The sequence below is a fragment of the Magnolia sinica genome, chromosome 11 (assembly GCF_029962835.1).
Source record: "Magnolia sinica isolate HGM2019 chromosome 11, MsV1, whole genome shotgun sequence".
Lineage (NCBI taxonomy): Eukaryota > Viridiplantae > Streptophyta > Magnoliopsida > Magnoliales > Magnoliaceae > Magnolia > Magnolia sinica.
The window spans coordinates 7,381,149-7,453,237 of NC_080583.1; the positions used below are offsets into that span (position 1 = coordinate 7,381,149).

Below are 72,089 nucleotides of genomic sequence, written 5' to 3' on the forward strand. Positions count from 1 at the left end.
GGCCCACCTGTCTAGTGGATGAAACTGATTCTTGCAATAAGAAATCAATTTAGTGTTACTGTTTTGATGGATGGATTGGATCTCATACCCATGGTGCCTTTCTGACACACATGTGCGTGCACATGAGCTTGTTTCACACGCCTGTGGGCTTAACGAAGCTCATGAAGTAGTCCTTGTTTGACGAAAAGAGACTAGAGACTAGAATTTTTATGAAGGAAAAACGTGAATGTTCCACATTTCTATGCTTTCTTTCAAGGCAAATTGTCACACGTGTAGAATATCTGAGCCGTTCAAAAGGTTGGCAGCATCACAAAGACCCCGGTCAAAAAGTAGGATGTTCAATTCCTCTGCCGGTCAGCCGTCACTGAAATAATTGGACAGCCGATTATCTAATTCAACATGCAGATATGGCCCACCCAGTAAGTGGATTAGTCAAATCATCGCCCCAGTTGTCCTTTATATGCGTTCCACCTTTTGAACGGATCGGATGATCTGCCCATGTGTCATGTTGGCAGGAAAGAAAGGATTTATGGGTCGCGGATTGGATACTGACAAGGTCAGTAGCCAAATTGCTACTGAAGTGACGTCACCAAGCTCTGTAGACCCAACCGTGATGCATGTGTTGTATCCATACTCTCCAACCGTTTGTAGATATCGTTTTATAGCATTATAAAGAGGATAAGATAGATCTAAATTTCAAATGGACCCACCACAGAAAACCGTGGGAGCCGTCACACCCACCGTTGAAACATTTATACGGCCCACAGTGATGTATTTTTGAGATCCATCTTATTCATAAGTTAACATAGAGATAGATGAAGTGAAAACAAAAATATCAGCTTCATCGGAAACTATTGTGGCCCTTAAGAAGTTTTGAACGGTGGATGTCACTGTCCCCACTATTTTCTATGGTGGGGTCCACTTGAACTTTAGATCTATCTCATTCTCTTTGTAATGCCATAAAAAAATCTCTAAAAATGGTTGGATGGTATGGATAAAAGACATGCATCATGGTGGGGTCCACAGAGCTTGGTGACGTCACTTCAGTAGCGATTTGGCTACTGACCCTGTCAGTATCCAATCCGCGCCCCAATATTCAAAGGTCCGCTGCACCGTTTGTAGAATAAGCTTACTCTACAACGCCATGTGGGGCCTACCATGATGTATATGTATGACATCCAATCCGTCCATCAAGCGTGGCCCCTCATGTTTTCATTGTAATCGAGAAATTAACAGATTGAAAATTCCAGTGGGCCACATCATGTAAAATCATGCCTAAAACTCCTAAATCACGTGCTGCAGCCCACCTGAGCTCTGGGATGACCTGATTTTTACTTTGTGCGTTCATCTTGATGGGGCACATCTTCTGAATGGATTGGATGACACATGAAAAACACGGTTGGTCCTATATAGAATCTGAAGGCTTTTAACGGTAAGCATCCATCCCATCTGTTCCCTGTGGTGTGACCTACCTTTCTCTTGAAACGGGCTGATTTTTGGAATATAAGGTGAACTTTAAGGAACGCACGTCACGGATGGATCAGATGTGAGCCCTACAGAACAGTGGGCCCCACACACTGCGTTGTAGAAAAAGCTTATTCCCTGAGTGGACTCGATGCCACTAGAATTATAGTGTCCTGATGTACATGACATCAGTGGTGCCTTGATGACCCAGATTATACAGGTGGGGGCCATGGTTTAGTGATCTAGGCCGTTGATGTAATGAAGCACTTATAGTAGATTGGGATTCCCAAAAATTTATAGGTAAGAAGATCCTAGCCATCTAAATAGTTGGCCTTTTCTTCCAGATGGTTTTTGTTCATTTCCTTTAGGTCATGTTTGGATTCGCGTATAAGAGGGTGGTGTATCGTATTATAAGTGAATATTCCTGAATATTCCAATTAAACAGCGTTTGAATTGGAGCGTATAACGGATGGTATCCCATGCACGCGATTTCAGTCCGTTTCCAGAAATTTGAAAACGCGGTATTGTGTTGTTAGAGTTCAGGCCTGCTGTCATTACAGCCGAATGACTGCACTGCATTGTATTCTCCTTCTCGAGAAAGGAAGACTGGTGACTGAAGAGAACTTCATGTAGTTTTATCACGTGGGAGAAGAGAACTTCTCTAAGCATCACTGCAGATGTTGCATGTCACCATTGCATGTAGTTTCCTCTTCTCCAAACCGCTGATAACAACTACCCGTGGGCAGTATAACTCCAAATCTCGTTGCTCTTCGAATCGTGCTGGAGCACCCCACATCGTCCGGCGGAGGGTCGTCCCTACAGGTATGAATCTCATTCCTTCAGATGAAAACATGCAATACTTCTCGCCTGTAAGAGTTACCCTATCCAAGCAGACCTCCTGTATCGCCCTCCTCGAGTGCGATATTTCTGGAGGAGGATAGAGGGTATACAGTCCGTCGTATACACATGTATCTGTGAAACCCCTCATCCCTGTCCAGATTCGTTCGATGGAGATAATATGAGGTAAATCTTGTTCTGTATAGAATCCTGGTTGGGAATTTGAAAAGGACGGTTGCATATCTTCCAAGTTGCAGGTAGGGTGTGATGCTGCCAGTGCTTGCAGATACTTGAATGAATTTTTTTCCTTGCTCCTATTGATAAAAACCGAGTATGGTCTCTTCTCTTCAAAAATTTCTGTTTCTGGAAATCATTCTGTATCTGAAAAGGCTCTGCTACTTTCAGTTAATCTGTTTGAGGTATAACTCTTCAAAATTGCTTTTCTGGACATCTGCACAAATTTAAACTGGTTATTATAAATTTCTGATGGCCATTTCAAGATGAATCTCTCTAGGACAACGGTTTTTTCATTTTCAGCTATGTATCCCTTGCTAACTGTCACGATTATCAATGGAAGATATTCACTGATAACATTACAATATGCATATTTACAACTCATTGGTCTTCTAACGATATGTTTTTTTCAGTACTCCTATGAGTATATGGTTTTCTATTTCAAATCATCATTTTCTACTTTTCGAAAAGAAACAATGCGTGCTATGAGAGCTAAATATTAAACTGTCATCTCCTTAACAAAATCTTTTTCATTGTTGAATCGAACCCTAACCCGTACAACATATCATGTGCTGATGCAGACAGTAAAAGTCTTGCAGCCCTCAATGCAAAATTTTCAACTCTCTACAATCTCTTTGCCATATAACATGTATGTCATTACTAATTTTGAAATACTGTTTATATCACTATGTATGATGTTAATTGATAGGAAAAACCTCAAGATTAATATATATATATATATATATATATATATATATATATATATATATATATATATATATATATATATATATATATTCGTATGAATAAGGGCCTGTTTGGGTACCTGTAAGTCTCTTGCAGGTGATTGTCAATGGTAAGTCAATTACAGGTGAAGGTCACTTACATGGGCATGTATGGATGGCTATAAGTCAGTTTCAGAGAAGTGACTTCAGTCCCCCATCCCCTTGTAAGTTATTGGTAGATTTGCCTGTGAGTGACTTACAAGCTGTAAACAGATATTGATACGATGTCTGCACGAACTGTGAGATGTATTCATGCCTATATATGTTGCAATCAGGGTGATACCTATTAAACTCCTTGAATATGTTTTGCATTATGATTTGCATACGTAACTGTATGAAAATTTCATGTACCATTAAATTACCATACATTAATATTCATGTGTACAGTAAATAATTGTAAACGTTACAATTGCCTTCGCTTATTTTACTGTAAACATATTTTCATGTGTAGTTGTCAAATCTTTATTGGGATGGTAACATGATAGCTAAATTATCTGGTAACGAATACTAATGCATATTTTCATGTTTGTTGTCAAATCTGTATATTAGATGAAACAGAAAGTGTATATTAATATATGAAACAGTTTGCATAAAAACATATGCATGACAAATATTTAAATTTTATCTGTAATGCTTGTCACATATCCTTTCCATACTTTCAATATAAATTTTACGAATTCTTTGTAATTTTCAATCAGATAACTTTTATTTCCAATAGTCATATGGCTTCCGATAGTGCTGAAACAGCGATAAAAGGTCATCTGCTAGTGAATGGACTGAGAGTGAAGTAGCTGCTACATTAACAGTCATAGCAGCCTCTGCATGTGTAATGGGTGCTGCAGAAGATTATCGTCGTTACTATATTAAATCAGAGTATAAAGATTGTTATATTGAGAGAGAGAGAGATTTGTCAATGGCATAATACGGAAAAGCGATGTTGATTGTCTCGCACAGCTGAGAATGAGCAGGGACACATTTTTCGAATTGTGTTCATTGTTGAGAGATCAGACACTTCTATCCGATTCTAGGAGGTGTAGTATGGAAGAGCAAGTAATAATGTTCTTACATACAGTTGGACACAATGTTCGTAATCGTGTGATTGGTCATCGATTTTCAAGATCTGGTGAGACTGCAAGCAGACACTTTACTAGGGTGTTGGATGCAATTATCGATATATACCCAGAATATGTGAAGTTTCCTAGATTACACACACCCAAGAAAATATCGACAACCCTTTATGGAGTGCATACTTTCAGGCAATATTAGAGAAAAGTTAGATGTCATTGGTAAGAATTTTAATTCTTATAAAGATTGAACTAACCATGTGGTATACGTTTGATTGTATGACTGCATCAGGGCCCTAGATGACACCCATATACCAGCTTATTTGCCAAAAGAATCAAGCTCATCTTTCAGAAATACGAAATGATTTCTGTCATAAAATATTTTGCTTGCATGTACTTTTGATATGAAATTTGTATACATGCTTGCTGGTTGGGATGGATCTGTATCCGATGCTCATGTTTTACAAAATGCACTAACCCGTCGCCCTGGCTGTTTTTCTTGTTCCACATGGTAATCATATATAGGGGGTGATTATTTACATCATAAGAGTTTATATCTGAAACATAACTGAAACATATCTTGTAATGTGTAGGAAAATATTATGTTGTTGATGCTGAATATGCACATACGCCCAGGTTTATGGCCCCCTACCGAGGTGTGCGATATCATCTGAATGAGTTTCGTACTGGAAAGAAGCCTGCAAGTAAAAAAGAACTTTTCAATTATCACCACGCCCAGTTGCGAAATGTCATAGAGCGGTCTTTTGAGCTTTTAAAAGCCCGCTTCCCTATTCTACGTATTCCTCCTTATTTCAAGTTTAAAACACAAGTAAAAATTATTATAGCTTGTTGTATCCTTCATAATTTTATATGTGTTAGTGGTGATGATGGACTTGCTAAGGTAGTAGAGGACAGTGGAGATAGTATGAAGGATGTTGCACCATCTCCTGTAGAAATATCTACTGCGGAGGAAGGAAGAGCTCTATCTCTGGTGACGGACAACGATCGGGAAGAGTGGCCGAGGAAGAGAGACGAGATAGCTGAGAGAATGTGGAATGACAGTCTTCTACACACCAAACAACGTATTTAGTTTTCATTGATTTTGTACTAATTTGTTATGTTTTTAGCAGGAATATTTGCATACTTATTTACTTTTACTGTAGATTTTTGTAATAAGATGGCTTATATAATCTTCTTATGAATTTTCATGAAGTAATACTTTTGTTGATCAACTGTATACTCATGTCATGTAACCATAAATATGTGTTACTTGTAGGTGAAATGAATTTTTTGAGGAGTTTAAATGTGGACTCGTCACCTACAAGAAGGGGTGGTCATCTACACCTTAGTCCAAGATCAGTAAGACAACCTCTTCAAACTCCACCAAGAACCACTACACCCTTAAGGAAAGGGCCCTCACCTAAGGGTATATCTACCCCAAGGCGTAGGCAAGCCTCTTCTCGAAAAATAAGTAGAGTTTAATAGTTCGATAATATGGATAATTCGTTGGTGGATGCCCTCGTTGAACAAGTCAATCTCGGCCTGAAGAGTGATAATGGGTTCAAACCTAAGACCTACAAGGCAACCATCAGAGAGATCAATGAGACATGTGGCATATTACTTGAAAATCGTCACATTTCTAATCGGTTGCGGACCTTGAAGAGGTTGTATATTTCTATCAAGGACCTGCTCAGTGCATCCGGTTTTGGATGGGACTCTGACAAAAAGATGATCGTCGCTACTGATGATGTGTGTGCTTGCTATATTACAGTAGGATATTTAAGAAAAAAAATCATTCATTGTAAAATTTTCAGCTTTTCAGTATATGATTTCTAATATTTTCTTTATGTGTACAGTCTCACCCATATGCGGAACGTGTGCGAGGAAAGCACATCGATAGATGGGATGACTTGGCCTTCATATTCGGCAATGACTGTGCCCATAGATCATTTGCGAGTACGGCTTAGTCATCACCTATTTCTGGGAAGCGGCGCAGCCGATCCGAAATGTATTCCGACGACGGCTCTAATGAGGAGGCCTCTGATACTGTACGACTCTCATTCGATGATGAGGACGGTCAGAGGCCTACTCACCGCGCACACGTAGGCAAGGGATCCATAAATAAGGCAAAGAAATATAACAAAAGCCCAATGGAGGAAACGTCAGGATCTCGTCATAGTCGTTTGGATGAGAGTGACATTAGTCGTCGTAGGAAGGATAAGCCGAGCGAGCAAATAGGGGATAGGATGGGGGAGATGGCAGAGGCTGTAAAGACCCTGACTATAACTATGGCGCAGGGCAAAAGTATGACACATGTGCAGCGGTTGCTGGGGATACTTAAGGACGTGGAAGGTCTGAATAATGAGGATCAGATTCGGGCTGCGAGGGTGTTGCAATCCGATTTGGTCAGTGCAGGATATTTTATGAAAATGGGACACGAGAGAAGAAAGGAATGGATAGAAAAGGTTATCCTTCCGCGGAGTGGGTAGGAGTGAATTTGGGAAGAGTAAAAATATTTTTTGGACAATGGTGTTTTCTGGACTTTTTTTTTTTCTTTTGGGGTGGATACTGTTTCAACCAAGTCTGTGAATGCTTGGTTTGGTGGGTTAACAAATGGCAACGATGTGAATTATATGATTGCTGCTGGAGTAGTAATCAGATCTTCAATCTTTTGGATTACTATATATATGAAATTTGCAATGCTACTTTTTGTTGCAGGTTCTGACTTTAACTGTTATGCGATACTCTGTCTAAGATTATAACTTGATATACTTTTCATTATACAGTAGTCATTTCTGCAGTAGGAATATGTTGGAGGATAGAGGTTAGTCTGATTTGTTGTGTTTGCAAGAGGTTGGATCTACAGAAGTTGCATTTGATAGCCTCTTGCAGTGCTCAATATGAATATTTAATTATGGACTAATACACTCTTCACTTGCATTATAATTGATAGATAATTTTATAATTCAGGGCGTTATTTGAACGGCCTGGAGTTATGTCAGGTCATTTAAACTTTGGATGATTTGGTAATGGTGTGGTTGATCAACTTTTTTTTTTGGCTGGGTAGTTATGGTTTCTGTTTTAGCAGGTATCTATTGCTGTCTTAATCAGCCTCTCATTCCAATGACTGCATTATTATATCGCAGGTGTCAGCAGGTTATTGCTACATGCTTTTGTAGCAATAAGCTTTTTTTCTTGGGTGGGTAGTTATGGTTTTTGTTTTATCTGATATTCGTGCATGCTTTTGTTTTAGATTGATGTAGTTAATGCAATTGGGTATTAGAAATAGATAATTTTCACATGAGGCATTGAGTTTCTGATTCCAAATATAAGAATGATACACATACATAGGTTTGAGTTTCATTTTCTATATACAGATAACCTTCACAGATTTGGATTATATCCGACATGTTCTTCTTAATATTATTTTACTAATTCCCAGCATCACTTTCAGTAAATCTTGTATGAGTTTCTTTTCATTGGATGGGTTCGGATTGAAAGCCAACTTGACCCCACCTGCCCAAGTTTCATGCCTAGTAGAGTGGCCCACGTATGAGGATTGAAAGCTCAGATCATGTACACTTTCAATGTGCGGATGGAGATTTCTTACACGTGTGGGCTTGGAAAACCCTAATGGATTTGATGCAGGAGTGAAAATGAAGAGGAGGTTTTACGTAGTGTTTGAGGGAAGAGTGCCTGGAATATACGAGACGTGGGAAGAGTGCAAAGCTCAGGTTCATGGATTTAGTGGATGCGGACATAAGTCATTCACGGTTTATGAAGATGCAATGCTTGCATGGAATCAATACAAGGTTAGATGAATCTTTAACAACGCCACTGTACATTATAAGAAATCAAATTTCCATGTTGATTTACATATCTTACAATCATATTTATTCACATATATGTGCATGGTTTACCATATTATTTACGCCTCCACTATCAGTAGAGCAGCAGTTGAAACAGTTGGAACTTGGTTTGTTTATGCATCAACTTCTACCACGACGATAGATAACAAGATATGTGTAGCTGCACCCAAAGAGCCAACTGTAATTGGTGACAATGGTGTGCAAGATGAAAATGAAGAAAGAGTGTTTCCTGATGGTCCAGGAAACGAACCACATTTAGATCATAAGATTATTGGTTTGTTGGTTGGTGTCCTCATATTGTTTCCGGGTGTTTACTTGAATGTTTGTTGCAGCGGATAGGTTTTTTGCGTCTGTAATTAAAGACGAATTGGAGGACTGTTTCAAAGTATGTAGTTAAGGACGTCTCATTTGTAATATTCGTTTTTTCAATTTTTTTCCTTTTACACTCTTCTTCTTCTTTTCTGGAACATTTAATATCGGCTCCACAGTGATGTATTTTTGAGTTTTTTCAATTTTATATTTTTATTTTGAAGTAGGTTTTCTAATTTTGTTATTGTTATTTTCTTTTCTTGAACATGGATGACATCTAACGCATTTGTAATATTCATCTTTAATTTTTTTAATATATTAATTTCTTTCTGTTCTTCTCTTTGCTGCAACTGTCAATATCATCTCCTTGTTTTCTTAATGTTTTTGTTTACAAAAATTATAATGTATGTTTTGTAATTTTGTTTTTGTGCAACACATTTTGTTTTCTGGGGCGTGGATGACTTCAGGATTACACATGGGTCCACATATCACAGGTATGGCAATCTCAGTCTGCCGTTGGTAATCTACGGTGGGCTTAATTGTCACGTTGATTTCGCAATTCATTGTAGCCAAATCAGGGAACGGATTGGCCACTCCCCCTGACACCAGCTCCATGGCTGGTGGTCGGTGCTCTGTGAGCCCCACCATGATGTATGGTGGAACTCAACAGACCATTGACTCGGACATTCCAGATGGTGTAGAACCTGGGGCCGAACCAGAAAAAACCATGCCTAAAATCTCTGAAATCACGTAGTGTAGCCCTCATGAGCTTTGAAATGGCCTGGTTTTTCGTATGTCTACTCATGATGGTGGGTATCATCTTCTGAATGGATTGGATGGCATATAAAAACATAGTGGGCCCCACAAACAACCAGAAGGTTTTTAATGGTGTGTTCCAGGCCATCTCAACTTCTCCCTCTGGTGTGGCCCACATGAATTTCGAATCAGCCTGATTATTGGGCATCAAAGAGAACATGAGGGAACCCGCATGATGGACGGATTAGTGTCATGCACGCCCCATGATGGGCCCCACATGAAGGTTAAGCTTGATTTTAAAAAATAGAAGTTTCCGCCAAATCATGATGGAATGATGATAAAATTCAATCCGTACATGTAGTATTCAAAAACTTGTACGGTTGTACAGTACGCAGATATAATACCTCCTATCCAAACGTTGATCTGTATAAGATATTGTATATTATTCTCTATAATACCTCCAATCCAAATATTGATTTGTCTCTGAATGATTTGAATGTATATTGAAAACCCCATTGTATACATGAACAGTACCCGAATACAGTACATACAATACAATACACGAATCCAAACAGGCCCTTAATGTCACTTTGTGTAGACCCCTGACAAAGGAGTTATGGTAGTCCAATCTTGGAAATTTTCGAGTCAAAACTCATTCACTGCGGGCTCATGACATTGACGCTCATGGTCATGAATCACTGAAACATAGCATGTAGTGTATGTGTGAATTCCATCGAACCGTCCATTAGATGTAACACCTCATTTTAGGCCTTGAGCCAAAATTCCATCTTGATTCACCACTCAAGTGAGCCACACGAAAGTGAACAATGTGGAACACCAGGTATGGTGACACGTACCATAGAAACTTCAGTGTCCACCTTGCCATCCAAACCATTCATCAGGTGCAACCCACCAGGATGAAGTTATACACCAAAAAACAGGTCATTCAAAAACTCAGATGGGCCACACCCCACGAATATACGGGTTGTACGTGTGATTGTATATTGCTTCCATTGAGGTTCCCCACCTGAACTTTTGACCAGAATGATTCTTGGAATGTACGGTGAACATAACTTGATGAGCCAGATACACGGTTTGGATTCCTCATAAACATCACTAATGGGCCCCACACAGCTCGATGATCCAAGCTTCCTGATCAGTGACCGTGATCGGTGCACATGAAAGCTACGGTAGAAAAGTGATGGATTTTTAAACATGGGTCATCCATGATAGGGCCCACTAGATGAATGGCCCCGGTGAATGCATCACCCTAGCACGTGTGCTTTTGGGTTTGTTGCTCGGAATTAGGGGTGTACACGAACCGAGCTAGCTCAGTTAGCTCGCTCGACTCGACTTGGTTTGAAGCTGAGTTCGAGCTGAGTCGAGCTGATTTTTTGAGCTCGAAAATGAGTTCGATCCGAGTTCTAGCAGACCCCAGCTCGAGTCGACTTGGATCAAATCCAACTCGAACTGAACCAGTTCGGTGACACAGTTACTTTGCCATTGATGTTGCTCACCAACTGTTTGATAAAATGACTCAACGAAATGTGGTTGGTGGCAAGGCAGGCATGTACATGAAACAAATACCATTTTTCTCTTTGTTTTTTTGATTTTTATGTTGCTTAAGGTGTTTGATAAAATACCTGTAAAACCGTTGCCCTTACAAACAGTGAGATTTTAAAGTCGCAGTTCAAGTGTATGTGGAAATGCCTCAATGGAGAACTTGGCCCGCGCTAGCCTAAGCTGTTAAGCTGCTGACCAAACCGAGCTGAGCTGGGCAGTTAGGCTCGGGCCAAGTTCGAGCTGAGGTCAGCCAGTGGCCGACTGGATGTACACCCCTAGTCGGAATGTTCTTGCCAATACTACATGAATAATACGTGCACGTAACGTATGCATGTGGCGATTTCCATGCATCTTCACAAGCTTTTTTTTATTCCTACTTGGGTGCTCCCATGCATCTTCATATTATTTTTTTATTGGTTGACTTTGGAGATTTATAATATATGATATGTGGACGACTTTAACTTTGCTCTCTAAGCACTCCACGCGTTAAGAGAGATGATCCACCACACGCATGTACCACAACATACCACTTGCGTAGGACATTAGTGTCATGAAAATGGTGGGCCCCACGTCCATGAAGATCGCCTAGAATGGAAATCACACCGGTTCGCTCATCAGATGGGCCACACTGGCCACCGTTCTCGAATAAAATATACAAGTCTGACTCAACATACGGGCCTGGCCCAACGGCATAATGAGCGGATCGGATTGATTTTCGGGAAGGGTGATCTTGATGGTGGGGCCTATCGTTTTGATGGTAATCATGGCATGTTGGAGGGAAGAAATGGTATGGCCACATCCAACGGCCGGAGATCTTCAGCAACAGGTTGGGCCGTTCATGGGACCTGGAACTCTCAGCCTAGCTTTGGACTGGGCTTGGGCCTATTAACTTGGACTGAGCGGATTAGGTGTTACCCGGATAACACCTTAGTGGGTGCTACCTTACCTTGTGGGGCCCATTTTGATAAATGTGTTGTATATCCACACCGCACATCCGTTTTTTCAGCTCATTTTAGGACGTTATCCGAGAACTTACGAAAATCCAAATCTCCAGTGGACCACACCACTGTAAAATGTGGTGGAAGACCATTAAAAGCTTTTTGTAGGCCACAAACGTTTTGGATCAAGCTGATATTTGTATTTTTCCCTTAATCCAGGTCTGGTTGACCTTATCAACGGGTTGGATGGCAAATAAACATTACTGATTTGCTTACCACAAGCCATAGGAATTTTTTTTAATGGTGGGCGTTCAATCAGCACTGTTTCCTGTGGTGTGGTCCACCTGAGATTTAGATCTGGACCACGTCCTAAAATGGACGGCATGGATACACAACAAATCATCAAGGTGGGCCCCACGGTAAGGGTAGCACCTAATCCGTTCCCCACAAGAAGAAACGCCAATGGCAGAGTTGTCAATGCAATGCAATGGGCCTAGCAAAACCACAGGCCCGGTAAGAATGCATAGAGCCTGAGCTAATAAAAATACATAAACCTTGAATAGGCCCACCTCTACGGACGCGGATTGCGTCCTACCAGGAGCTTTGAGTGGCCACCGTGATGTGTGGGTCTTATCCATACCGTCCATCCATTTTTATTTTATTTTTTCTGTATCATTTTATGACATAGGCCCAAAAATGAGGGAGATCCAAGGCTTAAATGGACTACACAATTGGAGATTAAACTCTTACCGTTGAAAACTTCCTGGGGGCCACAGAAGTTTTGGATGGAGCTGATATTTGTGTTTTCTCTTCATCCAGGTCTATGTAACTTTATGAATAGGTTGGATGACAAATAAACATCACGGTGGGTCCTAGAAAAGTTTCAACGGTGAGAATCATTATCACAGCTGCTTCCTGTGGTGTGGCCCACTTGAGCGTTGGATCTGCCTCATTTTTGGGCCTATCTATAAAATGATAGGAAAAAATGGATGGACGGGGCGGATTAGACAGGAGTAGGACACGATCTGCATCCCACATCTACCTCGGACTGGGTCGTTCTGTGGTCCTGATCAACGGTCTGGCAAGATGGTAAATGGTGGAAAGAAAGAAAGAAAGAAAGAAAGAAAGAAAATCTCATCACAGTCCAATCTATGAGATATAGGGCCCACCTTAATGATAACACCTGCTCGAGTGGTGCCAGGCAAATGTGGGGCCCACATGATGGATGAAGTCCGTCCAGCACCAACCACCGTATAACCTCCGTGTTCCAAAAATCACTCTGATCAGAACACTCAAGTGGGCCAAAACACAGGGAACAGTGTGAGAAGCGACGCTGACCCTTGATTTCCACATGGGCTGACCTGAATTTTAGGGCCTGAGACCTTTCATCCAGACCACATGAAGGGTCTGAATGCATAGATTTCATATACACAGCGCAAAAATCAAGGGTGGAGATTCCCTCCCAACTTGCTCCCTGTGGTGTAGCCTACCTGATTCACTAATCAGCCTGATTATAAGGCCTATCAAGTAACATGGTCTGATGCATATGATGGATGGGTTGGATTTTATGAATGCATCAGGTGGGCCCCACATTTTCCTGGTACCAGCATCAGGTGGGCCCCACATTTTCCTGGTACGGTGGTACCGGGTTGTGGTTGTTTCAGGCCAGCTCCTTCTCTCAATAGAGAAAATGAAATAAAGAGAAATCAGAATCCATGCAAAACAGCGGATCAGATAATCAGATAACTACTCTCTGGTATTCAGGCTGCAGCATAAACAAGAAAATCCCGCCGGCAACCGATACATTGAGAGACTCAAACTCACCGGCCATCGGAATGCTTACAAGCTCACAGGCCTGCATGGATTCCTCCGAAAGGCCACGGCCTTCGCTGCCCAAGACCAAGCAAAGAGGCCCACCAGCTAACACATCCGCAAGCTCCCGAGAGAGCAAAAGAGGGCCATTTCGTTCTTCATCATCATCTGGATGGCCAGCCAACATCTTCATTTGGAATTTGTGTTTTAGAGATTTTAAGTGGGCCCACTTACCAGAAACAATGGGGAGCTGAAAGGAAGCTCCGCGGGCTGCCCTGAGTGCTTTGTCATTGAAAGGATCACAGCAACCAGGAAGTAGAAAAACTCCATCCTGTCAGTAATCAGCACAAACCAGTCATTGCAAGAGGTGGAAGAGAATCGGTGAGACAAAAAACATAGAAGAGTAATAAACATCGCCATTATTTGGGTGGGCCATGACAAACACTACAAACAAGTGCATAAATCCGACCACTGAAATTGAGGGCCCAACTGCAGATGGAACATGGCCTGAAAATCACACTAATCATATATGATCATAACAATGTAATTTCATCAGTTGAATTTGGAATGCTGCTTCAATCTGACAGCACAAATTGTGGGCCATCTCGTGATAAATCATAGCTCAAAAATCACACCGACCAGATAATCGTAACCATCTGACTTTGCCTGTTGAATTTGGGGCTGTAACCAGAATCTTTTCCACTGTACATTTGATGGACACCAATCAGAGTGATTTTGGTCTATGCTCCATACCAAGGGGGCAACTTGGTCGGTCTGGATTGGCACACATGCATGCCACGTGTACCATGGATGACTTGCCACAATTCAGTAAAACACACTACACATACTATAATCTTTAGCCCATTTTCAAACAACATGATTGGAATGGCCTTGATTATTATTTTTGGACAGAATACCCCTGATCGAGGGGAGTTGATACTCTGGCAGTGTAATGCTTGATACACGTGCACTCAGAAATTTTACACATGGCATATATTAACTCAAACCAAAACCGACTAAATAGCCAAATACACTCTCTGTCCCAAAATCAGATTGGTTGAAGAATCCAAACCTACAATCGTGGACTCTTGTTTCTTGAAAGAAGACCATTAGATATAACCATCCAATAACTGTCCATCAGTCTGATGGTAAAATGACCAGATAAGTATAATTATTGGTTTGTGATACATCCCGGGACCCACAATTTTGGACAGTTTAATTTGACTTGTATGTCGCATAAGTTCCTGTGTATCATCCATCACACTCTGCCAGAGCATCAAAGTTTTTCTGCAAAGAAAAAAGAAAAAGGAAGCATTTTAAATGAAAATGCTAATTTTACTTGCGCATGTGAGGAAAAGTTTCCCTTGTGTGCTCTGATCGGTTTGCATAGGTGGTAGGACCCATACATCCAAGTAATCACACCTTTTCTCTATTTGGGTTGACCACTTTTACGAACCAAATAATGTCCACAAGGGCATGATTTTCTTTACATGCGCTAGTAAGATTGGTGGGGATCTAGAAGAAAATTACACATCATATTCATGAACGAAAATCATACCCATCTAAACGCCATTGCGGATCTTAGTAATGTACCAAGGTTGCCGGGGTCCTGCAGCGATCGGGTTCGATGCATTAGAAGCATACCGTGTGCTAGAAAAAGTTCACTAGATCATTTGAAGGAAAGGCGGATTCTCATATGCACAAGCAATACCAAGATCAACCATAGTTTAAAAAGTCAACTCCAGATATCTGGTTAAGTCGGATCAACTCGAAGACTCAATTTGACTCAACTCGATATTTAATAATTAAACTAGAAATAATATTTTGATAATACAAGGTACTTTGAAAACTATGCATATAAAAATAGGCGAACTAAATGACAATATCGTTACCTGGCCTGCTGGTTAACACTGTTGCCCTAACCATGTGAGGTCACGAGCATGGTATTAAAAAACGGTTACATTAGGTGATGGTAACGGTGGGTACCATTATGCGTTATGGGGCCGTAACGGCCCTGTATCGGTCCCTTACGAGGGCCATAATAGCCATTACGAGGCTGTTACAATTTTTTTAAAGGCTGTAACGGCCAATATGTACGCATTGTAAGGTAATGAACCATTATCGAATACCTTGGTCATGAGCTTGAATAGCCACTAACCACTACCATTCTTTATTTAAAAATGAATAATCTCGGCAAGTGTTTCGGTTCGAGTCATGCCCAATTGCATCGTGTAGGCGACCGACTCAATGAGTCGTGTCGAGTCTGAACCAAGTCAAGAATGCCATGGAGTTTCATAGTGACTCGACTCAATTTTTTTGGGTCAAGTCACTGAGTTTTAGAACTATGAAAAGCATTAGATAAGGTGATACCACGTGGACACGAACAAGAATCGATGTGGAGATTATCCCAGTGCTCAAACATAAGAAACTCCGTGAAGAGATTATACAATGCTCAAATGGAGAATTTCTACATGCCACTCGCATTTTCAGTTTTTGCAAGTGAGGCCATGTCCAACTGATCCAAAACACTGGCCCTAGAACAGATGTCTATGCACTAGTTAGAAGATCATAGCCATTGAATCTTTGGACCTTTTCGGTTTGAATATACCGCTCCTGTATTTTCTTCTGAACCATCTATTTTCTTGCCCAAACCAGCCTGACCTCCCCGTCTGGTCTGTGTGACTTTTTGTCGCGCGGGTCATCCAGAATGTGGGGCCCATCATATCAACATTTGGAGCATTGAACCATGAACCATGCTTGGATAGAGCATTGTATAATACATCCTTCTGAATTACCTTTAATTGGAACTACAAAGCCTAGCTAAGGCCACACGTGTACAAGTCAGCTAATGCAGACGCTATCACATGTGCCAACATGCAGGTGCAATATCCAAGCCATCCATCAAAAGGGTACCCTTCTATAGATTCCCTATCCCAAGAATCAGGCTAGACCACTCCTCACGTGGGCCACAATTAACTGAACAAATGTATGGTTGTGAAAAAATCAGCCGAAATTTTCTTATCCATCAATTTATTTCTAATATAACGGCACACCTACTGAATGGACCGCATCTTTGGGCAGTAACATCTGCACAGTGAGGTCCACCTGATGGCTGGCTTCGATTAGTTCACCTGTCTGCCACGCTGGTATATGTGGTGGTGGGTGCATTAGCTGACTCACACATGTGTGGGCCTAGCAAAGCTCAAAAACACATTAGATGGATATAGGCAGCAGTTAAAACATGGACCAGAGAGGTCGAGCTGGTCTGGACAAGAACCAGCCACCAAAAAGGGCCGGGTCACCTTAAAACCTGGTCAGTTATGAGGATGACTGTTTTGTAAAAATAAAAGTCACCATATCCATCAAAGCTCGAATCCACAACTTCTATTTGAAAACCAAACACTAAGTATAAACATACCTGAATTCCGTCCAGGACTAATATTCGATGTGGAGAAGGAAACCAACTCTCGCAATCTTCCTCTTGGTCACCATCCATGTTGCAGAAGCTACTGGGAAATCTCATAAGGGCGATTGCTTCAACGGAATCTATCGATTGCAGCCCAGAAAGTTTTTTCATCACAATAGAGCTCACATGCACAATGCGAACAGATGGGTCATATAATCCTTTGGGAACTTCAGAATCATTGAGTAGAAGTAAAGAATCCAAAATGGTGGGGCCCTCTCCCTGTAATTCTTGAAATCTGGATATCTCCCTGCATGTGAATAAGAAAATTAATTGGATTTTTCCATATTGCATGGATCTCTCTTCTTCTTCTTCCCTCTTTTTTTTTTTTTTAATTCAAATCAATTCATTAGATATATAGGAACTAGAGAATTTGAAAAATCTCAGGGATGTGTAGAAAATATCAAAACAGGGACTGTACAATTAAGAGGTTTGCTAGACCCACAAGCACGCGTGGCCAACCTGGCAAGAGAGCATGGGCATCTCAATGCTGCAGAAAGCGGCCCCCACAAAGAAGATGAACGCGTGGAAAAATCATGCTATCCTACACATAGGGCTGTCAATGGGTACCTGAACCGCGGGTACCCAGTGTACCCAACCCTTTTTTTTTTTTTTGAAGACACAGGGTGTCCCCACCTCTTTTTGAAGTGAGACTAATCCCTACGAATACAGGCAATCACCCACAACCACGTGGATCGAGTAAAGCCAATGAGGGGAATCGAACCCTCACCTATAGGGAGCAAACCTACGGTGAAGACCATTCGCCCAAACCTCGTTGGGTTACCCAACCCAATTTTAACGGGTCTAAGTCCAATTTTTTGGACCCATCAAGTAATTGGGTGGGGTTCTGATCTCAGCTTTCGGGGCCCGGTTAAATTTGGGTCCATCGACCAAAACCCAATTAAAATTAGCTTGGGTTCGTTCAAGCGAGGTCCAGGCCGAGCCAGTTAGTTTATTCTAGCAATGGAATAAGGTTTCCCAAGCCATAGGCATGCAAGGGAGCCCATTTACACACTACACATGTGTCAAAGTCGCGCATGCATGTGTGATCTAAAGCCATCCATGATCCATCAATTGGCCTGATCATGCAAATGCTCTTAGTTCAAAACTACCTAGAAACCTAGATCCAAAGACCCGATGGCTACCTAGACCCAAGCGGATCAGGGTCAGGGTCTTCAAGAACGAGACCCAGACGCAGCAAGACATGAACCCAGCTGGCCAGGCATGGGTATACTAGGACCCGACCCGAACCCAACCTGTTGATGGCCCTACCTACACATCAGGTGGGATGCCCCTAAACAGAAAGGATAGACAGTTTAAAGGAACTAGCCGATGGTCCACATTTAATAAGTCACGATTGCAATTCAATTTTATGATGCACCCAAACGCGCCCTAATGGAATTGCTAACCTTGAGCAAGTAAACATCATCAACAAACACGCACCAATCAATACATTGTTCACTACTTGATCTCTCAATGGTCAGATAGACTGGAAATGATTTACATCATATTAGAATGAGGGTGGATCACATGGATGAAAACACCAACAAGTACCGATGCCGGGCATATAATCAATCCAAATTATTCAAATTGAGAGGCCCACTTGTTCACTGGGCAGTGGGCACAGTCCAAAAATCACACTGATCCAGCAGTCCTAACTGTCCAAGCAATGGACCTTTGCCCATTGCATCCCACTTAATGAGCACCGTCGATGCCTTTTTCTTTCTGACCGTCAATTTGATGGTTGTGAATTGGACAGTTATGAGCTTCCAATCAGCATAATTTCCCATGTTGTACCCCATCCACAGCATGGCCCACAATATGGATGGTTTTGGGTTGAGTACATGTTCATCCTGTGTTTGTGGGCCAGCTTGGTGCATTTAATCCACCATACTGTGCCGGACAACTGTGTAAAATTCCATTTAAGAGAGTGAGAGAGAGAGAAGAAGAACACAACCCACTTTCTAGAAAGGGGCTGCTCTGGTGGCAGCGATGATGCCGGATAGAACTCAGATCCACATGATGAATATTCATGAAATCCAACCCGTCCATCATATCCGTGACCTCAAGTTACATCCGGTACCCAAAAATCAGCCCAATCCAAAACTCAAGTGTGCCACACTACAGGGAAAAAGTTGAGAGTGAATGCTTATTGTTCATTTGAATGAGGAACCCAGCATGTAGTTTATCTTAAATCCAGGCCATCTAGACCCTTAATCTGACCTGGATGACAAGTCAGGCCAAATTCAGTACGTTTTGCAACTCAGGTGATCCCCGGTATAAATCAACGGCGGGAAGTTCCCTCCCAGCATGCTCCCTAAGCTGTAGCTCGCCAGAGCGTTGGATCAGGCTGATTTTTTCTACCTGAGAGTGGCATGAGCTCACAGATCTGATGGACGGATTGGATGCCCTTCATACATCACGTGGGACCCACATCTCACCCCCCCCCCCCCCCCAAGACCGAAAACCCACTTCTAGTTTGTCCTGATTTAGCTCTTTTCAATCAAGAGCAAAACAAAAACAGATTCCAAACATACACATCCAAACACCCAAAAAACACAATTCCTAACGAAATCAATCCCAATACTTCAGAAAACAATGCCCAAATTGAATCAGAAAGAAAGCCCAACAAAGATAAAGAAAGAAATCATTACCTTATGGGAGTGAGACCGACGACGAGAACGGAAGCATGCGAATGGCGATAGGAAGAGCTCTGGCGGAGCTTGAGGCAGTGTTTTATGAAGGAATTCGAAGGGCTGGAAATGACTGTAGCAGTTGTACGAATGGTAGTAGGATTTTTAAAATTATTTCGGATTTTACTGCAGCGAGGATGGATTGAGAGCTTTGATTTTGAGAAGCAATGAAGGATTTTAGGATTGAAATTAGTAGAGTCTACAAGCGTTTGCTGCATTTTTCCCCCTTTCTTCTGTTTCTTGCAGTGCTGCTGTATTTTCTAATTTAGAAAAACCACTATTTGATACTCTGGCAGAGTGTGATGGTTGATAGTCAGGCACTTGGAAATTGCTTAGAAATTGCATGCGTGGCGGACAATTAAGTCAAACGAATATGTAAAAATTATGTTTCCAGGATGCGTTATGGATAAAAAGTTACACTCATTTGATTACCTGAGCATCGGATTAGTGGACATTTATTGGACAGTTAAAAATAAAAAATATCCAACGGTCCAACTTCCACAAACGAGTATCATGAATCCGACGGCCAATCTGATTTTGGCCTGTGATAGCGCGACAGTGGGTTCCACAGTATAGTTGATTTATCTTGAGTTAATGTATGCCACGTGTACAACTTCTGAAGTACACAACTTCGGTAAGACCGAAACCACTATAATATTTATTAGCATCCAACCTGTTGATTAGATCACAAATACCTAGGGGTGTACATGAGTCGAACTAGGCTCAACCCGGCCCGGCCCAGTCACTGGGCCAACATGTCCAGCCCGAACCTGTCCCGTTCAGCAATCGGGTGAGTTCGGGCCGAGTTCGGACCCACGATTTGGACGTCCTTAATGTTTTGACTCTACTCCATCTACTCCATGGGAAGAGCTTTGACAAGTAACTTAAACGGCCTTAATTTTTGGGAAAGGGCTTTTGTCATAGATTTTGAGGACTTTGTTCCATGTACAAAGAGACTTACGATTTGGACAGCCTGGATTGCTGTAAATGGTTAGGGTAACTGGGTAAGAATTTAGGAATATATATACACACACACACACACACACACATAGGCCGGGTCGGGCCTAGTCGAGTTTCGGTTTGATCTATAACCTATCCTATAACGCCCTGGAAATCAGGGGTCGTGCATACACTCGACTCCCGAGTTCCCAAGCATTACTTATAACTGATTTTCATTAATATGCGTTTAATCAAGTTTAAATGTGCAACTGAGAATTTCTGGAAACATGAATCACAATTCACAGCTAGTCTACTGAGATGAAGGAGTCTAAATATATGTAAGTCCAAATTAATATAAACAGATCGCACAAGGCGTTGCCCGACAGAATTACAAAAATATGTCCAAAAAGAATGATAAGTTGAGTTCACCATTTAGCGATCCACAATAGGCTGCTAATCTATGATGAACCGCCCATCAGCTGGAAGTAGAACAGCTCATCCTCCTCGAACTCATCGCTACCTGCAGCTACTAAAGAGTTTGGTTGGTGTTTTAAAACACCATCCCAGAGTAGGAGTGAGTGATCAACTCAGTGGGTGCTATTAGTCTTAAGTCGTAACAAACATCAATTATATTATGAATTTAATGAAAGACGATCATTTAGAAACACCTAACTAATCTTGTTAATGCATATGCATGATAAATGAGATGATGCATGCCCTCGCCACAATACTCCCTCGAACGACTCCGTCTAACGATCGCGTATGACTAACACTCCCTCAGAGCGATCTCGACTGCTGAGTCGCCAACCTAACTAATGTGATGCAATGATAATGTTAGCTGAGTTCTTAATTAAGTCCGTTCATCCAGCAGGTTGAGGAATCTGATACACCCTACGTATCAATGCCCTGAGCTGGTTGCGAGGCCAAGGCCCCCCAATGTGTGAGGCCGAGACCCCGCAGTCCTTGATCCTGCCGGGTTCCCCATCCCCGACTTCAAGCACATGGGGAGTGCCGAGAGAAAGGAATAGCTCGCGGTCACTACGGGGAGGCGCGACACCCCAGCGTAGGCTGACAGCTCGGATACAATGTCTCATTCCACCATGCCCGACTCACGAGGCGATGGACCATTTTCAATTTGGTTATCGATGGACTACAACGGTTGTAGGGTGTTCCAGGTTCCATACATATGTGAGCAAACAGGGTTAATAAGCAAGGTTGGTCAGTAAATATGCTAGACCACACGAGTCAGGAGATCACATGACAGACAACATCGGGTACAAGCGACCCATGTAGTCTAACTATTGTCGCCCATACGCCCTCGCCCAAATTCATGGGTTTAGCCTCAGGGTGGTCCTACCAACGGGGTTACCTTCGCCCTCCTCGTATTCTTAACCAACCCAAGGGCTTGGGTGGTGATTCATAACATGCCAACTATCAATATATCATCTAGCATAAACAACATCATGTTCTCATACTTCTCAACATACAATTCTAAATTTCTACTAACAAGCAAAGCTAATAATATCATGAACAAGATGCGTGTGTGTTATGTAGGTTGGTGAGGAAGTTAAGCACTTTCTACAACCCTTAGAACCAAAATGCACAAGAATCAATGAATCATGCAAACTATAGGGCACATCATACGAGAAATCAAGCAAGATAAAAACATGTGATCATCCATGGTAGCTTAATTATATGAGAGACATGAACAATATCATATGAGAACTAAACAAACAGGCAATCCCATAAAATCTTAAAGTAAACATCCAAATTCCAAAGTTTCTCTAGATTCTCCAAATATAACATCCAAGTAATCGCAATCATTAGATTCGTAATAAAATTGATGCTATGCCACCTAAGAACAATAGTCCGCACCTATGGATCGTTGAGATCTTGGAAACGACCTAGAAGGGTGGATTTGGGGTCAATCGGCCGGAATCCCTAAAGCACACATGGCATGTTAGAAATCCATGTCAATCCCTTCTCAACATAGGGGTTTTAAGAAAAAAGATGAGGGATCTTACCTATACGATCAACGGAATGATTCTTGTGTTTGTGGTGTAGGGTTTTCCTTTGGAGAAGGGATAGGGAGTTGCAAGATTAAGTTTCCTTGGGCCTCACCTCGGTCTAGGGTCTACCTTTCTCACCTTCACTCTCTCTTTCTTCTCCTTTCTCATCTTCCTCTTCTCCTCTTCTCTCTTCTCTCTTTCCTTTCTCTAGGGCAAATTCATATGGGAAGAGGGGTGCCCCAAAGAAGCCCCTTTTATAATGCCAGATTTAGTGCAAATGGCCCCAAGTGCTAGGTTTTTACTATACTAGACCTATGAGAGGGTCTTTTTAAGCTCTAGGGCCCACTATGGGGCGTAAGAGTCGACACCCACCGTTGGATAATTAGCCCTAATGATGATCTACATATGTATATGATCGGCCCGCCATTTGGACGCGCCGATCGACAGATATGATTAAAAGTCTGTTTAACGGTCACCAATAGTCGATCAGGGCCATGACTATACGGATATGAGCAGAGAAATATTCTTACTCCACGGGTAAAGTTTGGTCGCAAACCGACGATTCGAAATCCTCAACTTTGCATAAAAGTGGACGACTTAATTCACTTAAGTTTCAACTCCTTCCTTTAGGGTATTTGCATTTCTTATGCACTCGTCCTTTGGCTCAAGTTGAGCGGTTCTGGACAGTACCCCGGTCCGACTCCCACGACGGGCGTCAAGCCCAGTAAGATGGACATTATTCTATAGTTTTGGAACTAGTGACCCACCAACGAGCGGTGTAAAGCTTGTTTGGAGAATCAGGGCAGTTTTAGTGGCCCTCTAGCCATGAAACTTATAAGATAGGTGCTCCATGGCCCGATGAAGGGCCATGCAAATTTTAGGGACGATTGGATATGAGGTTTGGTCGCACGGGTCCGATTTGTGATCAACAGTCACCGTGCCACGATCGGGACCCAGATTTTGTGGGCGGGCGTAGACAAATACATTAGACCTTTACCGTAAATTTAGAAGAAATCCGACGGCTAAAATGCCTGAAATCCCAGTTTTATTTACCAGTGTCAGATTTCAATTCTAGCATTGGTGGGTTGCATTTGGCAAATGTCGTTGGGACAGCCTGAATAGTTTATTTTTGGGTGTCCACTGGATCCGTGGTCTGCGATGGACCACAAGCCCAATGAGATCTATGCTTTCCCAAATTTTTAGATTTTTCTGACCTTCCTCGGCTGCTGCATGGCCTACACAAGCTGTCACCAAGTACAAACCGATCATCTGACTTGATGGCCTACACATGGTCTGATCGTGACTAGACTGGACCACTCATGTATAAGCTAATGTTGAGTGCTAACGGTCAGTAAGTGATAATATAAGTTAATTAAAAAAAAATTAAGGATTTTTGGAAATCCAAAACAGTGAAAATCTAGGATGTTACATATCCGAACTAGGCACGAACTCAGTTTTAGGCCGAAGAAAATGGCCCGTCCCAACCCGAACTCAGTTTCGAGTCAGGCCAAGTCGAGCGAGTTAATCGGGTTAGCCCGGTTCGTGTATAGCCCTACAAATACCCGACAAAAGGAAAACACAAAATTAGCTTAAGTCAAAACTCTTGAGAAGTTTAGGGCGTGTTTGATTTTCAAAAGCTTGTGTAAATACCCTTGAAATGGGCAATTATTACCATTTCACCCGTTTGTAAGTATAGGAAAATTTTTACATTAGGAACCGGTTCAAAAGAGTCACTTTAAATTTTTGGACCTAGAGGTAATATATATGATATATTTATTTCGTCTATCATATTTACCAAAAAATGAGGATGATCCAACACTCAAATGGCCTACACCAAAAAAATCAGTAGCCTTAAGATGTTTTTAATGGTAAGTGTTTGATTCCCTTTTTCCCATGGCATAGTCCACTTAAGCTTTAGATATACCTCATATTCTGGTATCCAATCACTCATATTTCCTGTGGTGTGCTACAATCGAGACTTTGGTCTGATGAGCTAAAAGATTAAATGAAATGAAAAAAATGAATGAATGTTTGAATAAAACACATACATCATGGTGGGCCTACACAACACCGTCTTGTAGTGAGTTGCTACTGATAGCGTCCGCTCTTCTTTTAGCCTCGTGGATCAATGGTCCTTATGTTTCACATGTGTGATTAGGGCGGTCAACCATCGTGTTTCGAGCACAGGTCACGGGACTAGAATTCTTTATCGCACTTGTGGAAAACACCAGCCTTTGTATGTAAAATCTGTTCTCTTTATCAGGTTTTATCATCAATCCTAGGCCTTAGGGCCAAAATTTGGGTAAATCCACAATTCAAATGAGCTACACTACATGGAACAATGGGGATGGGATGCCATTTTATATGGGCTCCTATTTGGGGCCATTGAGGTGTTTATCTTTTGTCAAACCCAATAACCAGGTGTAACTCATCAAGACAAAGTGGAGCTAAAAATCATCCTGATGCAAAACTCACATGGGCCACACTGTGCATATATAGTAGATTTGAGAGCAATTTTATATTATATTCCATTGGTGTGATCCACATGAGCCCTTGCGATGCTTTCTTTCGTACTTATTTAACTCATTTTGCTGCGTCACGCAGACCAATAAGATGCTGCCATGTATCGGCACTACACACTTAATGATGGATGAAATCCTACTCACGTATCGATGCCCACATTCTTCGGTGGCACATCATATGTTAAGAGCAGAACAACACAAAGCCGCATGTTGTCTAGAGATAAGACATTGTGACGAATGATACGTAGCCCTAACATGAGTGGCATGTGCGGCTGAAGCAGTGTGCTCAACAAGTTTATAAAAAATCCGTCGAAATAGGGATCTTATCGCAAATCTGCATATACTTGGCAAGGTGTCTCATGCAATCCTACCAAGATAGGAGATCCTTTTAAAGATGATCGGTGCTCTCGTGGTGATTACAAAGGTTCAAGAAGCGGATTCTTCTCAAAATTGACGAGAACCAAAGATATCGTGATGAATCCTGGTCTGGTAAGACTGATCCCATAATGACTACGAATCTCTACAGTCACATTGGCAATGAGGTTTGAAAACAATTTGATACCGTGACCCGCAAAGATCTCTTTGGCTAGGCTATAAAGATCAGAAAACAATTGTGCATCGGATTGTCAAGGATCCCGGACCAATAAGTAAACCCAATGAAAGTTTGCCTCCTCCCAAAGTTATATAAGGAGCAACGAAGAAGAGTTCGAGGTCCATGCCAAACATAATCAATATACACAGCACAACGTTGTTTATCCTTAGTTTTTAGTTCATCCATTTCTATCCAGTCACGCCACAGAATATCAAGAGTTTAAATTAGCTTAGATCACTATTGTCCAGTACCATAATTGTAGTACACTTAAGATTAGTATAAATATCCACAACCCACCATTATCGGATCCCCTATCAAATGAGTCATTACTTGGAAAATCACACCCCAATCACATCTTGTTGACCATTCACTTTGATTGTTTGTCCACACAATCATAAATATTCATCATTTGTTTTATTTATCTACTTATTTTATTTATCTGCTAATTGTAATAAGCTTCAAATACTAATCAATAAAATCAACATTGTTAGCCTTTAGTTTTAAATATATTGCTTAATCATTGTTTTATTAAAAAATACAAAGTCTACAATTATCATTGAAAGAAAAGACTTTTAAGGCAAGGTAAAACAAAATCCATTCCAAAGGTCCAACTCTTACCCTTCTAAAATATGGCCCGATGGCTATAACAATCAGTGGCTGATGAAAGCGGAAAATCTCACGAATTCAATCTTAATCAATCCATTTCAGCATTGGGGTCACTGGCATTTAATTAAACTCGAGTCAAGTATGACCCTAGCACTTTCATGCGCATGCGCATGCTTAATAAAAAACAGGCCTTTGTAAATACACGTGGCCTTGTGTTTAATTAAATTGCACAAATAACATGTATGAGTCATTATAGTTCTCACCTAAAGGACGAAATGAATTTTACATATACAACAAGGTGGACCCGAAAAGCTAGGGACTTTTACGGGCCGTGTCCTACGATATGTATGCCTACCCAAGCGGTCCGGGTACTATTAGATTGATCTCGTTCTTGAAGACCTGAGCCCAAAGATCAAGTCCATGTGCTATTAGGCACCCATTCAGATATTTAGATCCTGGTTTCTTGGACCCAATTAAAAACAAGGCCTAGCCAGGTCGATCAACTTGGAACAAGTGAAAGTCAGGTCAGGTCGGGGCAAGTTAGTCTCCATACATTACATGTGAAATAAATGTATATCTGTTATTGTAGCAACAAAGTGTATATTTCTAAGCTCCACGCATGTAAGAGAGCCTGTCTACACCGTGGATATGACAAAGTGACATGTGCATGCACGATCTAATCCATCCATTGGGTGGGCCAACCATGTAAAGCTTTTACCTGTTTTGAATCCAACTTGAAGTCCAAATAAAAAAAATCCTGATGGTACCCGTGAGCTGCTGGAAATTAGATTAAACATGCGAGTGGAAAAAAAAAATAAAATCTATGATGCTCTTAGGGAGTGGAAGGGCTGTCATCCCAGGGACAAAATTCCTGTAATTGGAAGCTGTGTGGGGCCCACAGATATGCCCTTTGACAAATCCATACCGTCCATCAAATTTGCAATAGCACGATATGACAAAAATCTAAAATCGAGAGAGATCCAAAACTTCTCTGGTCCACACCACATGAAACATGTGGGATTGAATGCTTACTGTTGGAAACTTTGTGGGGGTCCACGGAAGTTTTGTATCAGGATGATGTTTTTGCCTTCAATTTATCTGAGTGGCAATAGCCCTATGAACGGTTTGGAAACATCATGTTTGGCTCCAGGAAAGTTTCAACGGTGCTCGTTTCCATTCCTACTGTTTTGTGTGGTGTAGCCCACATGAGTTTGGGATCCACATGATTTTTAGTCACCTGACCTACCGAGGTCTTACAAAACTGATGGACGGGGTGGATTTATCACCAGCCCTCACACATCTTCCAACTACAGGAACTTCCTCTGCCCCTAGGCACAACGTCATCATGCAAGAGAAAGACTACGATGATGCTCGGAGAGAGTGTGATGGTTCATGCACATGTACTAACGAAATGTACATATAACCATGCTTCATTTAAACAAAACCATTTAACTTATTTGTCCTTGTCTGGTTGGGTCTACATGCATCTCGAATATAGACCATTAATTTATTCATTTTAACTATATTTTTTAAAACATCATGGATGTGGCTCATTCAATCGGCAAATGGAGAGGGTTAAAGATTTTGAAATTCTTACTAGACACACATCCACTCATGCCATGCCACATCGCAGTTAGGACATATTATGGGCGCACACGGAATTGGTAGAATTGGTAAACCAGATCAGATCGGTCTAGACTATACCGTTTGGCCTAGTTATGAGGTGCACCGATTCTAATTTTGAAAATCAAATAACTGATTAGTTCGGTTTAGTTCTCGGTTTGGAGTTCTGCAGAACCGAACTGGACCATAGAACCGAATTTGGAACCGGACCCCTTGGTCAATAAATATTTAAAATTTATTTTTTAAAACATTAAAAACTATATCATTCATCAAATGGATCACAATAAGAATAGACATTGGTAGTAAAATTATTTTGGGAACATGAAGTGGTCATAAAAATAAACCATGACAAGATTACTCTATGTGAAAATTTCCAGTAAAGAAGCTTGGGCTGGATTATAAAAAAAAAACCATGCAATTGAACTAGATTATAAAAAGCCCGTGACCATATAAATAAAACAATTTTTTTATGGTCCGGCACCAATTTGGTTATAGGGTGCAAACAGTCTAATTCCAAATTCAGTTCTAGCTTTCTTGAAGCCGTTTGGAAGACTACAGTTCAAATTTCACCCCATAACTAGACCAAGCCGAACCAGCCCATGTGCACCCCTAGACCACACAAGCACTTAATCCCATAATCTTAATATTGAATTAGAGTAATACTCCCTTATTTAAGAGTAAAAACACCTGGAAATAGAATGAACTATTTTGAATGTTTATATTTTAAATTTATAATAAATAAATTCTATTATTTCATTTTGATTTCTAATTTATTTTTTGAAAATATTGCAATAAAAACGTCAAAATATGCAGATCATTGGAGAAATTACTGGGCCGACAAATTGCCGAGAACGAAATTATCACTACGAGATTTATAGACGGGGCCTATCATTATCCAGAGAGAAGATGTAGAAGAGCCGGTGCAAATCAAATATGGTAGACCCATGCCTCCACAGCATACATGGCAGGGTGACGCACCAATCTAGACCGTCCATATAGTCTACCCTAATATGGATGTGAAATTATTAAAAGTATACAAATATTGGATGATCTCAGCCATCTGATAACTGGCCTTCAAATTGAAATTTGGAACACTAGATAAACGGTCCAGATTGATACTTCTTTCTTCCACGTCCTAATGGTGAGATAGCTTTAACAAACTCGGTACCGCACGTGCAGAGAAAATAAATGTTCAGGTAGTCAATACTAATATCTTTCACAATGCTCTATTTTTTAGAAAATGTGTTACATTTATATGACATCCTATCTGCTTAAAAAGGTTGGAAACATCATGGAAATCATTTGGCCTAAAATTCAGGCTGTTTAACTTATTTGATGATCCAACTAATTGATATAAATTTAACGACGTAGATCTGAGCCATTAAAAATTTGTGATCTTTTTTAAATATAGATTTTTATTATTTCATAAAATAATATTTTATTTATGAAATAAACTATTTAATAGTTAAGATTTTCCACGCATGCGACATGTTAGAAGAGAAATAGGAGAAGCACAAGATGCTCTTGATACCGACGCCATACTTAACAATTTCTCCCGTTGACATGATTTGATAGGGCGGCTGTATTATAAGTTATGATATGGTCATACTTTTTAGATAATATATCACATATATCAAATATGATAAAAATATGGACATCATTATATTAATTATTCTAAATGAAAATTATTCTGCTCTATTCATTAGGTGAGCTATACCATTTTCCATCCATTGATTGGATAATTTATCAATATTGATAGTGGATAAGTTTGACTTTCGTTTTTAATGATTTTGATGGTGTGGATCGCTATTTTGACCGTTTAGATCTTATGAAATTTGGAGATCTTGGAGGGAAATAGTACCTTTCTCTAAAGTTACGATATAGCTGCTGTATCTTTTTTCGCGATCTTATCATCTCCGTCTGTCGCATTTTTCAGTCTTCCCGCCAAGGTTTCGTTTCAAAACCGGAAAATGCTGGCATTTTCTCTGTCGAAAGGTAAGCTAAAAGGAAAAATCTCTCACATCGTAAACTCTATTTCTCTCTTCCCTTTCTTCTTCTCCTCAAATCCTCTCTCTCTATGCTTCTGCAGCAAGAAGAGGCGTCCAGCCATGGAAATCACAGGCTTGCGCTTTAGGAATCTTCCGCTTCTCCACCGCCACCGATGCATCGCCCAGTCACCGATCCTCTCCGGTAATCGTTGCATATAGAAACAAGATCTTGGGTTTTGATTTCTCATTCGATTTCTAGGTGTTCGACGGAAGTCCACCCATACAGAAGTGGAAATTTTCTTTTTCTTTTTTGTAAATTCCAGGGGAGTGATATTTGCACCCCCTAATATTGATGTTTCCACCCCTATTGGGGTAATTTTTTTCTCCATAATTATTAGTTTCCCCCCTTTCGTGCTTGTCGCAACCTCCATGATGATTCAATTATCAATTTTAGGGGGCAGAAATATCAATTCTTTGTTGTTGTTGTTTTGTGATTTTCTTGTAGCTGAGGGTTCGGAATCTCATTGGAGGAGAGTTTGTGGATTCGCAATCAAATACCACGATCGATGTTTTAAACCCTGTAAGTGTTGAAGAATACCATTTTTTTTTTCCCTTCTTTTTTAACATAATTATAGGGTTAGATTACAGTGTGAGTTTGCTAGACTGCGAGTGTTAGCGCCTTTTGGCACTCCGCTATAGTTGGTATGCATGTATGTCGATGTGTTGTTGAAATCCTAGGCCCTATTGTCGATGCAGCATACCTAAAAATCATGATGTTCGGCGGTCTTTACCTTCTGATTGGTTGTGATCACATGGACTATTAAGGGAAAATGTTCAACAAGTGTAATTGAATGGTTTAAGACTGCCTGATCAGTCTGATTTTTGCATATGCTTCTTCCACTATAGTATCCATGATATGGATGGTCTGGATTGACGGACATGTATGCTACCTGTATTAGGGATTTCTCCTACTGTTTTATAGCAGCACAGCCGCTGCAGTTGTCATGCATGTAGTGTCGGTTTGCTGCTGAAATCGTAGGCTCTGTTGTGGATGCAGCATAGCATGAAAATCACGCTGATTGGACAGTATTTAGATTCTGATTGGTGTCCGTCAAATTAATGGTTTAAAGTGAATGTTCAAGAGGCAAAGTTGGACAGTTGAGATTGTTTGATCAGTGATAATTTTTGGCCTATTCTCCTTTCATGATAGCACCTTGATTTGGATGGTCTGGATTATGGACATGCATGCCACATGTGCTAGGGATTTCTCTACCGTAGTCTGGCTCTATGGTTATATAGCAACAGAAAGAATTGTTGAGCTTTCTTTCTTTCTTAATAGGCAACACAAGAAGTTGTTTCTCAAATACCATTAACTACCAATGAAGAATTCAAAGCTGCAGTGAGTGCGGCGAAACGGGCTTTTCCTTCATGGAGGAATACACCTGTCACTGCTCGCCAACGTGTCATGTTCAAGCTCCAAGAACTCATACGTAGAGACATGGTAAGTATCTAAGAATGCTGTATCATAATGTTCCTTGAGGTTTGGGCTGGTGGTAAATTATTTTGGTACTTGTTTCAGGATAAACTTGCCATGAATATAACTATTGAACAGGGGAAAACATTACGTGATGCCCAGGGTGATGTATTCCGTGGGTTAGGTAAGAATATCAATGGCATTTTGTTTCGCAAAGTTGTGCTGCTATTGAGTTTTCAGATCATTTTTATGGTGGACTCCACTGTGGATGGACCATACCTGAGAATTTTCCAGATTGGTAGAATCTTTGGCCCTTTTTCAGTTGAATGTAGACTGATTCTTCCTTCTCTTAACTATGAAGCTCATGATTGAAGAGTTATTTTTGAAAGGTGGCCATGATTGAAGAGTTGTTTGTTTCATTGGGGAGATACTTGTGTCATGTTACAGCCATGGTGGGGCCCTCGTAATAACAATCTGGATCACTTGACCACAGGCTTTACACATATAAAATGAGAATTGAAGATACATAAGTTTCGTTGGGTTGTGGATAATAGCATTCATCATTGATCATTGGTTGGAAGACTCAGCTCATTTGATTAAATGTCCTGTAAATTCATGGATTCTCTTGTAGAGGTGGTGGAACATGCTTGTGGAATGGCTAGTCTGCAAATGGGGGAATTTGTTTCCAATGTATCAAGTGGCATCGATACATATAGCGTTAGGGAACCTCTTGGTGTTTGTGCAGGGATATGTCCATTCAATTTTCCTGCTATGATGCCCTTATGGGTAAGGCTTTCTTTTTTCTTTTTCTTTTATTTTCCTTCTGTGCTTTATTTGATGGATATTTGATCTGGTGACTTGGGTCCTTTTTTTTTTTTCCAATTATTATTGCTTATGAAGATGCTCAGATTGGTGAATGGTGATCGCATATCCCAAGACCAGCTCAAATTTGTGACTTTGGGATAATCTAAATTTTATTCTGAATATCCTGCTTTATGGTTTGTGTAGATGTTCCCAATGGCAGTGACATGTGGCAATACATTTATTTTAAAGCCATCAGAGAAAGATCCAGGTGATGGTTTCTCCCTGATACTGCATTTATGTCCGTCTTTGTCATTTAGACCTGTGACTCCATGAAGATTCTCTCAAGGAACACGTAATGGTTCATCGTCATTGTCTAACCCTCATCCCAGCTAATTAGGATCAACTACACAAATCCTGTTACATCATTCCACTCAAACAAGTGATGGTTTATTTATCTTTTATTAATGGAAGAATCTTTGTAACATGGGCCTCTATAACTTAGAAAAAAAACTATTGGCAACCCTAGGCAGCGGAGAATGACAAACAAATCAACAAAGGTATGGTCTTGGAAGTATATTCTAATATTAATTGGAATCCAATAAATATTGGAAATGTATGTCATATGAAAATTAGTAAGATATGTGGAAGTCAATTTTACTATGTAAAATTGTAAATCAATGTCTTAAAACCCAATCCAGAGGCAGAACTGTTTTAGTGGGCGGTCCAGTTCATACTGGCCCAACCGGGTTAACCCGTGACACCATGTTGGTGTAAATTTCTACCTTGTATAAATGAAAAACTATATTCTGCTGTCTATATAGCACTCAGTTTCCCATATATCACTTCAACATCTGATTTAGAAGGATGGAGTCATTTACCTAGAACTTCTCTACTACAATTCTTATGCATGTAACTAACTGTAAGCTGGTGACAGGTTGTAGTGATAAACCTCTACTTTCCAAATCCAACTACAATACTTGCAGGAATCGAGGTGGCTAAGGTAAATTACTGAGTAAAAATATGATGGCTAAAAATCTGTTATTCTGTTATTCTTTCAGGAGCTTCTATGATTCTTGCAGAGCTGGCAATGGAGGCTGGTTTACCTGCTGGTGTCTTAAATATCGTTCATGGCACCAATGTAAGTTTTCCTTCAATCATTAATTTTATATTATCTATTGTATATGTTCCATCCAAAAGAAACAGGATGCTTTGTTCTACGAGTCAATTGGGTGCATGGATTTGCCATCCTGTATTTCTAACTCTGGATTTCAAAACCTGAATTTCAAATCCTGGACTCAGTTGTGTTTGGCAGCTTGTATTTTTGTAAACCTGGATTTTATAATTTTGTGAGCTTGGATTTTGACTATAGGGAATTAGGGATTCCTAGAATTATTTTGTGTATATTCATAGGAAAATGAATGTGATGAGTTAAATGATTCTAAATATTCTAATATGACATGTGTATGTAACATGTATGACAATCATGGTACTAAGCCCATTGTAAGAGAGCCTTGGCTCAAAATAAGGCAATTTAAAGCTTTAGGTGGCCCACAAAAGTGTGGCTACTAATTTCATAAATGTAAAGCAAACCTCTAGATGTTTGAGAAACTGAATTACACTTTATGGGACCCACCGCGATGCCCATGTAACATCGACTCTGTCCATAAGTTTTGGCAGCTCATCTTATTACATGAGTCCAAAAGGACACAACTCCAAAACTCAACTGGGCTAGACAACAGGAAACAGTGGGGATTATACGGCTACCATTGAAATATACTTGGGGCCACAAACGTTTTGAATCGGATTAATACTTGTGTTTTTAGTTCATCCCAGTGGGCATGATCTTGTGAACAGTTTGAATGGCATATAAACATCATGGTGGGCCACGGGAAGGTTTCAAAAGTGGGCGTTTCCATAGCCACTGTTTCATGTCTTGTGGCCCACTTGACATTGGATCTGCCTCATTTTTTGGTGCATAGCGAACTTGATGGATGAATTTGCTTTCTCATGGACATCTCAGTGGGCCCCACATCTTGGTGGCCGTGAAGGCGAAGGTAGGTGCGATTCATCTTAAATCAAACCGTTGCAGCCTTTTTTAAAATCCTGGACTTTGAAACCTAGGGGTCTCCCCTGGAATTGAAAAGAGGGAAATCTATGATTTCGAATCCACCCTGGAATTGAAATCTAGGATTTTCGGGGGTGCCAAACATCACATTCTTTACAAGTTTCTGGATTTCAGTTCCCAACTGCCTAAAATCCTGGATTTAAAAGTGCCTAGCAGTGCCAAATCTGCCCTTAGGACATTTGGTTCGTGACTCGTGAGTCCCATGTCCTGTGTGCTAGAGCTAGCCAATATGTTCTCTTGTCTTGACATAATGACATTCTTGTTTTGCTTCTCCATTTCTGTTAATGTACCTTCTCTACTCTTGGCTTTAGTAGAGGTGTTCCAGCTACACCCTTCTCCCTATGGGGTGGGTTGTATGTCATTATCCTCTTTGTTTTTCTTCTCTCTCCCTTTTCTAGAATGAGCTCTCTTACAAGTATTGCTTGGTTTTTACAATTTGGGCAGGACATTGTCAATAATATATGTGATGACGGTGATATTAAGGCTATATCATTCGTTGGTTCAAATACTGTAAGTTCACCATCAACTTACTCTTCTTGGTGTTACCTGCTAGATGATACTTTTATTTCTAGAAAGATTGTGTGCAGTATCAAATGTTCTCACTTTCAGGTGAAGACACCTTTATTTCAAGTGCAAGACTGTTAATCTTATGATCCCATTGTTTGGATAAAATGGTACAGTTGCAAATATCATGGCGCCTTCTGAAACATTCTATTCAAACAAAAAGTTCCAATAATTATTTTTGTTAAAAATGCAAAGAATGAAGTGGTTTCAACACATTTTTCCTAGTAAAAAATTATGCTTTCTATGCTTCTTATATTTGACGAATGGAACTGTACAAGCCAAAAATGTCACCACATTGCTTTAGTACCCCACCCTGTTTTTGGGCAGGGAAAGATAATTGATGTGATGGATTGAAGGAAAGAAGGAAAGTGGAAACATAATTGCATGATTCTAATGGGGCCTATGGATCTACCTATTGCTTCACTACATGTACTAAAGCCTCTAGATTTTCCTTGAACCCTCTTACGAGTAGGATGATACTAACATTAAATCTCTCTGTGTGTGTGTGTAGGATGATACTAACATTAAATCTCTCTCTCTCTCTCTCTCTCTCTCTCTCTCTCTCTCTCTCTCTCTCGTTTACGCAGTTTGGGTCTTACTTGGTGGTCCTCATAGAATCTGATGTTTTGAATTCTAACACCATTGCATGCTGGTATGGTAGTGTCCCCTGACACTTATTATTTGCATTATTAACTTTGTTACCCTCTGGTTCTAGGCTGGAATGCACGTTTATGCTAGAGCAGCAGCTAAGGGGAAACGCGTTCAGGTAAATCTGTTCTTCCACTGAAATAATGATCATTTGCTCATCTTTTCCAGAGAAATATTCTTGCTATTATACCACATTTTTTAAAGTTATTAGGTGAATTAGCTAGCTGACTAACCTTTGGCTTCAGTCAAACATGGCTGCAAAAAACCATGGGATCATCATGCCTGATGCAAGTCTGGATGCTACTTTGAATGCTCTGGTTGCTGCTGGTTTTGGTGCCGCTGGACAAAGATGCATGGCACTCAGCACAGCCGTTTTTGTTGGAGGCTCAAAATCATGGTACTTTCATTATGGCAGAACAATTTTTGTATTTTCCTTTCTGGTAGCTGTGCTTTTGTCAAATATTTTGTCCACGGAAGTGTTTGCAGTTTGATGGATGCACATCTAGCAGTTCTCTATCTTTATGGTTTCTGCATGAGTGAGCCAGTAGAAATATATTGCACTGCCAGGAAGCTGAAACTAAGTTGTCAGTGGGCTGGGCCTGCAAAGCCTGGACCATTTAAATTTTCAAGACTGCAATTTTAGGCCCGGCTTGGTCCATGATAGTATCAATGGGCCTGGATTGAGGCCCAGGTCATGTGCGAACGGAAAAATCTTGCCCCAGCCCATTTATTGGTCAGGCTTACAACCTGGCCCAGCCTGTTGGCCTGAAGAAGTGACTGGAGTCTAGCCCATGGTGTGACCTGGGTTAGCCTGGCCAAGATAACCTTAGCTGGAAGTCCTGTTTAGAGGTTGGACTTCTCTTGAAAATCCACTTTCTAGATCTAGCTGTCAAGTTGAAGGTCTGATAATTCATTTATGGAAGTTAAGCTGATCTGTCCAGAAAGGGTCAAGACTAATCTGTTGGCTGGATCACTAATAACCTTCTTTGTCCAGGGAGGAGCGACTCGTTGAGCGTGCACAAGCACTTAAGGTAAGTGCTGGAATTGAGCCCGGTGCAGACCTTGGTCCAGTGATCAGCAAACAGGTGTGTTGTTATATTTAAGTGAAAAAATAAGTTTGACTAATATATAGGGCATTCATTTTCAGATTGAAGTCAATTGGCTTCCTGAATTTGTTTATTTGGAGATTTCGGACCATTCTGTAGGTTATTGACGGAAACTATAATGCTTGTTTGCCAAACAGACTACAAAATTGTTCCAGAATAGCATTGTTCCCCTAACAGTGAATAGACTCCTCCAGAACAAATTTCTATGGGAAACCTTGTCTTCGTCTTCCTGTTTATTTTATTTTATTTTTATTATTTTTTAATTTATTTAGTTATCGAGTTTCACAACTGTGCCTGTACCCAAACAGTCCCATAGTGTTCTCTTTTTTCCTTGAATATTTAAGAACTTTCTTAACTTGAATATAGAATGGCTGTACACTGTTCATGCATCTACTCTTAGGTGATCAGTTTTATGTGCGGGAATGACGGCTTATTGGAAGTGTTTTGGTCATTTCTCCTGTTTGGAAGTCACTGGGAGGTTGGAATGCCTTCCTCTGTGGATTGTGTCTCAGCATTTTCCCCCATTTTGCTTTCCTTGCTAGAAGGAAGAATGCAAGTTCTATGGAGATAGGCGCCCGCCCCCCCCCACCCACCCCCCGCTGCTTGATTTGTGGAGGCTTTGAAAGCCCTTGCAGTCACATATCTCTCCAACAAAATGCAATGTTCAATTTCCAAAAATCCTTCTTCCCTTTCTCATGAGCATATCACCCCTGTTTTACTTATCTAGTCTACATTTCACTTCATCTTTTTTTCTCCTCTCTGCCTCTCTGATATGGGTTTGGATTATTGAACCATGAGCCTCCTCTACCTCTTCTACATCTTCATCGTTTTTTTTTTTTTGGTGTGTGTGTGTGTGTGTGTGTGTGTGTGTGTGTGTTCAATATTAGAATGGACCTCGCCTGATGAATTTCTCACATCTCATGCACAAGTGCCATGTTGGCAATTCACCTCTTCAATGTTTGCTCATGTGAATGCCTATTGTTTTGAGAAGAGGTATTGAAACTTGCCATCCATACATGAACTGATCCTTCCGTGTAGTTCAAAACTTATCACCCAAACATGATAAATGGTATCTTTCTAGGGATTGTCTGTTGATGCAAAAATCTGGTTCGTCCTCTTAGACCTTCGTATACCTACACGGAAAGAGGACAAAGGAGACCTTGGCTTGAGCAGGGGACCCTCCGATGCCAAAGTCAGGCCCGGATTCTGGGTCTAAATGTATTGAGGGGTTTTGAGAAAGAATTTTTGCCTACCTCACAAGACGATGGAGGTTCCTCTTTTATAGCTGCTGGAGCATTTAATCGTACGAGGATTCTCCTCCTGATATCGTGTGCGGGATCCTCTCCTGGTATCACGGAGATGGGATCGTGCCCATCTCCAGTCTTCATCCGATCCCGTGAGCTTCGTGGTCGGGAATCTTATCCCAAGATATTCGGGGTGAGGCTTTATCTTGCGCTGGCCGATCTGATAAGAAGATCGGCCCGATGCATGCCCGGATTGCTGATGTGTCGTCCGAACCGACTTAACTTCTGTCTCGGTTTAGTGAACCATGCCTCGGATCTGACACATCCTTTGGTGACCCGAGGCATTAAGTCCGAGTCTCCGAACTCTGTATCTTTTGTCCCCAACAGTAAGCCCCCTTACTCCGTGTGTTTCATATGACACTTAGGAGTAGCGAGTTTTGAGTCGGTTCATAACTTAGTCCGAGACAATAAGTAGTCATTTAATGCATTCTGTGTCGCCTTTGACGGGAGACGGTTCAGTTTCTGACATCGCATGCGCCGACAGCTGTCAAATCGCTCACCCCGCCAATGAGGGTTGGATACGTAGCAACGGCATTATTGTCGTCAGTCGACGTGCGCCACGTGTCGAGTGGGGGAGTCGATGCAGGCGTCGAATCATTTCCCCATTAATTGCTTCCGCCACATGGCAATCTTATAAAATGGTGGGGGTCCCGCATTTCGAACTTCTACTGCCATTCCCGCTTTGCATTTCCTTTGGAGCTTTTTCGGTCTTTCGTCTTCTTCCTTTCCTCTTTCTTAACTGTCAGCGGCTCCTTTCGCCATTTCCGTTTTCCTTCCTCCCTCCGGTGAGTCTCCCCTTCCTCTTTATTTAGTGATAATGGTGGCTAGAGGTTCTCGAAGTCCCCAGGAGGGAGTTTCCGGAGATGAAGGCGAAACGCAACGTTTTTGGAATGTTGCGGAATCGCCTTCGTTACTGACAGAGATAGCAGTTGATGCGAACGCTGCTTTTCTTTCTGAAATGGTCACTGAAGCTCCGGCGGAGCGCCCTGCTTCCGTTGATCCTTCTCGTGGTGGGTCGTCTTTAATAACCCGCCCGGGAAGGCCTAATTTTCTAAGGGGCATGGAGGAAGAAGAGGAGGAAGAGGAAATATTGATTGCCGAGGGAACCTCTGGGCCGGTTCCTGTTGATAAGTCGACACACGCCGAGTCTGAAGGAGAAGGATCGGGGGATGATCTAAGCGGCCCGGTTCCTTCAGTTTTAACTGAGGCGGATTTAGACAGAATCCGAATCGGGTATCACATCCCCGAATCGGTTATCACTTATCTCTCCCGTCCGAATGACTTGCCGGATCATCCTCCTGCTGGGGCGGTCGCGATCTACCAAGTCTCGATGCAATGCGGCTTGTCTGCCCCTTCAGGCCATCGTCCGGAGTTTTATCTCGTATTGATTGCCCGGGCAAATAGTTCGAATGGGTGGAGGAACTTATTCGGTTGTGCGGTGTTGTGGGCTGAGTGGACGACCACCGCTAACAGTCGACGAATTTCTCCACTTATACCAAGTGCGCGTGAACCCGAACTACCCCGACTTTTATATCTTCGCTGCTTGGCGGGGCGGAGGCGGCTCCCTAATAACTGACCCTCCCACTTCCAACAAACATTGGAGAGAACGTTGGTTTTGGGCCTGTGGTCGCTGGGAGACGGCTGAGTCCGGGTCCTGCGAGGCTCGTGTTCCTCGGGCGTTCCAGAGAGCAGGTGACTTGGGTCTTCTCTCTTGCCCTTCTTTATTTTTGTAATATTCTGAGTCTGACGGGCTTGTGTCTGGCAGATATTCCGAAGAAGCGGCAAAAGCTCGGCTCCAGTGCTTCGGCTCGGATCAAAGAGTTGAGGACGTTGGATCCGGCAGATAGGTCCTGGAAGGTGCTCTTACAGCCGGAGCGTCTTCATCTCGCAGGTCTAGACTCGGCCGTCACAGGTAATTGAAAATGTATCTTCATGTATCTTCTGAATTTTTCCTGACTTACTTCGTTTTTTTTCTATTATTACTTTTAGATTTGCCCGAAGCTCGACCCCATCTCAGGATTGTTTTCGAATCGGCCCCCTCGGAAATGACTGGAGCTCGTCCTCCTCTTAGGGCGGTTTCGAAGTTAAAGGCTCCTCCGCGATCAGTTCTTCTGTCGGAGCCTCGGCCGCCGAAGAGACAAAGAGTGGTGCGGAAGGAGAAGGAGCCTGCAAGTTCTTCTGCCCCTACTGTCGTCGTAATTTCTGACCCGGAAGAAAGGGTGGAAGTGACGGTGCCCGCAGCCTCGGAACCTCAGGCGGCACCCGACTCGGGACACGTTGCGACGGATGTTCCGAGACAGGAGGAAGAGACTAGGGCTGCGTCTTCCAGAGGGGAAGAAGAGACGAGGACTGCATCCTCCAGAGGAGAGGAAACGAACCAAGAAGGGCCGTCCGTCCTGCGGAAGGTGGTGTCGGGGATGGTTCTCTGGGCCTTAGCCCATGGGAGCGAAAAAGAGTTCATCAGTCTCTACAACGCTCCTTCATCGCAAACCATCGGCCATGCAGCAAGGGTGCTTTTTGAACTCGCTCCCTGCTTGGTTAAGGCCAGCAAAGAGTTATCTTCAACTCATCGGCTGCAGACTCTTCTGTCGGAAGCCGAAGGGCGACGCGAGGATGTCGAAACTTGGGTCGGCGTTCTGATAGGCGAGGCGGCCCTTGCCCGGAAAGCTGCCGAAGACGCAAAAGCAGAGGCGGCTTTCTCCAGGAGAACCCTTGATGAAGCGCAAGCCGAGGTTACTCGGGTATTGACTCTCCTTTCCAGAGCTGAAGAAGAGAACCGACGAGTTCTCGCAGTCCATGCTTCTTGTGCAGATGACTTGGCTCGGGCTAAGCTTGAGGCGGCGGGGCATATTCAGCAGGCCAACGAGAAGACTCGGGAGGCTGAGAAGGCTAGGGACCAAGCCGTCCAAGCTTTCCTTGAGTCAGCGGAGTTCGAGGATGAGAGGGATCGCTTGTTCCAAAGCGGATTTCTGGAATGTGTCAAAGACATAAAGAAATCTTTTCCTGACCTTGATCTCTCAGAAATCGAGGGTGGAGGAGCCTCGGAATCCGAGAATCCGGACGCCGCTGCTGAAGTCACTGCTGGGGATGAGGCCGGTATATGCGAGAATGCTTCGGGTACCGTTCCTACCGGAGGACAGTAACCAGGGCCCCTTGTGTTTTTTTTTTTCTATCGATGTATTCACATGTTGTACTCGCATGTGGTTGATGAATGAAAGAAAACGCTTAGTTTTATTCATTTGACTTGGCTTTAATCTTTCTTAGTTCAGAGTCTTTAAACATTGAGTACCGAGCTAAGGATAGTAAATCTTGAGGTGCTCAGCGTTCCAAGGATGAGGCAATGATTGTCCGTTTAGATCTTCTAGCCGATACGTTCTTGGTCGGATGGTGCCCGAGACGATATAGGGTCCTTCCCAATTGGGTCCCAACGTACCCGATCCAAATTCCTTGGTATTGGAAAATACTTTTCGGAGAACCATATCTCCCATTCGAAACCTCCTGATCTTAACTCGGGTATTGTAGAACCGAGCCACTTGTCGTTGCCGTGCCTCCGTGCGCAGCCGCGCCACTTCCCTTTGTTCGTCCAGAAGGTCGAGCCCGAGTGTAAGGAGTTCTTCATTTTCTTCCGCATTGAACGAAGTGATTCGAGCCGAAGGTAATCCGATTTCAACAGAAGTGACGGCTTCCAAGCCATACGCGAGTGAAAAGGGAGTTTCTCCTGTGGCGGTTCGAGCTGTAGTTCGGTAAGCCCAAAGAATTTTCGGGAGCTCTTCGGCCCATGCTCCTTTGGCTCGGTCAAGCTTGGTCCGAAGATGTTGCTTGATAATCTTGTTAACAGCCTCAACTTGTCCGTTAGTTTGAGGATGATGAGGTGAAGAATAGGTGTTTTTCGAGGTTGTCGCACATCTCGCGAAAGCTCCTATTATCAAATTGCCTTCCATTGTTTGTAATAATGGTACGGGGTACTCCATCGGCAGATAATGTTTTTCCATACAAACTCGGTGATCTTCCGCTCTGTTATTTTAGCTAATGGCTCGCCTCGGCCCACTTCGTGAAATAATCCACTGTTACCACAACAAACTTGGTCACCTTTTCCCATAAGGAGTGGACCTATGATGTCGACACCCCACTGTGCGAAGGGCCAAGGACCAGTCATCGGCGTCAGTGCCTCGGGGGCTTGCCTCGGAATTGCCGCGAACCGTTGACATTTGTCGCATTTTTGGACGAGCTTGCGAGCGTCGTGTTGGATAGTGGGCCAGTAATATCCCTGTCGTAGGACCTTGTGGGCTAGAGATCGCCCTCCAGAGTGGTTTCCGCAGATTCCTTCATGGATTTCACGTAATACATAGTTCGCCTCACTGGGTTTGAGGCACCGCAGTAACGGAGCGTAGTAACCTTTCTTATAGAGGGTTCCGTTGAGTATGGTGTAATGGGAGGCTCGGATCTTAACTCGTCGAGCTTCGACACGATCTTCAGGCAACTTTTCCTTGTCAAGGTATTGGCGGATTGGATCGATCCAGGATGGTTCCGAGTCGATTGTATTGACGGCCTCGCTAATTGGTTCATTTATACTCGGCTTATCGACGTATTCGACAGGGACGGATCTGGGTATATCATCTTCATTGGCGGAGGCGAGCTTTGCCAATAAATCGGCTTTGCCGTTTTCTGTACGAGGGATTCGAGTGACACGACAGAGTTGAAATCCATTGATAAGTTCTTTCGCTTTCTCCATGTATGCTCTCAATTGGTCTTTCCGTGTCTGGTATACACCGGTAACTTGATTAACAACCAACTGAGAATCGCTGAAAACACTTAGGTGCGTGACTCCCATGCTAGCGGCGAGTCAGAGGCCGAGTAACAATGCTTCATATTCTGCTGTATTGTTCGACGCTTGGAATCCAAGTCGTAAGGCATACTGTATATAGGTATGATCGGGGTTTCAACCCAAGCCCCACTTGCCTTCGAGTTGGAAGAACCGTCGACAAACAGCCTCTAGGGAATAGCGGGTAGGGTCGGGGGAGCGGTTGTTGTTGGAACCGCAACATCCTTTGGCATATCGTTGACCGGAGTTCGATTGGTGGTGTTCCCTCGCAATAAAATCAGCTACGGCTTGCCCTTTGATTCTACCTTGATGCATGTATTGAATATCAAATTCACTCAGTTCGATAGCCCACTTCGTGAGTCGGCCGGAAGCTTCTGGTTTCTGCAATACCTGGCGAAGCGGAAGATCGGTCATCACGATGATGGTATGGGCATGAAAATACGGCCTGAGTCGACGAGAGGAAGTTATTAAAGCCAAGGCCACTTTTTGCAAGCTTGGGTATCTCGTTTCTGCCGGCAATAACGCTTTGCTGACGTAATAAACCGGCAGTTGCTTTCCTTCGGATTCTCGTATCAAAGCCGAGCTAACCGCTGCCTCGGATACTGCTAGGTAAAGGAGCAGGGACTCCCCTGATTCGGGTTTTGATAAGAGAGGTGGAGAACCGAGATATGATTTTAATTGTTGGAATGCCGCTTCACATTCTTCCGTCCAACCCATTGTTTGTCTTCCTTTCAACTGTTTGAAGAAAGGGAGACATTTATCCGTGGCTCTGGACAGGAACCGATTAAGTGCTGCGACTCGTCCAGTCAACCTTTGGATGTCCTTAATGGTTTTAGGGGATTCCATATCAATCAAAGCCTTTATCTTCTCAGGGTTTGCCTCTATTCCTCGCTGACTAACCAAGAAACCGAGGAACTTTCCAGAGCCCACCCCAAAAGCACATTTACTCGGATTCAGCTTCATCCGAAACTTCCGTAGGATGAGAAACATTTCTTCCAAATCATTCACATGATCTGCCGCATGTATACTTTTGACGAGCATGTCGTCAATGTATACTTCCATGGTTCGGCCTATAAGCCGAGCAAAGATTTTGTTAACTAATCTTTGATAAGTTGCGCCGTCTTTTAGACCAAATGGCATCACTCGGTAACAATAAAGGCCTTTGTCGGTGACAAAGGTAGTTTTTGATTTATCTGTTTGATGCATTACAATTTGATTATACCCTGAATATGCATCCATGAAGCTAAGGAGCTCATGTCCGGCGGTACTATCTACTAGCTGGTCTATCCTCGGAAGCGGAAAGCTATCCTTCGGGCAGGCTTTATTTAAGTCAGTATAGTCAATACAGACTCGCCACTTCCCGTTGGATTTCTTTACAAGCACGACATTCGCGACCCATTCTGGATAGTGTATTTCTTCTATGAAATTAGCTTGGAGGAGTTTGTTGACTTCTTCTTCAATGATGGCGTATCGTTCAGGGCCGAGCGGTCGTCGCTTCTGTCGGATCGGTCGATATGACGGATTGATGTTGAGTCGGTGAGTCATCACAGAGGGGTCGATCTCAGGCATATCTTCATGACACCAGGCAAATACGTCGGCGTACCTACGGAGCAGGGCTATCAGCTTTTCTTTCAAGGGGATCAGAAAGACGAGCCAATTGCACGTCTTGGATCCATCTGTTTCGACCAAGGGGACTGAGATAAGATCTTCGACCGGCTGCCCTCGTTCATGACTCTCGCCCCGAGGGTCCAATGATTCGATCGTTGATATGTTGATCGGACTTTTGTCGGCGGTTCCCTTTACGGCTATCATGTAACAACGCCTCGCATCTTGCTGGTCTCCTTTGACAATTCCTACTCCCGACTCAGTCGAGAATTTCAGTGAAAGATGATATGTGGATACCACGGCCTGGAGGAGACTCAATGAATGTCGGCCGAGTATTGCGTTGTATACTGAGGGTTGATCGACGACCAAGAATTCAACCATCATCGTCGTCTGATGTGGGGCAGTACCAGCAGTGAGTGGTAACGAGACAATCCCTTCGGGCAGTACTTGTCCTCCGGAAAAACCGATTAACGGGGTCCGAACTGGGCGTAGCATGGATCGTTCGATCCCCATTTTGTCGAACGCCTGAGTAAACAACACGTCTGCAGATGACCCCGTATCGACGAGTATCCGGAACACTTTTCGGTTAGCGATAGTCAGGGTGACAATCAATGCGTCATCGTGGGGGTGATAGATACCTCGGGCATCTTCCTCTGTGAACGAAATGCAATATCTTTCCCTTTTCTTCTCCTTTGGTGGCCGATCTATAATCATAAGCTCGGACTTAGGATGACTAAGTTTTCTCGCATGATTCCTTCGAGCATTGTTTGAGTCGCCCCTACCTCGCGGACCGCCGATAATTGTCCGGATTTCTTCCATAGGCTGACTCTCGGTCGGACGTCCCTCAGCTACCCCAACTTTAACCACATGTTCTTTGAGTCGGCCGTCCTTTATGAGTCGTTCGATCTCTTCCTTTAGGTGACGGCAATCACTTGTGTTATGCCCGTGATCACGGTGATAATGGCAGTATTTATCTTTATCCCACCGATTAGGATTACTCCTGAGCTTACTGGGCCAGTTTACCCTTGATTTCCATCAATACATGTTCCTGAGTCTTGTTCAGGGGGTATATGTGGAAAATCTTCGATCGTCGTTTGCCCGACCTTCGCTCATCATGCGCTTGATCATCCTTGCGTTTCCTTCCTCGGCCGAGTCGGCTTCCTTTTGGCCGACTCTTTGACCAAAGTTTTAGTTTCACGCGGAATTCGCGTTTCTTTGGCGTTTGCATACTTATCCGACCGTGCCATAAATTCCGCCAGAGTATGGCGGAGTTTTTTCTAGAGATGCCAGGAATGACTTATCTCTAACTCCTTGCATGAGCGCATTGAGAGCCGTTTCTTCTGAATGTTTTCGCTGAAGGGATTCGAAATTGAAACGCTTGATATAATTTTTCAATAGCTCTCCCTGCTTTTGAACTATGTTGTTCAGATGTGCAGGGGGCTTCAATTTCTTTTTTCCACCGATGAAGTTGGTGAGGAAGGCGTCGCTCAGCTCAACGAATGAGCTGATGGACTTTGGTTTCAATGTTTGAACCACGGTCGAGCTACATCGGTTAATGTAAGAGAAAAGGCCCGACACATTACCGCATTCGAGGCATCGTGGAGCTCCATATAGGTTAGAAGCATTCGATATGCTCAGTCGGGTCGGTCTTGCGGTGAAAGGAGTGATTTGAGGTAATCGAAACCTCTCGGACAACCGAGCTTCATTAACGAGTCCCCAAAGGGGGACGCCTTTGCTTCGGAGGTGGGCGACTACATATTCCGGCCATGCTTCATGTCCGCCATCTCTTTCGCCATTTCTTCCCGCACTTCTCTTTTAAAATTTTGAATATCGGCTTTCCATGGTTCACTGCTCTCTGCCGTGCCTTCCATGGAAGGGCGGTTGCGCCTTCTTCGCTCTATCTCGTGTCGAAGATCGGTCGGGGGCAGGGAGGCGTTGGCTGACTGCGCTGGAGATGGTTCTGATTCGCCTTGGGGTTGGCTCGGTCGGAAAGACTGCGGCGCGGAAGGTTGAGGATCAACCGCCGCAGTCGGTACGTGTGCTGTCTCCCCTTGAGGATGCGGGAGTGGCTGCATTTACTGCTGATACATTCGTTCCAGCATCTGCTTCATCATATTCATATCAGACCGGATTTCTTGAACCTCCTGGTCCAACCGCCCATCGTTGCGACCCCGCTGATTGTTGCTTGTTCTGGTCGCTCCTCGTTGGTGGTTGTTAGGTGGGTTCTGGGCTGCGGGGACCGCGACTGGACCCGCTGGCCCTGTAATCGCAATCTCATTCAAATCTTCTTCTGGGACCGTCCTTCTAGTCATCACCATGGAATTCAATATAGAAATATGAGATGACTTTTTTGTACAGTTCCCACAGACGGCGCCAAACTGTTGATGCAAAAATCTGGTTCGTCCTCTTAGACCTTCGTATACCTGCACGGAAAGAGGACAAAGGAGACCCTGGCTTGAGCAGGGGACCCTCCGATGCCAAAGTCAGGCCCGGATTCTGGGTCTAAATGTATTGAGGGGTTTTGAGAAAGAATTTTTGCCTACCTCACAAGACGATGGAGGTTCCTCTTTTATAGCTGCTGGAGCATTTAATCGTACGAGGATTCTCCTCCTGATATCGTGTGCGGGATCCTCTCCTAGTATCACGGAGATGGGATCGTGCCCATCTCCAGTCTTCATCCGATCCCGTGAGCTTCGTGGTCGGGGATCTTATCCCAAGATATTCGGGGTGAGGCTTTATCTTGCGTTGGCCGATCTGATAAGAAGATCGGCCCGATGCATGCCCGGATTGCTGATGTGTCGTCCGAACCGACTTAACTTCTGTCTCGGTTTAGTGAACCATGCCTCGGATCTGACACATCCTTTGGCGACCCGAGGCATTAAGTCCGAGTCTCCGAACTCTGTATCTTTTGTCCCCAACATTGTCTTTCCAAGGAGGTCTTTCCATGGTTTATGGTTCCATGCACCCAAGCAACCCCTCAGAAATTCCAGACAGCATACCCTTTATCCATGTTTGAAACTGAAATTCTGTGCCCCATGAGATAGCTTGCAAGTGCAAATAAAATGCTTGCTAGATGCCAGAAAGGGTCTCAGACCAACTTGCTCTGTAACCAAGTTATTATACTATGGAAAAAGAAATAATTTCCACTACAATGTACATTTGTCATCCATTAAAAGATGTTTTCATTGTGCATTGTACACCATCAGCAAGTTGCTTTTTGATCAAAATTTTGTTTGAATCTGAGTACATATTGCATACTGGATATGATCTGGTGGTCCATTCTGGGTGACAGTCCATGCTATATTCTGCATTTATACCATGCTTGCTTACTGTTTTTATTTTTGTTTTTATGTATTTATTTATTTGTTTTTTCGCTCTTGCTTTTTATTTTTTTTACCATTGATTAACTCCATCCACCTTCGCTAACCTCATGTTAGTTAAAACTATTATACGAGTTTCTCAAAAAGTCATGCTTGCCTCCAGTTTTTCCGCAAATGAAATGTCGTGTGCATTTGTCTACTGACCATGAAGTTTGCGAGGATTATTGCTGAGGAAAACCCAGAAATACATAGCTTGGATTGACATTGCTTAAATATTTTGAATGTTTCGTAATTCTCTGCTGCTTTTGACATGCTTTCTTTACCCATAGGCAAGGGACCGCATTTGCAGATTGATCCAAAGTGGTGTCGAAAATGGTGCTAGGCTTGTGCTTGATGGGAGACATTGTGTGGTATGATTTTGACTTGTATATATATTTATCCTTCTATGCTGTTTTGTTCATCGAAATATGTACCATATTCTGCTTTTTTTTTTTTTTTAAATTTTATTTTTAAAGGTTAGCTTGTTAGTACACACCCATGTCAGGACACACACTCCAAGTTAGCCACCCCTGCTAGGGATCGATTCCAAGACCTCAAGTGTTGAAACGAGGTATCTCCACTCAGTCTGCCAGTTGAGCTATGGATCTGGGTGATAGCTAGATAATTGTGTATCATTTTGATTAATAGGATGCCCTTCATTTGGGTTATTGTAATCTCCTTTTGTAATGGTAGCTTGTTTTGTAACCCGTGCATTCTGGTTGCGGGGGCGTTCTTAGAGATTAGGGCTGTCAATGGGCTGGGTAGTCCCGACGGGCCTTCGGGCTTGGCCCGTATTGGGCCGGGTTTGGGGTGGTCTATCAGGCCCGACGGTAGGGCTCGGGCTTAAATCAGGAGTCCAATTGTGAATCGGGCCGGACTTGGCTAGCACCCCAAAAGCCCATAAACCCAGCCCAGCCCGATAGGTCTTTTCTAAACCTAATTTTCCCTCTTTTCTTTCATTCTCTCCCTTTCTCTCGCACATGAGGCACACCAGAATATCATTTATCCACAAAGATATTCAGGGCTTGGGCTCGGGCGGACTTGGGTCGGGCTTTGTTTAAATTTCCCGGGCCAGACTATTTCAGCTCGTTACAGGCCCAGGCTGGATTTGGGCTTAGGTTCAGAATTGTATGCCCGGCTTGGACAGAGCTTGGCCCGACCCTAACCCGGCCCATCAACAACCCTATTAGAGATTGGGGAGACTTTTTTTTTTTTTTTTGGGTTAATACAAAATGCAGCTATGGATAGGATACATCATGCACTGTCTCCTTTCTGGAAGCAGATAAGGCCTTGGGTCGTGGGTTTACTTTCATTGGTCCAGAATTAAACATTTCTGTCGACTTCTGGATTTCAATCAATCTTCAATGCTTTCTACGATAGGAAAGGTCTGAATATTAATCACGCTGCAGGCTTCTTGGCGTGGTCATAACTATGAACATGAATTTAGTCTGTACTTCCCTTGTTCATGTCAGTGGTCCTTTCACGATTTACTGCGTTGCACATGATGGACGTTACCCCTGCTGAAGAGTAGGATTGCAATGCTCTTATATTTCATGTTTCTGTGTTTTCTCTTAGGGCGTGTTTGGGCGGTGGGATTAGAAGGGATTAGGTGGGATGGGATTCAAAAAACATAATTATTACCCATGACAGGGATTGTCCCTGTTGCCATGGGATAAGATTAATTCCATGCTTTGTTGGTAATACGGTGGTACATTGAATGGATATACCCACCATCATTTGAAATTACTGAGAATAACACACATGTTATATCTAAACCGTTCATTTGTTTTATAACCTCATTTTATGGCATGGGCCTAAAAATGAGGTAGATCCAAAACTTATGTGGCCCCAAAGAAGTTTTCAACGGTAAGTATTCAATCCCCATTGCTTTCTATGGTGGGGTCCACTTGAGCTTTAGATTTACCGGATTTTTTGGCCCATGCTCTAAAATAATCTTGAAAAATGGGTGGACAGTGTGGATATGGCCCACACATCATGGTGGGACCTACACAACTTGCTAAAATGGAGTGAAATTGGCACGGGACCCAATGCAATTCCATCTAATCTAATTCCAAGCTTTTCCATTCTTCTCAAACATGGAGTGGAATTGGCACAGGACCAGATGAATCCCATCCCACCTAATCCCTTCTAATCCCACTGCCCAAACATGCCCTTAAGGCGCATCTGGCAATTGAGATGAGGTTTTTGGAAGTGTCTCATGCCATGACTAAATACTGAGCCCTTCTGACAGGACTCATGCAACACTCACTGATTGGATGTTTTTGCAGATCCCAGCTGCTCATCAAGATGCCCAAACATGTAGATGCCCTTCCCCCCAAAATGAGGCCGCTGTGCTAATCACATGGGCCTCACATGAAAAGTAGTGACCAGCAGTCCACATTCAACATGCATGCATGGGCTGTGAGGCTGGATTTTTGGGCTGGGCATGTACTTGATGGGGACCCAGTGATGGACAGCTTGGGTATCTCACACATGCCATGCCGCACATGTGGCAGGGAGCGTGCAGGTAATGCACTCATGCATGTTAGTTTTGCATTTCTCCTAAAAACATCAAACTGAAAACATGATTTCGTGGTAATTCCAACGCTGCTCCTTGAAGTTTCCACAGAGCTAGTCTGCCTTTTCAGACTCTTGCTCCAGAGAGCTCAACTATTTAAGTCTCTTTGAACTTCAACAGGTCCCTGGCTATGAGGATGGCAACTTTGTTGGCCCCACTGTCTTAGCTGATGTCACAAGCAACATGGAGTGTTACGAGGTATGATCCCTGTCCATACTGTCAGTGCCTTTTATATTTTAATAGACTCGCAATGGGCTGCCCTGGGTTTCCATGCTCAGTCCATCAATTTTGAGGCCCCACCAAATAATCTGCCAGGATGCAGGTTTGACAACCTTTCTGTTTAGGCCCGATTCATCCACAGGTCCAGGGTTGGCAGTGGGCCAGACTAGTGCCCAGGCCCTAGTCAGGCTCAGAAGGCCCTGGCCCTATAGGCCAGCCCTGTAAGGAAAAAAGATTTAAATGATCTCAAAACAGTCCAAGCTAAGACTTTTTTTGGATATCCTCCATCTATGACAAGTCCCATCATATAAATGGTTTGGATCACTGAAACAATACCCAAATCCGATGTCTTTAAATTAGGGGTGCACACGGGTCGGTTCGGTCCGGTTCTGGGGTGAAACTGGAACTGAACCGTTCCTAACGGTTCTAGGATATTTGGAACCAGACCGTTAGCACCCCTAGAACCGAACCGGAACCGGACTGTTAAAACCGGTTCGGTTCCACGGTTCTGGGCTTTTTATAATCCAGCCCAATTGCATGTTTTATTTTATAATCTAGCTCATGTCCATTCGTGTTGTGATCCATTTGATGAATGGTTTAAATATTGAATAAGGTGTGCAAAAATACATTTATGGAAACAATCAAATGGTGCATTTGTAAATCATAAATCATGAGTCAAATATGGAAACAATTAAAGGGTTCCTGGTTCGGTTCCAAGTTTGGTTCCGCGGTTTGAATCCACGGTTCGGTTCTACGGAACGGTTCACAGTTCGGTTCTACATACCCCCAAACCGGGAACTGAACCGATGTAATCGGTTCTTTGATTTTTGGAACTGGAACCAGAACCGGTGCACTCTAGAACTGGACCAAACCGGACCGTTTGGTCGGTTCTGGTCCGGTTCCACGGTTCTACCGGTTCGATGTGCACCCCTACTTTAAATTACACTTTGATGGTGAACAGGAACAGCTCACAGGTGTCTTTAAACTGCCCATTCTTTTTGTTTAATGGTGGCCTTCTTGATTGTATCAGGCCATTCATCACTGGCATGGGCCCAAGCAGCGGGCCTAGATTTCATGCCTGGGCCCAGTCCATGTGTCCAGTTTAGGGGCCAAAGCCCTGGCCCAGTAGGATCAGGCTGCCTAGTCCATTGTTACCACCAGTTCCAAGCCTGATAAGCTGGCCCCTACTGACCCCAGACCTACCCATTGGCACTATTACCATTGAGAATGGCAGTTGGGAAGAGCAAAACTTTTAATTCTTGATTGAAGAAAGCCTGAATCCAGGCCCTTGGCATAGTCTTGAATAATAATCCTCATCCCATTAACTGGCTACGGATATTGTTGTAGTTGCATAGTAGAAACTTCCATGACCTTGCTTGAAGAAAAATTGATGGTAATTTATGTGGTATCGTGCAGGAGGAAATTTTCGGTCCAGTTCTCCTTTGCATGCAGGTATTCTAGTGGCGGTCCATTTCATTTCACTTGAAATTACTATGGGTGAGATTGGAGGTGTGAGAAATATTCTGTTTTTGTCCACCAACAGGCTGACACCCTGGAAGAGGCCATTGACATTGTCAACAGAAATAAGTACTCTCTCTGCTCTTTTACTTAATGTTTATAGCATGTGATGCACCATTTTTGTAGGGTTGCAGTGGCTTTAATTCAAGTTTTAAGGGTGTGTTTGGTACTTTGGTTGCATCAAATATTAAGAAATTTCACAATATTTCATGTTAAATCAGTCTAATTCACTGCAAAATTTCATGACATTAGGTGCAAATAAACACAGTAAAATATCAAAGATCGAGTTGGAATTGTCCTAAGCCATACTAAAATAAAAAGAAACTGACTTGGCCGAGTCGATGGTCAAGCTTATACATCAACATGTAAAATATGGGTAGAAAACTCGCTTGGTCAATAATCAACTCAGCCGATTATTTTCAGAAGTTGGGTTTTACATAAAAACGAAAACTGTGAGTATGTGAATTACTCGGCTGATTTTAGATTCCTTAAAAAACAAGTGACTTTACATGCACCTGATGCTCAGTTTTCAGAAAACAATGGTTTCATGTTCCTTTTCATCTTGTTATTTTGCAGATATGGCAATGGAGCATCAATATTTACCACATCGGGTGTAGCTGCCAGGAAATTCCAGAATGAGATCGAAGCAGGCCAGGTATGCCTATCATTTTCAAGAATCAACAAAAATAAATAAATAATAAAAAAATAAAAATCATCAACCAATTCCAGTGGGCTGCATGTGAGTTGCTATAAGGCCTTGTCTACTGTAATACAAGGTCATGCTTAGTTATGCTTCAAGCATTTCTCACAGTTCTCAATCTTACTTTAAAAATACTGCCGTTTCTTTTTATTCTGCAAGGTTGGCATTAACGTCCCAATTCCAGTTCCATTGCCCTTCTTCTCATTCACTGGCTCAAAGGCATCTTTTGCAGGTGATCTGAATTTCTATGGTAAGATATCTCATGAACATCTGTTATTTTTTCTTTTCTTTTTATCAGCAGCAGCTATATAGGGGTTATTCATCAAGAGGACTTATAGGACCCTCAATTCGAGGCTATGTACAGTTTACTTGGATTTTCAGTGATCCAGACCGTTGATCTGCTGGGCCTCACCATGGGTAGAGTATGCCTTGAAAATCTCCTGTATAAGACCATCCGCCAAGGTTAGGGGTGGACAATGGAAAACAGACCTATGGTCTGGATCATTGGGCCATGGCCCCCACTCATTAGAAATGAAAACCTGAGTACAATGTAGAAAGCCTCACATCTAGGATCCTGTAATCCCTTGCAGAGTGGATGAAACATGGATGATTTATCCACCGTAGCAAAGGATGAATTCGATGATGTGATCGCATTCCATCGCTTTAGTGGACCTGATCAGGCATCGCTGCGTCCCCTTCCCTCTTGGATTAGATGCTTAGAGATAGCTGTGAATTGTGATGGCAGGTAAGGCTGGTGTACAGTTCTACACTCAGATCAAGACAGTCACTCAACAATGGAAGGATTTACCAGGGCAGGGAGCATCGTTGGCGATGCCCACATCACAGAAAGCATAATCGAAACGCATTACACATGTTTGATCAGTGTTCCTATTGTTGTGGGCCCAATAAATAAAATGTATGAACAGATCAAATAGCAATGCAATGGCTCTGTCTGGGCATGTCTTTTATCTCTTTTCCTTCTTTTTCATCATGGGTCTGTGTGCGGCAGCTTGGATCCATCCGATTGGTTTTGATTCTTGCATTGTTGGGCACCACCTAATTATTGGATGCATCTGATGGGCAGGTTAGATGGGCCACATGCAACATGCTGGGCCCTACATATGCAAGAGTGTATAAGGATGCAAATTGACCCTCATAATTTCTAATGTGGTCCAATGAAAAAGCGCCATGTGTCCTCAAATGCGGCCCTGTTAAAAAGGGTAACATCATCATTTCAAATAGGGGAATCACTGCTGCTCGCTGTGGGCCTCACCTCTTGTCTGCATTTTGTACTTTTTATTGGGCCACTGTATAGAGGGATTACAGGCAATTTGCTTCCAGTGAATGAGCGGATGAATCAGCTTATTCTACAATTAAGTTATATAGAAACCTGCCCTATTGTGAATTAGAATATATGAAGCGTTTTCAGTGAGCAGCCCAAGGTGGGCCCATGGGATGAACGGTTTCAATGGTTCCGCACCAGAAATTGGAGTGAATTGGATGGGAGTTCGATCAAATAGGAGTGTATTGGATTCTTAATACTGGAAAAGGTGGTATGGTAAACCTTGTTTTACTCCGTATCATTCGCTAAGCCCACACGTATGCAGATCTGCAAATGTAAGTGCCATTTGGCGCGTGTATGTTTTTCTGACCTTTCCATGAGGTGGATTACATTGCTTTCATTAGGTCCAAAAACCGGTTCTGTTCGTCATTCAGGCAGGCCAGGGTGTGCAAAAAAGACGGGAGGCCTAACCGATTGTTTCCCAGCCGTCTATCTGTTTTTTGTACCGTCTCCCACTTTTTGAGTGAACCATTTGATTTTAGGGCCAGTTTGGATATGTTGCAAGACGGACGGCTAGAATGATCCATCCGATCGCAACAATTTATAGCCTCTGGTCCTTTAACATGGTTTGCCGTTAGATCTAAGTGCCCAAAGTAGAGGTGTCACATCAACGGCTGAGATGTCGGCATTGAATAACAGTCCGTTACATTGGTTTGCCAAAAAACACAATGAAAACTTGTATACGCTGTAGTGTGATGGACGATAATAAGGTACAGAAATTGTACACGTGGCATGTAGCATATAAGTAATTCACAATGGTTTAGATCTATCTTAATAAAAATAACAAATGTTTAATTATATAATGATTTTTGGTGGAAATTTATTTGGCCGTTAAAATTAAAAATATTTCTGGTCTTATTTCTGTAAACGTGTGTATGATCCCCTCGCTTGAGAAAAGGCAGTGGGCCAGCCCAAATCCCAAAAATCTGATCGCCGGCACAATCTAACCATCCATCTGATGAACGACTTTGGCTGTTCAGTGTAGATCTTGGCCCAATTATTTCCAACCGTTAATTTCCTGGCCACGCATCACAGTTTTAGGATTTCCTTATTGGAGCTATTTTTGGGTCCCTGAGAAAGACGTGAAACGGATGCATGGGATACGTGCATGTCAATTGCAACCGTCCAAATCATGATTCTTTTGTGCCGTCCTTTTAGCCATTCATTTATTTATGCAGACCGGTCTCATTCTCCGTTCCAGTAAACATTAGGGCACATGGAACCGGTAGAACCAGTAAACCGGATTGGAACCGACCAAACTGCATTGTTCTAAAGTGCATCGGCTTAAGATCGGATTCCGAAAATCACAGAACCAATTGATTCTATTCAGTTTTCAGTTTGGGATTATGTAGAACTGAACTGAACCCTAGAACGGAACTTGAAATCGGACCATCCCTAGTGATAAATATTTAAAAAAACAATAAACAAAAAATAAAAACGAAAAACAAAAAAAACCTAATCTCTTCACGCCGCCCCAGCCCCATTCCATTCTCCTCTCTCTCTCTCTCTCTCTCAAGACAGCCACTGGCCGCCCACCACCCGGCGCCCACCGACCCACACTGGCCGCAGCTCCTCCTCACTCAGCCACTCACTCTCTCTCTCTCTCTCTCTCTCTCTCTCTCTCTCTCGTCTATACCCATCGCCACCGGCATCTCTCTCTCCATTGGGTTGGATTATAAAAAGTCTAGAACCGTAAAACCGAGAAAGATGCTATAAGAAACTTAGCGGGCTAAATATAATCTCTATCTCGCAAGACAAGAAGTCGCTGTATTTCATAAAAATCCCACGTTCGCGACCGCCAATTTGTTGTGGTATCTCGCTCACTATTTAAAATTTCCATTCGACTTTTCAATATGCAATCCCCCGTCACAGGGATGGAATAGCCATCTCAATCACTCAGTGAAGCCAGCCACTTTATTATCGTACTTCACCATCCATTCACTATGAATGTTGTTAAACAGTTGAGCTAGTCATCTTTTGGGGTGCACGAAGATAAAAATCAGTTCTGGTTTAGAGTATTAGTTAAGAAGTATATTTACAAAACACATAAACATCACTATAAATACATCTAAAGTAAATTAGACTTTAAATATTAAGTCAATTAAGTAATGAGAAATGCCATAGCAAACTTATACATTCAAAATTTTACTTCTTCATGTGTACGCGTTCTACCTTAACAATAGCCAAAATTCCACTATTAATTTTCTTCGAAAGTTCATCTCTATCTTTATTTTGGTGCATATTGATGCCATATTCTCATAAGAGCTCCACATTTTTCTTAAATGATGATTGTTACAAAGGAATCAAGATTTTGTAAATATACTGACTACAATATAAGTTAAATGTACATGTTACTAAATGAACATTACCCAGAAGAATGCTATTACAAACATACAACATTGAGGATACGCTTCGGGATGTTGTAGGCGATGATCGGAAAAAAAATAATCCATATATCAGTTGATCCCCTATGACACTCCTGAATTATTAGTAACATGTATAATATAAAGTAAAGTGCTTAAATAACTTTTGCGCCACAATCTTATCCGATCATCAACCCATGCATCCTCTCATATATATGAACGTCACTCGTGCTTGTGCCTATCATAAGTTGCCTTAACAAATTTGTATTCTCATTGGGTAAGCATTCTCAATATGTTCATAAATGTAGATTCGTCAGCCAAAATGGCTTCTTTCTCAATGCGTGGGGCCATGTATGGATTGAGAAACTACATTGAAGGACATCTATCACGTACAGGCTTCTCTTTATGTTCATCCACCACCTCGCTTAGAATATGGAGGGGCGACAGAAATGATGACACTGCTCCCTCCCCACCACATTCGGAGTAAGTCTGCGTCTCTGGACTGACCCTCACCTCATCGGGACTAGCCACCGCCTCATCAACGCCATCTGTTGTGGCCTATGCCTGATCTAATGAGGGGGAGTGAGACCTAGACTCCCTCGTGTCATCAACATTGTCTCCCCGTCCCTTGTCCATGTCATTAGCCTTGACCCATGCTATCGTGGGATGTGCACTCCGCAAGAGCATCACATATATTGATTAGTTCGCAATAAACTAGAAATGCACAATATAACAATTAAAAATTTAAATACTTTCAACGTCTCTGCCTTGACCTGCAGAGAGTAAATTTGATTGCGTAGTCTCTCATTCTCTGTTTCCAATAGAGCATCCTTTTTAGATAACTTCATCATACATATATTAATTCTTCTTAGTTGACTCTCATAGTCTATTCTTATTCTATGTTCTCCTCTCCCCTCTCTTTAATTTTACTTGAGAGGGTCTTTTTATCCCCATTCTTCTTCTTCTTTGCCTTACTCTCCTCCCGTATCTACCTCGGCATCCATCTTCCTCTTACTCTCCATCTCCTTCACCATCCCTCTTCTCTAAATCTTCCTTATCGTATCTCCCTTACAGAATCTATTTTCCCCTTCATCTTCTCTTTCCTCCCTTGAACAACTCTTAGAACTTGTTGAACAAAGGCGATTTTTGCCTCATCTTCCGTGGGGATGGGTTCGCCACTAATCATAATCTGCAACAACATATATGTAATATTAGAAACACTGATCATGATAATACAAAACGAACAAATCAAATTTGAGATGATAATTCAACTTACCCACACATTCTTAAAAATTTTGGACACATGTTTGTATTTTGCCACTATAGTCAGCTTCCAATTCATTATTCAGGAAATTCTGATCGAAGTATATCTGATGGCAAAACTATTCGGAGAATTCTGATCGGACTATGTATGATGGCAATGCATTAAAAGGTCCATTTGCCATCCATTCTACTTCATCAAAATGAAGAAGATATCTAAATTGACTTTTCCTAACCATCTCCCTCATGACAGGGGAATTGTTAAAATCCTCATTCACAACATTAACAAATCCAGACGAGCACTTTAAGAATTTTGTTGTATACAAATGACAAAGGATTTTGTAATATTACGAATGACAAAGTATTAGATTAAAAAATAATCATATTTACAGTGGCATGCTTATATTGACAGAGTACCGTTGCAAATCACCGATATTAATAGTGGACCGTTGATATTCACTCTGGACCGCAGATATTAACTAGGGACCGCTAATATTATCTGCGGCCAGAGTGAATATCAACGGTGCTATGTTAATCTCAACGATCTACAATAAATTCCACTGATATTCACAGTAGACCGCGAATATTAACAATGACCCGCTGATATTATCCACAGTCCACAATGAATATCATCGGTGCTATGTTAATTTTGGTGATCCATAGCGAATTCCACTGATATTCACCATGGACTCTGTATATTAACAGTAGCCCGCTGATATTATATACGGTCCAAAAAGAATATCAGTGATCCTCCGTTAATATCGACGATCCACAGTGAATTCCACCGATATTCAGTAGTCGATATTCATAGTGGACCGCGAATATTAACAATGACCCGCTGATATTATCTGCAGTCCACAATGAATATCATCGATGCTATGTTAATTTTGGTGATCCATAGTGAATTCCATTGATATTCACCATGGAGTGTGTATATTAACAGTAGCCCGCTGATATTATGTACGGTCCAAAAAGAATATCAATGGTCCTCCGTTAATATCGACGATCTACAGTGAATTCCACTGATATTCATTGTGGATCGTGGATATTAACAGTGACCCACTAATATTATCTGCTGTCCACAGTAAATATCAACAGTCCTTTATTAATATCTGCCGTCAACAATGAATATCATTGGTCCATAGTCAATATTCGCTATCTATGCGGTCCGGCCATTCATACAAAAAAGGAGACCCCACTCTCCGCCCTTTCACAAACTCCTATCATTCATACAATAAGAAAAATCTACAACATCTATAAAAAAACCACTACACTCTCCTGTCTTTCACAAACACCTACCACACCCTCTTATCTTTTATAAACTCACACCATTCATGTCCACCAATAAAGACAAAATAAAGGAATATAAAAAACTTACATCTGCTCACCATAACTTCCACTTCGGAGATTGTGGTCGGAAAACTTTAAAAGAACACACACACACACACATATATAAAATATAATATAATATAATATAATATAATGCTGGAGAGTGGTCTGAACTTTGTTGGAACTTTACCTGAGATTTTTGTCGTTGTCCAGAGAGGGTGGACTCCGGCTGTACAACTACCAACTGCCGCATAATCTTGGGTCCAAAGTGGAAGTGGAAAAAAAAAAGGAAGAAGTAATGGCTAAATGGTCTCATGCAGTTTGGGTCACACATTTTCAACCCATCCACAACTTATATGGGGCCCACTGGGTTGTCTTGAAGTAAATCCATCTCTTCCACATATAAGGGTTTTAATTTCATATTATCAGTCCAAGTTTGAGAGCAAAACTCATCGCAGATGGACCACATAGAAGAAAATAATTCATAATTAACGTAGAACATTGTAGTTGTTGATCATAGAGAACCTCAAACAGAAAACTGAATTTTTATTTTTTTTCGAGTTTATGACTGTGTGATTAAAATGAACGAATCGGCTAGGCTGATAATTGGGCTAAATTTTAGTTTTTTGGCTGGGCCCATATCCTTAGAGGACCTTATATTTTTCAAGATTAGAGCTCCCCATACAAAGCACAACCGTCACATAAGGTGTCACGCCCCAAACTCGGAAACCGGGCTCACAAAATTTCCGATCGCCGAATCTGGCGCCGACAGCCTCCGTAGAACCCCATTCTCGGCTCCCAGCGCCCATTCGCCAGGTACCGATCCTGGGATGCTACAAGGAGGATTTTTAACATCAGTTTGATTCGTAATAAGCATAACCAAAGGCATAACCCACAAACAACAACCAGAAACTCCATCACATTTCCACTATAATCAAAAACTTTACAGGTACAATGAGCATAAGGGAAATACAATGAAGATAGACCAAAAATTCCAAAAGAAGATCAGCACGCGTCCAAGCCTCAGCGCTGCTGCGATCCAACGTCACCTGCACGCAACGGTCGTGCATAAGCTTATAGAAAGCTTAGAGGGTGGTGAAAGTGTATGCTCAAGTGATAATGTATTCATGCAGTATCAGAGGAACATGTTGATGAATGCTAAGAATCCCATTAGCCGTACCAAGGCCATGCGGTGCAAAGAATGATGTCGGCCATACCAAGGTCATGCAATGCAAAATGCAAGTCAAGCATACAAATCCTCATCTAAGTCCACATGTCAATACGGCTCAAATCTGGAATATCACCGGGGTCTAGTACACTCCAAGCCAGATTGCCGCCCCATCGCGCGCAATAAGGTGAGTGGAAAAGACCTCCGCCTGCCAATATCGGGCTCGGCTCGTCAATAGCGGACCCATTCCTCGAGCTGGTCAGACTCAGCCTAGCATTGCCCCCTACTCTCGGGCGGGTAAGGCCGCACCCCCTTCCAACCGACCACGACACGGTGGAAAGCGCAACCATCCGGTAATCGGCACCCGGCGCTCATGCACCCACTCGGTCAGCGTTGGAGCAACCTCTTGGTACCATAAGGGTTTAGGGACTTTCACCCGGGATATCTATCGCACCCCATGTAGAAAGATTTTAGTTCAATCCGCCAACCCAACGCGGGATAAATTGCATGGAAAAATATCCACAATGCAAATGCATGAATCACACTATCCAATACAGCAATCTGCGCGTATCGTGCGCTCATGTAGGGCAACACCGACTAGTAAACAATCTGCCCAAAGGCATATGCTATGATCAGTCATTTCTCATATCAAGCATACGTATGATGCATATGATCATGAATCATGGAATTAAATATGTTATATGGGGTGGATGATGCTCATAATGAAGACGGGCCTAGACGGCCTACATATTACACATATGGGCCTATCAGTGGGCCCAAGGGAAAGTCATAATGCGGACATTTAACCACACTACACTTACAATGTGGACGTCAAACCAACATTGCTCCCAAGGCACGACTGCCACAAATATCATTTCATAAGTTATTTTGGGATCACACATTGCAATGGACCTTAGGTACATCCATTGGGCCCTTAAATACATCAAATTAGCCAAGTCATATGGGCCTTACATTCATTAAGTGGGCCACACCAATGGGCCTTATGCACATTGCAATGGCTATGACCCGGGGGCTTCAGAACATATCAAATAGGCCTAAGTTTATGGGCCTTACACGTGTCAAATGGGCCTCGACAGTTGGGCTCCATATGTACATCAAATGGGTCTACTCACCTGGGCCTTATATGTATCAAATGGGCCTCACCAATTGGGCCCCATGTGCACACCAAATGGGCCTCAACTCATTGGCCCCATTACCTTAAATGGGCCTCGACCCATGGGCCCCTAATACATTAAATGGGCCTCGACCCATGGGCCTTTTATATACATCAAAGTGGGCTTCAACCATGGGTCACAAGTACTGAGGTGGGCCTCAATCACGGGCCTCAACATTAGTAAAAAAAAAAATATATACATATAATATAGTATATAATATCTATATAGTATATAATATATATACATAATGCATATATATAATATTATATGAAATATGATATTATATATATATATATATATATATATATATATATATATATATATATATATATATATATATATATATATATATATATATATATATATATACACACACACACACACGCGCACACATCACGGTGGGCCCACACACTCATCACGGTGGGCCCACACATTCATCACAGTGGCTGGGTCCCACCGTCCAGTGCGGACGGTGCGGATAAAGCACTTACATCACCGTGGGCTCCATGTGGGGCCCACCATAATGTTTTCTTTCCATCCAACCGTTGATAAGGCCACGTGGGCGAGATGAAGGGTGAAAACAAATTTCACCACGATCCAAAACTTCCGTGGACCCCAAAAGAATTTCAAGGGTAGAGGTCCCATCCCACTGCTTCCTACGGTGTGGGCCACTGAGTCTTGGATGAACTGATTTTTGGGGTGGGCCCACGTCGAGATAGTGGCCCACCCGATGAACGGTTAGATGACATATAACCATCAAGGTGGGGCCCAGTGCGGCGTGTGGTCGTTTCGATCACCGTCCGCGACGGCCAGCGCGGCGCCTGCTGCGCCGATGCGGCGGCAGCATTCTTCTTGTTTTATTATTATTTTTTTTTTACGTTTTTCCATGGATTTTGCAGGTGGGGTCCACATCCAATGAATCTACGCCGTCCAATGTTCTCCCCTGGCTCACCACGAGCAGTTCAAGTCCAATATTGGACATATTTCAATGTACACCCAATCAAGGAAGTTTTCAATGGTGAAAACCACCATTTACTATGGTATGGCCCGCCTGAAGGTCTGATTAACCCCATCTTTTGGCTCAACGCCTAAAACAGGTTTGGGAAAAGAATGGACGGCATGGATTTAATACATACATCAGGGTGGAGCCTACACAAGTGGGCCACCCCAAAACTTTGGAAAAGTTGATATTTGTGTTTTCTTTCCAGCAACGTCCAGGGAAGCTGGACGTTCCATATTCCTTGGAGATGGGCCCTGCTTAGGTGGGCCACCAAGTGATGGATGGCATGGAACTACACATGTAAGGTGGGCCCCACTTTTAAATGATTTGGATGGAATACATACCCTATGGTGGGGTCCATTCAAGTGGGCCACACAACCTCATCATCATACAACAAAATAAAATAAAATGAAATAAAAAAATAAAATAAAAAGGGAGAGAGGTAGAGAGTGAGACCGTGTGATGGAGGGACCCCGGCACTATGGGCCCTCCCTTGCACTAAATCATACATCAAGTGGGCCCCATTACACATGGGTCTATAAAATTAGATCCAACGGTGGAGATCCCTTCTCCACTAAATTAAATGGTCTAGATGACCCTAAGCATGCAAAGAAATAAACATCATGATGGGGTCCATGGAGAATGGCCCCATCATGGAATGATCATGATGATCCAAGTGGGCCATTGGCCACATCTTAGGGTCCAAAGTAAGATCCAAACCATTGATCGGTTGGCCTCACTTGGCCCATCTAAAAAAATATGAAAATCTACCCTATCAAGGCACCCACCACTTGATCTTCTTGCTCCCTTGGCTTCCTTAGCTCCTTGTGCTACTCTTTGATGGAGGAAGATGAAAAATGGATGGTTGAGATGAGAGATGAAGGGGTAGGAAAGGTGGACCTCACAAATGAAGTTTTCTCACCATGGGGGACTCATACGTATGGTGCTCTCTCTTGGATTTGGATTTTTTGAAAAAAATGAATAAGAGAGATAGTTGTAAAGGGAGAGAGAGAGAGAGAGAAAGAGATGGGTGATGGAGTGATGGGGGATGGTTTGGGTTGAAAATTGTGAAAAGGTGTATGGTTGTTGTTGAAATTTGGAAAAGAGGAGTGGTGAGGTGGAAAGAATGGTGGACTTTTAAAAAAGTGGGGGATGGGTTGATGTACTTAGGGTATGGGATGCTTTAATGGTTGATTGATGGGACTAATAGTAGAGATTCCCTCGAAATTCGCAACGCGCGGTGTTTCTTCGGAATAAACGCTGATCGGCATCTTCTTGCCTGGGTATCGGTTCAGTGCGCAAGTCACGGCGTTGGAACCGCGGCGACAACGCGGTCGCTATGATATAACTTTCGGACCAAGCCGACGTCGGTGCGCGGGACCTGGCTTAGGATCGTGCGCAAATACCGAATACGGTGCGAAGGTTGCCGGAGTTTGACCGGAAGGATCGCGGAAGCTAACGGAACAGTACGGATTAGGACACGGGTCTTACATAAGGACATTTTCATCCTTAGAAATAAAATGAAAAAAAATGGACTCAAGCCTGTAAATGCATTAAGTTTGATATGTGCGGGCTCCGGCGAAGACCACATCCCAGCACATGTCATTTGGATGAAAAAACATGGAGTGGGTGTTAAGCGGGTACCACCTTATTAGTTGTTGCCCTAATTGTGGGGTCTACCTTGATGATGTGTTATATATCCACACCGTCCATCCGCTTTTTAAGACTATTTTAGGACGGTGTCCCAAAAATTAATCAGAGCAAAATCTTAGGTGGATCACACCACATGAAACAATGGTAATTTAACACCCTACTCAGGTCCCACTTTAAGCAGATCCGTAATGTTTATTTTCCATCCAACCCGTTGACAAGGTCAACCACACCAGGAGTTAGGGGAAATACAGAGATAGGCTTGATCCAAAACTTTTGTGACCTACAAAATGTTCTTAATAGTTGTTTACCACTTTTTCCAATGGTGTGGTCCACATGAGATTTGGATATGCTGAAGTTATGGAATAACATCCTAAAATTAGCCGAAGAAATGGATGGGTGACGTGGATATACAACAAATTCAAGGTGGGCCTCACACTAACGTTAACAATCACGAAAGTGTTACCCGGGTAACAAGTAATTCGCCACTCGAGGCAAAAAGCATTAGACGTGGGGCGTACACGAACCGAGTTAGCTCGGTTAGCTTGCACAACTCGGCTTGAAAAAGCTTGATTCGACTCGATTTGAAACTGAGTTCGAGCCGAGTCGAGTTGATTTTTTGAGCTCCAAAAAATTTCGAATCTAGTTCGAGCTTGCCCAAGCTTAACTGGACTCGGATCGAACCCCAACTTGAATCGAACTCGGATTGAGCCATTTCAGTGACTCGGTTACTTTGATATTGATGTTACTCACCAAGTGTTTGATGAAATGACTCAATAAAGTGTCGGTTGGGGGCAAGGAAGGTATATATATGAAACAAATACCATTTTTTTTTAAATTTGATATTGCCTATAAGGTACATGATGAAATATTTGTAAAACCACCGTTGCTTTACATACAACGAGAATTTGAAGGTGTAGTCCATGTGTTTGTGAAAATGCTACACAGGTGAACTTGGCTCGAACTGGCCCGAGCCGCTGACCGAATCGAGCTGAATTGGCTAGTCAGGCTGGAGGACCAAGCCGAGCCGAATTTGAGCTGGAGTCATCTAGTGGCTAAGCCGAATTTGAACTGGAGTCATCTAGTGGCCAAGCCGACTCGAGCATGCCAAGTAGAGCTGGGCATCAGACCGAGTTGGACCGGATTGGGTCCAACTCAACTTGGACCGAAATATGCAGTGCCTGACCCGAACTTGTTCCGATCCGGAACCGAGTCCGGGTCATCTGCCCCAAACTGACCAGATTCCCTCATGGTTTGAGCCGATTCAAGTCCGGGTCATCTGCCCCAAACTGACCAGATTCCCTCATGGTTTGAGCCGATTCGAGTCCGACTCACTCAGGAAAACCGAGTCGGATCGGATTGGGCGAGGTTAGGATCGTCCGTTTTTCCAACGGTGTGGAAATCATTATTCCCACTGTTTCTTACGGTGTGATCTACTTGATTAGTAGATATACTTAAAATTTGGCATCTATCACTAAAATGATCTAAAAAAAATTGATGAACGGTGTGGATAAACTAAAAAAAAATTCAACACGGGCCACATAGTTTACTCAGTGCGATAAAATAACTCTGTACAAAATCTGTTTCTAATTTAATTAAGTACCTACTGTCTACAGCTCATGACAGCTATACAGTACGTGTCGTGCTCGTCTATAGCTCGTTAGGAAGCAGATTGCGTACTGATCTGTAGGGTCCACCATGATTTATATATTTCATCTACTCCGTCTATCCATTTTAATAGATAATTTGATGGCTGGAGCCCAAAAATGAAATATATCCAAATCTTAGTTGGACCTCACCACGGGAATCAGTGTGAATTGAAGTTCTACAGTTGAAAATTTATTGAGGCCCATAGAAGTTTTGGATCAAGCTGATATTTGTGTTTTCCCTTCATCCATGTCTTTGTGATCTTATGAACATGTTGGATGACAAATAAACATCACTTTGGGCCCTAGTAGGGTTTCAACGGTGGAAGTCATTATTCCCCCTATTTCATTTGGTGTGTTCCACTTAAGCTTTGGGCATACTTATATTTTGTACTCAACCACTAAAATGATACGTAATAACGGATGGACGGTGTGGATAACCCACATACATTCGTAGTAGGCCCAACTGAGTTTAACTCAGTATGATAAAAGCGTACTGAGTCACTCAGTACACAATCCTAGCTCATTACAGCTATACAGCTACTCCAGGCACGTGTCGTGCGAAGACGAGCACTGACGCTCCTTCAGCGCCGAGTTGTACGAACGGTTCAAAGGAGTTCAAAGTTACATGGCCCCACAGTGATGCATTTAGTATATCTATACCATTCATCTATCTTCAAAGATCATTTTAGAGCATTTTCTAAAAAAATGGATCATATCCAAAGATCATCTGGACCACACCATAAATAGCAGCGGAGATAATGATTTTCACTGTTAAACAATTTGTAGGGCCCACCATAACGTTTATTTTCCATCCAATCTGTTCATAAGGTCACAAATACCTGAATGAAGAGGAAAAACAAATTTCATATGGATCCAAAACTTCTGTGAACCCAAAAAGGGTTTCAATGGTAGACGTTCAATCCCCCATTGCTTTCCGTAGTGTGGTCCACTTAATGGTTAGATCTATCTTATTTTTTGTCTCAAACCTTAATAAGATATTACCAAATGGATAGACGGTTTGGATATAACACATACCTTGTAATTAGACCTACAAAACTTGCTAATGTTACACCAACCAATACACTTCCAGGTCCCACTGACCAGACGAAAGACGCGAGTCTGTCGTCGGCCATTCTTCAATCAATGACTGCTACTACTATTTCTCTCTCTTTCGTACAGTTATACATCCTTTCCCAGTGTATATGTCTCTCCAACTGTCTCAATGTAAATCACTCTCCAACAGAGAAAACAAAACCCAATGGGCAACGACTCTCAATGTATATCTCTCTCCAACAGAGAAATCCCATGAAGCTCCAAGACCCAACGGCAGAAAGAGAGGGATTTGATCTACTGCAAGACATCTAGCTAGCCTTATTCTTGCCTTCTTCTTCAACAGAAAGGGAGAGACAGATATAGAGAGAGACAGATATAGGGAGAGATAGAGAAATAGAGTTGGGCGGAGTTTTTTGGCGCCAAATGAAAAGCTAAAAGATGCGTGAGTGGTAAAACAGGATTTGAGGGATATTTACAGCACGGGTCGGGTCATTTCGGACCCTTTCGGTCAGGATTTTCGGATCGGTTCTGTTCGGATACACCACTATCCGAATCCGACCCGAAAGAAGATCGGATCTGGATGGACACATTCGATCAGGGCTGATCTATGCCGTCAGTTCTGTTCGGAACGGTACCGAGTCGGGTCAGATCGGATCGGGTAGGATCCACCGGATCGGGTCCAACATGCCCACCTCTAGACTGCCAAGCTCGACTAGTTCTACTCTTGTACACCTCTAATTAAACGCGGTTTAAGTGGTGACCCTCCTAGCATCCGCCTTGGTAGTGGCAGGACTGCGTGGGACCCAAATTAATGTATGTGTTTAATTTACACCGTTCATCCATTTTTCAAATCATTTTAGGCCATGAGCCCAAAATTAAAGTACACCCAGTGGGGCTAATGACGTCCACTGCTGAAACCTTTCTAAGGCCCGCAGTTATGTTTATTTATCATCCAGCTGGTTCCTAAGGTCACACGGATTCGGAGGAAGGGAAAGCATAAATCAACTTGATCCAGAACTTCCGTGGACCCTGAGAAAATTTTAACAGTAGGTGCTCAATCCTCATTGTTTCCTGTGATGTGGTCCACTCGAGCTTTCAGTATCTTTCAATTTTGGGTTCATGGACTAAAAGAAGCTGAAGAAACGGATGGACGGTGTGGATAAAATAAATATCATGGTGGACCCTACATAATCCTACCACCACGGAGTATGTAATCCGGTGGCAGCGTCATTAGTGATGTGGCTATTGACAGTGCTCCGTTGGCTCCACCATGATGTAGGTGTCCTATCCACGAGAACGGATTGGCTAGGGTTGGTGGTCGGTGATCCGTGGGATCCAACATGATATATGTGTTTCATCCATTCCGTTCATCCATTTTTACAGATCATTTTAGGGCTTGATACAAAAAATGAGAGGAATATAAATCTCAGGTGGACCACACCACAGGAAAACAATAGTGATTGGATATCCACCATTAAAATCCTCATAAGGACCAATGTACTGTTTATTTGACATCCAATCTGTTTATTATGTCATACAGACCCACATGAAGGGAAAAAAGAAAGATCAGCTTGATCCAAAACTTTTATGACCCCCAAAAAGTTTTTAATGGTCAACATTCATTCAACACTGTTTCTGTAACGTGGTCCACTTACATGGGCATATACCTCATTTTTGGCCTCATACCATAAAATGATCTAGAAAAATAGATGAACGGAATGGATGAAACACATATATCATGGTGGGGTCCACAGAGCACCGACCGCCAGCCATTGGCTGGTGGCAGGGGGAGTAGCCAATCTGTTTCCCCTATCCACGCCATCTATCCATTTTGTAATATCTGTACTATCCATTTTGTAAGATCAGTACATAGTAGAGCTGGCATCTAGTCGAGTCGGATCGGATTGGGTCCAACTCGACACGGTCCAAAATTTACATGGCTTGACCCGAACTTGATCCGATCCGGGACCGAGTCCAGGTCATCTGACTCGAACCGATTCGGACTACTGCTGGCCTGATCCGATCCGAGTCCGATTCAGTCAGGGAAACTGAGATCGGATTGGGTACGGTTCAGATCGGTCCTAATTTTATTATTATTATTTTTTTGAAAATTTTTAAAAAAACAAAAAAATTCTAAAACTGTAAAAAGAAAAATTGTAACGAAATGGTGGTGATTCTTAAATCATACAGAAGGTATAGTTTCATGAAAATCTAAGCCGTCAAAGTTGCTGACCTAACTATTGATGGTGCATGGCCTAAAAGTTTTATTAAGAGTCTAAGACGATAATATTAATTACTTGATCTTTCCATTTGAATAACCATTGATAATATGGCTAACATATTTATTATTTAAGAGATATGTTTCATCCACAGTGTGGCTCATAAATCATAATAAGAAATTAAGGGTAACATGCAGATACTAACATACAGATTAGGTAAAACTAACATGCACAAACTGACATAAAATGAACAAAGTAAATAAACCTAACGTGTACATACTGACATAAAATGAATAGAGTAAATAAACCTTGTCCAAAATCAAAAGTAAATAAACCTAATGTGCATATACTTATATACAGATTAGGTAAAACTTTCATACATTTAATACTCTCTGTATGATGCATGCATTTGTGGCATGTAACTAGATGAACCTTGTCCATAACCGTAATAGTAACCCCCTCCTCTACCTCCACATTTGTTGCCAGAGTCATCATTCGGTTCTCTTTTTATGGATTCAACTGCAAGAAAACTTTGGGCCGACTTTAAGCTGGATGTGTCCAACAAATGGTCGTTCAGCTCTATTGAATCGGATGGTGGGGATGCCTTCCCATTGCCCTCAGTCATAGATGCAACAAGTTTTTTCATGCGCTTTTTACGATCCGATTTGTACGGGATTTTCAACCACTTATAAAATGCTGCAAAAATTTTAAAAAACTTTGATGGTTTACTCATGTCTGCCTCAGCATCATGTTGTCTTGGAGGTGGATGTTGTTGTTTGATACTTATTGATTTGGATGCCATTTGCAAGCTTTCTTTAACGGCCTCTTTATAATCGCATTCTTCTTGTTCCCTTAAAATTCTCTCTTGTCCTTATTCTCTACTAATTGTGAAAGGCCTAGAACTAGAGGCAGTTTCTCTAATTAACCATTCTTCATTTATAATAGGCATACTTCTATATATTTTTTGGTTGGTTGTATCGGTTGTAGTTGTAGGGTGAGGGGTGTAGGAAGTCTTTGTATTTGAGTCAAGAATGACTCGAAATAAATCTCGGACTTCCTGAGGAGTTTTGCTACATAGTGCAGCGTTTCCTCCCCAACAAGCCAAATGTAATTTGAGCCAATTTGTTTTGTTGACAAATTGCTTTCCACATAACTTACATTGTAACTTTATCTTTCTATCTTGGGAGTAGACTTGGACTCCATAATCCCAAAGATCTGCCGATGCATTATCTTCTAATGACATATTTACAGGTATATATCTGATTAGGTTAGGACAACATAAAAAAGAAGAAGTTAAAGTCATGAATGAACGCAATTACCCAATAATATAATAAGAGATTTAAACAATATTAACTAATTGAATAGTACAAATGAAAAGAGAGAAATATCTATCTACCCATAACTATGATATTACAATTTAATAGTTAAAAAATAATTACAAATATCATGATATAATTTTTAAACAAATGCAATAGAAATAGAAGGCAGTGTCTCATCTTACAGCTGTAGGTGCTGTCTCATTATGCTTGTCACTCTCCACTTCATCGAACTCCCCATCAATAGAGTTCCCTTTCCCCCATATCGGACGCAGCCAATCTTGTGTACAAATGAGCGTTTCAACCGATTCAGGTGTAAGTGAGCTTCTATACTTGCTTACAACTCTACTCTCCGTACTAAAAGCAGATTATGAAGCTACAGTTGAAATTGGAATTGATAATATGTCTCGTGTCATTAACGAGAGCACATGGTATTATAAATTATCAGATCTCGTCCTCCACCAGTCCAAAACATCATATTTATCGCTTTTTGATTTTACAACCAGAAGTGGCTCCTTGAGATAGTCTTCAAGTTCTGATTTAGGCATCTGCGTTTGAGTCTCTTTCTGCTGTGCTACGTAAGACATAAAATCATCTACCGTTTCTTCTTGCGGTTTATCAACAGTAGAACTAGAACTCACTTGAGGAGATTTTTCTTTTGTGGCGCACACATAGGAATTGTACAATTCACTGACTGCATCACGAATCTTTTCGGAATCAGGGACACCCATTGCACCATACAACTTACTACATATGAATAAATCATTATTATCTTGTATCGAGGATCAAGAACGACTACAACAGCCATTACCAGACTACACTCAGACCAATACTTATTAAACTTTACCTACATGGTCATTAAGTGTAGAAAGTCTAGTCCATTATTGCTTTTGCGCAAGACATCTTTTACCTTCCAAAGTTCTGGTAGAAATATATTTGTTGTTGGATACTTGCTTCCGGAAAATTTCTTCGTATTGTTGTAAAAAACTGAAAGGAACTTGGGAACTGATTTAGCTCTTGACCAATCATTTTCAGAAGGCAACCAAATATATGCACTATCATGCTCTGCATAATGAGAGAATGCAGGTCTCAAAGCTATCGTTGAATCCAACATTTTAAAAGTTGAATTCCAACGTGTCGTGACGTCCTGCTTCATCGTTCTTTAAGTTGATAAATGCAACCGCTTCACGATCTCATTCCATATATGTAATCGTGAAGGTGACCTCATATGTACCTTACACTCTCTCTTATGTTCTCGATCGTGGGATCAATTGTTTTAAGGCCATCTTATACAATCAAGTTTAAGATGTGGGCACAACACTTAACATAAAATATCTTTTCACTAAAATATAGGTCACCGATGACCCTAAATTGGTTGGGCAAATTCATTATCACACTATCATTTGCAGAGGCATTGTCTAGAGTTATTGAGGAGATCTTCTTCTCAATTCCACACTCCACAAGACATCTGTAGATGCAGTCTGAAATCATCAAGCCACTATGAGGAGGCGCAAGATAACGAAAGTTTATGATTCTCTTGCAAAGCCTCCATTTGGTATCAACGTAGTGAGCAGTTAGTGACATATACCCCTTTCGTTGATTGGATGCCATCCACAAATCTGATGTCAGGCTAATTCGGGAAATGATTTCCAATTCTCCTTTCAACTTGAGCT

At 42.3% G+C, this 72,089-nt stretch overlaps 3 protein-coding genes across 4 annotated transcripts; 2 read left to right on the forward strand and 1 right to left on the reverse strand.

The window, feature by feature from the left end:
- Positions 1–5,878: 5,878 nt before the first annotated feature.
- LOC131219148 (uncharacterized) lies at positions 5,879–6,351 on the forward strand. The gene is made up of 2 exons (XM_058214153.1): positions 5,879–6,133; positions 6,241–6,351. The coding sequence occupies exons 1-2, from the start codon at positions 5,879–5,881 to the stop codon at positions 6,349–6,351; spliced, it is 366 nt and encodes a 121-aa protein (XP_058070136.1).
- Positions 6,352–13,535: 7,184 nt separating this feature from the next.
- Positions 13,536–20,059, reverse strand: LOC131218714 (uncharacterized). 2 transcript variants are annotated; one of them, XM_058213443.1, is made up of 4 exons: positions 19,749–20,056; positions 17,050–17,344; positions 15,190–15,240; positions 13,536–13,962 (listed from the first exon to the last, which is right to left on the reverse strand). In XM_058213443.1, exons 1-4 carry the CDS (start codon positions 20,003–20,005, stop codon positions 13,558–13,560), a joined length of 1,008 nt encoding a protein of 335 aa, XP_058069426.1. In that variant the 5' UTR covers positions 20,006–20,056; the 3' UTR covers positions 13,536–13,557. The 2 variants fall into 2 exon arrangements, with proteins under 2 accessions (XP_058069426.1, XP_058069427.1); XM_058213444.1 differs by lacking the exon at positions 15,190–15,240 and having other exon boundaries at positions 19,749–20,059.
- A 9,875-nt stretch (positions 20,060–29,934) lies between these two features.
- LOC131218715 (methylmalonate-semialdehyde dehydrogenase [acylating], mitochondrial-like) lies at positions 29,935–53,860 on the forward strand. The gene is made up of 19 exons (XM_058213445.1): positions 29,935–30,073; positions 30,168–30,268; positions 30,572–30,646; positions 31,406–31,567; positions 31,646–31,724; positions 32,172–32,326; positions 32,549–32,612; positions 33,403–33,482; positions 34,914–34,979; positions 35,749–35,799; positions 35,927–36,078; positions 36,676–36,766; positions 48,168–48,248; positions 50,576–50,653; positions 52,091–52,126; positions 52,218–52,261; positions 52,769–52,847; positions 53,052–53,142; positions 53,638–53,860. Exons 1-19 carry the CDS (start codon positions 30,049–30,051, stop codon positions 53,745–53,747), a joined length of 1,620 nt encoding a protein of 539 aa, XP_058069428.1. The 5' UTR covers positions 29,935–30,048; the 3' UTR covers positions 53,748–53,860.
- Positions 53,861–72,089: the final 18,229 nt, after the last annotated feature.

Coding starts and splice junctions, on each gene's coding strand:
- LOC131219148 (XM_058214153.1), top strand. CDS start 5,879: ATGGATAATTCGTTGGTGGATGCCCTCGTTGAACAAGTCAATCTCGGC. Junction 6,134..6,240: donor TGATCGTCGCTACTGATGAT/GTGTGTGCTTGC, acceptor TTATGTGTACAG/TCTCACCCATATGCGGAACG.
- LOC131218714 (XM_058213443.1), bottom strand. CDS start 20,005: ATGCAGCAAACGCTTGTAGACTCTACTAATTTCAATCCTAAAATCCTT. Junction 17,345..19,748: donor GTCGGTCTCACTCCCATAAG/GTAATGATTTCT, acceptor ATTCACATGCAG/GGAGATATCCAGATTTCAAG. Junction 15,241..17,049: donor TAGTCCTGGACGGAATTCAG/GTATGTTTATAC, acceptor CGATCGCTGCAG/GACCCCGGCAACCTTGGTAC.
- LOC131218715 (XM_058213445.1), top strand. CDS start 30,049: ATGCTGGCATTTTCTCTGTCGAAAG. Junction 31,725..32,171: donor TGATGTATTCCGTGGGTTAG/GTAAGAATATCA, acceptor ATTCTCTTGTAG/AGGTGGTGGAACATGCTTGT. Junction 32,613..33,402: donor GCCATCAGAGAAAGATCCAG/GTGATGGTTTCT, acceptor TTATTCTTTCAG/GAGCTTCTATGATTCTTGCA.